The sequence below is a fragment of the Triticum aestivum genome, chromosome 6A (genome assembly GCF_018294505.1).
Source record: "Triticum aestivum cultivar Chinese Spring chromosome 6A, IWGSC CS RefSeq v2.1, whole genome shotgun sequence".
NCBI classification, from domain to species: Eukaryota; Viridiplantae; Streptophyta; class Magnoliopsida; order Poales; family Poaceae; genus Triticum; species Triticum aestivum.
The window spans coordinates 441883736-441955824 of record NC_057809.1 but is presented as its reverse complement, the minus strand read 5'-3'; positions in this window follow the sequence as shown (position 1 = coordinate 441955824).

The following is a 72089-nucleotide window of genomic DNA, read 5'->3' as shown; positions in this document are numbered from 1 at the left end:
TAGCAAGGAGTTCAAATATTTGCAACTCAGCAGAAGCAGAAAGGAACTCTCAGCCGACTACGGTGAAATGGGAAATATCTTATCTTGATGTTGATAACCAATTTTGCATTAGAGTGCACTCCTCACAATAGTACGGATAATCAAGTCTCCCTCAGTGTGCACTCTTCATAACTGTGATGATCAAATCAGCAAGAAGATATATTGTGTGCAAGATCGACAATATGTTATCAGTCAAAGGTAATCAACAGCCGAAATATTAAGATGGTATGTGTATGTGGTAATTGGTCCGCATATCACAATGAGAAGCTTCTGGTATAAGCAACCCAATCTTCCCTCGCAAGTGACCAGAGAAACTTGTAAGGCAAGATTCATCTATCTTCCTCAGTACGATACCTAGATGACTTCCCGTGCAAGATACTCTGTCTTCTTCAGTAAGAAACCACAAAAGCTTCCGGTATAAGGTACCGAGTCCTTCCCCAGCATGTCTTTAAGGGGGGAAGCTTCTGAAGCATGATACCCAATCTTCCTCAGCAAGATACTCTCGATGGCTTCCAGCCAAGCCATCCAATCGTCCTCAGTATGACATTGGTGCAAGAAATTGCATTGTGAATTGACAGCTTATGGTAGTGCATCCCAAGAACTAGATCCGCAACATTTTGGTCAGAAGCAAGAATCAGTCAGAACACCAGTCTACCTCGGAAATCAAATTCTCATATATATATATATATATATATATATATATATATTGTGAAGCATGTTGCCAAGATCTTGCAAGCCACTCGAACGAGGATCTGACAACCACATGAGGATTGTTAAAAGAAGGAAGTCGGTTATACACCATAGTGTGACAAAGAACTATGAAGATTGATGACAACAGTGAGCTCTGCACAAGTACCTGTGAACCTGGAACATGATTCTGATGAGCCCTTGTCTACTTTTCTCTGGTAACGGCACCACGCCTGTGTTCTGATCTGTTTTTGGCCATACGGGGTGGATGCCGACTTTATATTTCTCTATTCAACAACTGTCACGAGTCCTGAGCTACTTTCCGGCCATCTTGTACAGTTGTTGAGTTTCTTTTTGTCACAGTGGCCCTTTGCTCTGAGCTGCTTTTCGTTCGTCTTAGGGAACTGCCACGTTCTTCTTATCAACACGGTCTCATGCTCTGAGTTTCTTTTCGGCCATCTTGAGTTGTGGTTGAGTTATTTCAGTGATGTCCCAGATCTGAGTTGTGACGACCGTTCTGGTGGCTACTGATTTATTTGTCGATTTCTTACAAGGGTTCGGATGATCATTTCCCTATGGTTAAGACTTGAGGAACGACGAACCTGCAATTTAAAGGATGTTACCATGTCAGGAGATGAGGATAAAAGTACTCCTGCCAGAATATTGCACCCGATAGTACCAATGGTCACACAAAGAAGCAATATGACCAAGCTCTTTCAGCAAAGGATCCAGATAAAGGAAATAGTAACGAAGGAGCAAGACTGATAATTGTTGCATGACCCACATGGTGCAGATACCCCGGACAGTCTAAGTTAGTATTGATCACCATGAATATTCACCTAAGGGGTCTACTCAATTTTGGTAAGGACCTCATACCAAGGCAACCCACTCAGTCAACAATATGTGCTCAGATTTGTCAGTATCAAATATCTAGGTCTGTCAAGACAAAAAAATAAGCGATTCAACAGTTGACTCCAGCATCCATGGTAAAGCAGCACACAACCTACTATCCCCATGGACATGCCAATAGAATGGATAATCAGGATGATGAATAACAGTCTTGAGGCATGTATCCTCACTTATGAGGAGCATCAAAGGATATCCTGTCATGAACAAAAAAAATTCTTCTGCCAGCACCATAGTCAGTCAAGTCTGTGGGTACTATCATATAAGGTCGTACCCCTTTATGATGGCCACGACAGATGACAGCCAACTATTTGGTACAAATCCAATACTCAAGATAGTGGAGTCAGTCAAGATGATTCAGAAACTCCTGTGAGAAGTCAGAATCCATCAGGAGAACGGTTATGAACCACCTCACTATTTTGAACCCGAAGGAACTACAGTTAGTTGAGAGACCCAATGCAAGGAGTAAAAAGATTGGGTATCCACCAGGAAAGTCTAATCACCACTTCATGAAAGGTTGTCAGAGATAACACATCCATCGGAAAACCACTCTTGGACTTGTGAGACGGGCATATATTTCAGTCATGGTAATCTCAGCAAGTCAGCAAATACGAAAAGAACTGGAGCCAGTATGAGCATGAACATGTAAGGTAAGTTCTGTCAGGATGAGGATACAGTGAAGCAAACCACCCCAGAGCCAGGTAGCCTCGTCATATGAAATTTAGTAGGGAACAATCTATAAAGGAAAAAAGGATACCCGAGTTGGAAATGGTTTCCTTAAGTCAGTATATTCATACTTGTTCCCTGAGCAACCAAATCTTGAGGACAAGATTTCTTTAAGGGAGGAAGGTTTGTCACACCTTGATTTTTGGCCCTTTCTTTTTCATTTGCTTTTTTGAGGTTTTGCTTGAGTTTTCTTTTTCCGTGGCTATGTGGTCTGGAAACTGAAGAAGATGGCCTCTTCTTCCTCTCCAGAGTGGCTTGTCATCCTCAAATCCATCCCAAGACCTTGCCATTTCCATCTTGGACCAACCCCAATATTATCCTTCTAGGGAATATTCCTTTTCCATTAAAGGAATAACCCAATTTCCCTAGGTTGTGAAGCAACCTATATTTCCATCACTCCTAAAATTCCCAAATAATTCTCATAATTTTTTTTGGGTCATATCTTCCTCAGATATGGAAAAATATTTCATTTGCCATGTTCCTCATTGATAACCCACAAGTATAGGGGATCGCAACAGTTTTCGAGGGTAGAGTATTCAACCCAAATTTATTGATTCAACACAAGGGGGGCCAAAGAATATTGTCAAGTATTAGCAGCTGAGTTGTCAATTCAACCACACCTGGAAACTTAATATCTGCGGCAAAGTGTTTAGTAGCAAAGTAATATGATAGTGGTGATAACGGTAGCAAAAGGTAACAGTAGTAAAAGTAATGTTTTTGGTATTTTGTAGTGATTATAGCAATAGCAACGGAAAAGTAAATAAGTGAAGGACAATAATGGAAAGCTCGTAGGAAATGGATCGATGATGGAGAATTATTCCAGATGTGGTTCATCATGTAACAGTCATAACCTAGGGTGACACAGAACTAGCTCTAGTTCATTGATATAATGTAGGCATGTATTCCGAATATAGTCACACATGCTTATGGAAAAGAACTTGCATGACATCTTTTGTCCTACCCTCCCGTGGCAGCGGGGTCCTTACGGAAACTAAGGGATATTAAAGCCTCCTTTTAATAGAAAACCGGAACAAAGCATTAACACAGTGAATACATGAACTCCTCAAAATACGGTCATCACCGGTAAGTATCTCAATTATTGTCACTTCGGGGTTAACGGATCATAACATATAATAGGTGACTATAGACTTGCAAGATAGGATCAAGAACACTCATATATTGATGAAAATATACTAGGTTCAGATCTGAAATCATGGCACTCGGGCCCTAGTGACAAGCATTAAGCATAGCAAAGTCATAGCAACATCAATCTCAGAACATAGTGGACACTAGGGATCAAACCATAACAAAACTAACTCGATTACATGATAGATCCCATCCAACCCATCACCGTCCAGCAAGCCTACGATGGAATTACTCATGCACGGCGGTGAGCATCATGAAATTGGTGATGGAGGATGATTGATGATGACGATGGCGACGGATTCCCCTCTCTGGAGCCCCGAACGGACTCCAGATCAGCCCTCCCGAGAGGTTTTAGGGCTTGGCGGCGGCTCCGTATCGTAAAACGCGATGATTTCTTCTCCCTGATTTTTTCTCCCCGAAACTCAATATATGGAGGTGGAGTTGGAGTCGGAGAGGCAACAGGGGGCCCACGAGGTAGGGGGCGCGCCCCCCCCACCCTTGTGGCAAGGTGGTGGCCCCCTGGCCTTCATCTTTGGCAGGTATTTTTCTTATTTTCTGAAAAGTGTCTTTGTGAAGTTTCAGGTCATTCTGAGAACGTTTGCTCCTGCACATAAATAACACCATGGTAATTCTGCTGAAAACAACGTCAGTCCGGGTTAGTTCCATTCAAATCATGCAAGTTAGAGTCCAAAACAAGGGCAAAAGTGTTTGGAAAAGTAGATACGTTGGAGACGTATCAACTCACCCAAGCTTAAACCTTTGCTTGTCCTCAAGCAATTCAGTTGACAAACTGAAAGTGATAAAGAAAAACTTTTACAAACTCTGTTTGCTCTTGTTGTTGTAAATATGTAAAGCCAACATTCAAGTTTTCAGCAAAGATTATAACTAACCACATTTGCAATAACGCATAGGTCTCAAGTTTACTCATATCAATAGCATAATCAACTAGCGAGCCATAATAATAAAACTCGGATGACAACACTTTCTCAAAACAATCATAATATGATATAACAGGATGATATCTCACTAGCCCTTTCTGAGACCGCAAAACATAAACGTAGAGCACCTTTAAAGACCAAGGGCTGACTAGACATTGTAATTCATGGTAAAAAAGATCCAGCCAAGTCATACTCAATGTAAACTAACAGTAATGAATGCAAATGACAACGGTGCTCTCCAACTAGTGCTTTTTAATAAGAGGATGATGACTCAGCATAAAAATAAATAGATAGGCCCTTCGCAGAGGGAAGAAGGGATTTGTAGAGGTGCCAGAGCTCGGTTTGAAAACAGAGGTGAATGATATTTTGAGCGGTATACTTTCATTGTCAACATAACAACCAAGAGATGGCGATATCTTCCATGCTACACACATTATAGGCGGTTCCCAAACAGAATGGTAAAGTTTATACTCCCCCTTCCACCACAAGCATCAATCCATGGCTTGCTCGAAACAACGAGTACCTCCAACTAATAAGAGTCCCAGGGGGAGTTTTGTTTGCAATTATTTTGATTTAGTTTGCATAAAGCATGGGACTGGGCATCCCGATGACCAGTCATTTATCTCGTGAGTGAGGAGCGGAGTCCACTCCTCTTGAGAATAACCCGCCTAACATGGAAGATACAGACAGCCCTAGTTGATACAAGAGCTATTCGAGCATACAAAACAGGATATTTATTTGAAGGTTTAGAGTTTGGCACATACAAATTTACTTGGAACGGCAGGTGGATACCGTATATAGGTAGGTATAGTGGACTCATGTGGAATAACTTTGGGGTTTAAGGGATTGGATGCACAAGCAGTATTCCTGCTTAGTACAGGTGAAGGCTAGCAAAAGACTGGGAAGCAACCAGCTAGAGAGCGACAACAGTCATGAACATGCATTAAAATTAATCAACACCGAATGCAAGCATGAGTAGGATATAATCCACCATGAACATAAATATCGTGAAGGCTATGTTGATTTTGTTTCAACTACATGCGTGAACATGTGCCAAGTCAAGTCACTTAAATCATTCAGAGGAGGATACCACCCTATCATACCACATCATAACCATTTTAATAGCATGTTGGCACGCAAGGTAAACCATTATAACTCATAGCTAATCAAGCATGGCACAAGAAACTATGATCTCTAGTTGTCATTGCAAACATGTTTATTCATAATAGGCTGAATCAAGAACGATGAACTAATCATATTTATAAAAACAAAAGAGGTCGAGTTCATACCAGCTTTTCTCATCTCAATAAGTTCATCATATAATCATCATAATTTCCTTTCACTTGCACGACCGAACGATGTGAATAATAATAATAGTGCGCGTGCATTGGACTAAGCTAGAATCTGCAAGAATTCAATAAACAGGAGAAGACAAGGCAATATGGTCACTTTTGTCAGATCAACATTTATGCATATAAGAGCCACTTCAACAATTTAATCATGGTCTTCTCCTATCGACCCCCAAAGAAAAGAAAAGAAATAAAACTATTTACATGGGAAAGCTCCCAACAAGCAAAAGAAGAATAGGAAATATTTTTGGGTTTTCCTTTTAATTACCACTACAAGCATGGAAAGTAAATTAATTAAAAGCTACAACTAATTTTTTGGTTTTTCTTAAGGTTTATTAAACACACAAGAAGAAAGCATAAAAAGGGAAAATAAACTAGCATGGATGATACAATGAAAAAGTATGAGCACCGACATCTAGCAATGAGTGTGTGAGCATAAATGTGATGTCGGTGAGAAATACGTACTCCCCCAAGCTTAGGCTTTTTAGCCTAAGTTGGTCTATGGCCACGGCTGGCCTGGCTGATATCCATAATAGTAGCCGGGGTCGTACTGTGATGCAGCAGCTATCGCCTGCTGAGCTGCAGCGTGGCGACAAGCGGCCTCCTCTCGTACTCATCTGCCTCCTCTCTGGTAATAGTACATCCTCCTCTTGCCTGATAATCAAAGAATGCAGGAGCAGGGAGAGTAATACGGACAACACGGTGTCTGTCGAAGATTAGACGGTACTAGAGAGGTGATTCATTCCTCTCAACAAACTGGTGATGAACCATAGCATTAAAGTCTAGGTAAGTAGGTGGTAATTCAATATCATCTTTGCGTATGTCTATACCAAGAAAATTAGCTATGCGGGTTGCATAAATTCCTCCATAGAAATCTCCATTATATCTATTAAGGTGCAACCTATGTGCAACAATGGCTCCCAAATTATAAGATTGGTCCCCTAACACAGCACTCCTAAGAATACTGAGATCGGGGACACACATGTGACATGCCTCATCTTTACAATTAATGCATCTACCTATGAAGAGAGCAAAATAATGTATAGCAGGAAAGTGAATGCTCCCTATGGTAGCTTGTGTAATATCTCTGGATTCTCCCATAGTTATACTAGCAAGAAAATCTCTAAATTCAAATTTGCGAGGATCCCTTATACTACCCCATTGTGGAAGTTTGCATGCGGTGGTAAAATCCTCTAAGTCCATAGTGTAAGATTTATCATAAAGATCAAACAGGACATTTGGAGAATTACGTGAAGTTGAAAATTCAAACCTCCTCACAAAGGAACTAGTGAGATTATGATAGTGACTGCACTTCTCTTCCTTGAAGCTCACGAGATAAGCATTACGCAAATATGTGTTGAATTCTTCTTTTATTCCCGCTTGATCCATAAAATTTTCAGAAGGCCACTCACAAGGACGCACTGGAGCGTCTCTTGGTGGCTCTTCATCAGCATCACACATTGCAAGCCTGGGTCCTTGCTTCCTTGAAGAACCACCTTGGAACATTTTCCTAAGCATTTTTCTTTCTCTGAAAAATTCTGAAATTTTTTATTAACTTCAAAATAAAAGTAAACCAAACTCAATAATATTGATAGCAACTACTCCTACAAGTGCCTAGGGCCTATATCATGCATCAAAACTACTTGGAACCATATAAATTTGACATGCAAGCTCAAGAATAGGGTCACCTAAGCAGCAAAAATTTGCAATGAATAAAGCACTAGAACAAAAACTAATTGGACCAATGGGGGAGTCACATACCAACGAACAATCTCCCCAAGCAGTTTTGTGAGAGGTGCTTTGAGCAAGGAGATCGAAAATGGCAGCAAAACGAGCTTGAACTCGGGTTTGAGCTGGTTATTCGTGTTTGGGGGAGGAAGATGAAGTGTGTGGGTGCAGGAATAAGTGGAGGAGGGCCACCATGGGCCCACGAGGCAGGGGAGGGCGCCCCAGAGGGGTGGGCGCGCCCTCCACCCTCGTGGGCAGGTGGTTGGCCCCCCTGGTGTGTTCTCAGTTCCATAAATCCGCAAATATTCTAGAAAAAATCATATTTAATTTTCAGGGCATTTGGAGAACTTTTATTTTCGAGGTATTGTTATATTGCACGGATAATCAGATAACAGATAGACAAATATTTATTTTTATTTTATTTAATATAAATAACATAAAGTAAAAGTGGGATACAGAAGGTTGTGCCTTCTAGTTTCATCCATCTCATGGTCATCAAAAGGAATCCACTAACAAGGTTGATCAAGTCTTGTTAACGAACTCATTCCGAATAACATGGAACCGAAGAAATTTTGAATAACACTATGTTACCTTAACGGGGATATGCACATCCCCAATAATAAGAATATCATATTTATTCTTGACAGTAGGAAGAGGAAATTCAAAACCTCCAAATATAATCGATGGAATTTTTCCAATAGAGTTGATACTATGAACTTGAGGTTGTTTCCTCGGAAAGTGTACCGTGTGCTCATTACCATTAACATGAAAAGTGACATTGCCTTTAGTGCAATCAATTACAGCCCCTGCAGTATTCAAAAAGGGTCTTCCAAGGATAATAGACATACTATCGTCCTCGGGAATATCAAGAATAACAAAGTCCGTTAAAATAGTAACATTTGCAACTACAACAGGCACATCCTCACAAATACCGACAGGTATAGCAGTTGATTTATCAGCCATTTGCAAAGATATTTCAGTCGGTGTCAACTTATTCAAATCAAGTCTACGATATAAAGAGAGAGGCATAACACTAACACCGGATCCAAGATCACATAAAGCAGTTTTAACATAATTTCTTTTAATGGAGCATGGTATAGTTGGTACTCCTGGATCTCCAAGTTTCTTTGGTATTCCACCCTCAAAAGTATAATTAGCAAGCATGGTGGAAATTTCAGCTTCCGGTATCTTTCTTTTATTTGTAATTATATCTTTCATGTACTTAGCATAAGGATTGGTTTTGAGCATATCAGTTAATCGCATACACAAAAAGATAGGTCTAGTCATTTCAGCAAAGCGCTCAAAATCCTCATCATCCTTTTTCTTGGATGGTTTGGGGGGAAAGGGCATGGGTTTCTGAACCCAAGGCTCTCTTTCTTTACCGTGTTTCCTAGCAACAAAGTCTTTCTTATCATAACGTTGATTCTTTGATTGTGGGTTATCAAGATCAACAACAGGTTCAATTTCTATATCATTATCATTAGTAGGTTGAGCATCATCATGAACATTATCATTAACATTACCACTAGTTTCAGGTTCATTACCAGATTGTGTTTCAGCATCAGAAATAGAAATATCATTTGGATTCTCAGGTGTTTCAACAATAGGTTCACTAGAAGCATGCAAAGTCCTATCATTTTTCTTTTTCTTCTTTTTAGAAGAACTAGGTGCATCTATATTATTTCTCTGAGAATTTTGCTCAATTCTCTTAGGATGGCCTTCAGGATACAAAGGTTCCTGAGTCATTCTACCAGTTCTAGTAGCCACTCTAACAGCATAATCATTATCTTTACTATTCAATTCATTGAGCTTTAAGTACTTGTTCTACTTGAGTGGCAACCATAGAAGCATGTTTACTAATAAGTTTAAGTTCACCTTTGACATTAGCCATATAATCACCCAAGTGTCCAAGCATATTTGAATTGTATTTTAATTGTCTACCAAAATAAGCATTAAAATCTTCTTGCTTAGCCATAAATTTATGAAACTCATCTAAGCATGGGCTAGCAATTTTAGTAAATGGGATTACAACTTTATCATATCTATAGAGAGAATTTACCTTTACTACCTGTGTTGGGTTATCAAGACCATGAGTTTCTTCAATAGGTAAAGGATTTGGATTATATGTTTCTTCAACAGGCGGTAAATTAAGACCATGTATTTCTTCAATAGGAGGTAAATTCTTAACGCCTTCAGCTTTAATACCTTTCTCTTTCATAGATTTATTTGCCTCTTGCATATCTTCAGGACTGAGAAATAGAATACCCCTCTTCTTCGGAGTTGGTTTAGGAATAGGCTCGGGAATTGGCTCCGGAGGTGTCCAATTATTTTCATTTGTCAACATATTATTCAATAGAATTTCAGCTTCATCCAGTGTTCTTTCCCTGAAAACAGAACCAGCACAACTATCCAGGTAATCTCCGGAGGCATCGGTTAGTCCATTATAAAAGAAATCAAGTATTTCATTTTTCTTAAGAGGATGATCAGGCAAAGCATTAAGTAATTGGAGAAGCCTCCCCCAAGCTTGTGGGAGACTCTCTTCTTCAATTTGCACAAAATTATATATATTCCTTAAAGCAGCTTGTTTCTTATGAGTAGGGAAATATTTAGCAGAGAAGTAATTCATATCCTGGGGACTACGCACACAACCAGGATCAAGAGAATTAAACCATATCTTAGCATCACCCTTTAATGAGAACGGAAATATTTTAAGGATATAAAAGTAGCGAGTTCTCTCATCTTTAGTGAATAGGGTGGCTATATCATTCAATTTAGTAAGACGTGCCACAACAGTTTCAGATTCATAACCATGAAAAGGATCAGTTTCAACCAAAGTAATTATATCAGGATCAACAAAGAATTCATAATCCCTATCAGTAACAAAGATAGGTGAAGTAGCAAAAGCAGGGTCAGGTTTCATTCTTGCATTTAGAGATTTCTTACTCCATTTAGCTAATAACTTTTTAAGTTCAGTTCTATTTCTGCAAGCTAAAATAGCTAAAGAAGCATCTTGATCAAAAACATAACCCTTAGGAATGGCAGGTGGTTCTTCATCATCACTTTCATCAGTATCATCAGATTCAATATTTTAAATTTATCTAGCCCTAGCAAGTTGTTCATCAAGAAAAGCACTAAGTGGCATAGTAGTATCAGGCATAGAGGTAGTTTCATCATAAGTATCATGCATAGCAGAAGTGGCATCATCAATAACATGCGACATATCAGAACGAATAGCAGAAGCAGGTGTAGGTGTCGCAAGCTTACTCAAAACAGAAGGCGAATCAAGTGCAGAGCTAGATGTCAGTTCCTTACCTCCCCTCGTAGTTGAGGGATAGATCTTGGTTTTTGGATCTCTCAAGTTCTTCATAATGATAAGCAGATATATATCCCAAGTGACTCAAAGAATAGAGCTATGCTCCCCGGCAACGGCGCCAGAAAATAGTCTTGATAACCCACAAGTATAGGGGATCACAACAGTTTTCGACGGTAGAGTATTCAACCCAAATTTATTGATTCGACGCAAGGGGAGCCAAAGAATATTCTCAAGTATTAGCAGCTGAGTTGTCGATTCAACCACACCTGGAAACTTAATATCTGCAGCAAAGTGTTTAGTAGCAAAGTAATATGATAGTGGTGATAACGGTAGCAAAAGGTAACAGTAGTAAAAGTAATGTTTTTGGTATTTTGTAGTGATGATAACAATAGCAACGAAAAAGTAAATAAGCGGAGGACAATATATGGAAAGCTCGTAGGCAATGTATTGGTGATGGAGAATTATTCCGGATGCGGTTCATCATGTAACAGTCATAACCTAGGGTGACACAGAACTAGCTCCAGTTCATTGATATAATGTAGGCATGTATTCTGAATATAGTCATACGTGCTTATGGAAAAGAACTTGCATGACATCTTTTGTCCTACCCTCCCGTGGCAGCGGGGTCCTTACGGAAACTAAGGGATATTAAGGCCTCCTTTTAATACAGAACCAGAACAAAGCATTAACACTTAGTGAATACATGAACTCCTCAAACTACGGTCATCACCGGTAAGTATCCTAATTATTGTCACTCCGGGGTTAAAGGATCATAACACATAATAGGTGACTATAGACTTGCAAGATAGGATCAAGAACACTCATATATTGATGAAAACATAATAGGTTCAGATCTGAAATCATGGCACTCGGGCCCTAGTGACAAGCATTAAGCATAAAAAAGTCATAGCAACATCAATCTCAAAACATAGTGGACACTAGGGATCAAACCCTAACAAAACTAAATCGATTACATGATAGATCCCATCCAACCCATCATCGTCCAGCAAGCCTATGATGGAACTACTCACGCACGACGGTGAGCATCATGAAATTGGTGATGGAGGATGGTTGATGATGACGATGGCGACGGATTCCCCTTTCCGGAGCCCCGAACGGACTCCAGATCAGCCCTCCCGAGAGGTTTTAGGGCTTGGCGGCGGCTCCGTATCGTAAAACGCGATGATTTCTTCTCCCTGATTTTTTTCTCCTCGAAACTCAATATATGGAGGTGGAGTTGGAGTCGGAGAGGCAACAGGGGGCCCACGAGGTAGTGGGTGCGCCCTAGGGGGGCAGGCGCGCCCCCACCCTCGTGGAAAGGTGGTGGCCCCCCCTGGACTTCATCTTTGGCAGGTATTTTTCTTATTTTCTGAAAAGTGTCTCTGTGAAGTTTCAGGTCATTCCGAGAATGTTTGCTCCTACACATAAATAACACCATGGTAATTCTGCTGAAAACAGCATCAGTCCGGGTTAGTTCCATTCAAATCATGCAAGTTAGAGTCCAAAACAAGGGCAAAAGTGTTTGGAAAAGTAGATACGTTGGAGACGTATCACTCATCATGCTCAATTAATTCCTTTCCTATTCTATCCTGAATGGCAGTTTCTGAAGCAAGTGCCATTTAGCTTTTCCCAATGGACCCAAACTTTTTGGACACCTTTTCATGTCCAAATAATTGCCTCATGCAAAAATTCAACTTAATTTGCCTAGTAAATATTCCTGAGCAATTTTTCAAAGTTCCCGTCTAAGGGAATTGTTTGTTAAGGAAGTACTAGCTAGGTTAACCCAATTGAGTTGAAATTTTGCATGGTGCTTGATATCGTCAAATCAAAGCCCTCCTCAAGATTTGAGCTCATGCAATGCATCCATGTGAGCTAAGCATCAATTCTTTGTTTGTGTCCAAATTTTCAGTTAGTAAAGCAAGTATATTTTATATTGCTCCATTATGGCTGAAAATTTCCTGAGCCTTCTCCTACCCATATAACCTATCTCCACCAAATTTGGGCACATTTCATTGAGCCATTTTCCCTCAAGAATTTTCCTAAGATTCTGCCTAGTACTATTTTGCTGTACCCAAATAGTATGAAACTTTTACAGGGTCTTCATATACCCAAATGACTCACCTACACCAAATTTCAGCTCAAGTGGATACACTATGTGAGTGCCCCTTCCTAATCAAGTTTCTGGAGCAGATTTGGTAGTACAAAGCAACTATGCTAAATGCTTGTCCAACTGGCCTAAAAATTGAGAGGATTATAGTTCTTCTTAATCTAAACCTCCCATACATGAGCTCTGGCTCTTATCTATTCTTTGTTCTCGACAGCATCATGCAACATTTTGCAATAGCAAACTTCAGTGGAGTAATCCTATCGATCCAGAGCTCCTTTCTTTGATCCATCACCTCTCTCAGGCTCAGTGATGCAGGGAGTCATCACTAGACATATCACGGCAGCCCCTATTGTCCTCGTCATGCCAGTCTGCGTGGTGACCACCTTTTTGGCATGCATTCACCGCGTCCAGAGCATCTTCTTGCTTAGGCCCCTCCTTTGCTCAGTGTTCCAGCGCGCCTGTGCATGTCCGGCGTGTTCCTATCATCGTCGTCATCCTCCTGGAGCCATTTCCCTCTTCGTTTGCTTCCCCGGAGAGCCGTCCCCGACCGTCTCTGTTGGCACCGCGGCTTCTTCTTCCCGGTGCCTCTTGGCGTTGCGTCGCCCCGTGAAGCATGTCCGCTCTTCCTCGTCGTGTTCCCGCGCCTCCCCATGACCACTAAGCATCACCAGAGCGTTGGCCGGATCCCCCGCGGCTACAACCGAGCTCGGCCTCCCTTGCCCGGCTATATATAGCCATGCCCGGCCTCGCCCGAGCTCACCATTCTCCTCCCCGTCCTCACAAAGGCCACCCCAACCACTCTACCGAGCTCCGGAGTCCCCCTTTGCCCTCCCTGGCCGCCTTGTCCATCGCCGGCCGCCGCCTAAATCCACTCAATGCCGAGCTCCTCCCCCCTCCCCTCTCTTTTCCACTACCAGAGGCCTCCTCCACCACCGCAAACCTCCCCGCACCACCAGCTCCTCTTCTCCACGACCAGGACGCCGTACCCCAACTTCGACCGAAGACCATCCCGCCGGAGTCCAAGCTTCTGTCGCCTCGGCCCTTCTCAGCGGTCGTGACCCAGCCCCTTGGATGCGGCTCTTCCCTATGAGCTTATCTGTAGGCGGAGCGCCATAGGAGGTGGCCGAAGCCGCTAGGGAGCCTTGCCGGTGTCGCACGGCCTCGCCCCCTCTCTGTTCTTGTCGAGTGGAGAGGAGGGAAGAAGAAGAGAAGGCAGGAGAAGAGAGAAGGATAAGGTGGGCCCACTTGGCAGCAAGACAAGTCCCTGCCCCGCCACTGCGAGCATGGGTAAGTAGAAGCGCATTCCGCGCTTTACGCTTTCCCCATGGGAAGACCTATTTTGCTGGAGTGTGCGACCCGCCGAGCTGTCAGGGACTCCTTTGCGAATACTTTATTTGCAAACAAGTCCCTTGCAGAAAACCCTTCACCACTTTTTGCTCGTAACTCCGATTGAGGTGAATCCAACGCCCACGTCTTCGTCTCGTCGAGCCCGTTCTGTTCCTATCATTTTCACTATGGCTTGACATACTGGAAATGACTATTTTTCCCTTGCCCCTAATCAGCCCCATTCGGGAGAGAAACCTTTCCGGCGATTCCTTCCGCGATCTTTCTGCGCTTCTCCTCGGTGGTTTCTTCATCCCCAGGCAAGCCGCAACAACCACTTGCATGATTGCATGCAGTAGCCATGGTTTTCAAGTTGGATATTTAATAAGTCTCTGCTTGTTTGTCTGTAACTGTTATCATTGTTTCGGTACTACTTATAGTTCCATGTTCACCTTCGTGCTTTGATTTGATGCATCTGGTTATCATGCTAGTATTACTTTCATGTGAGATGCTTGGTAGCAGTACCTATTGGTGTTGGTCATGTTCTTCGGTGCATGACTATCATTTGTTACCGAGTATCGTGGTTATGCATGTTTCCTTTGCATCTAACTGATTAAATGCTTGCATGGTAGTATTATTGATATGTTCTTGCATAATAATCATTATTGATGCTAGTGGTCAAGTTATGCTATGAATAGTGTTCTACTTGTGATTTAAATGCTCGTCAGTATTTCGTGCTCATCTGGGTAAATGTTTTAATGTTGTTGTTATGCTCGTTGATTATGTTCCACCCTAATGATTATGTTGATATCATGCTCGTGCATTGTAGTTGTATCATGTTATTTTAATATGGCTCAGCTTATTGCATTCAAGTTTAACTGGACTTAAATGAACTTGAACAACTGTTGGCTGAGTCATGGTGCCACCAAATCGAGCTGACCAGTGCAGCCACACTTGCCTTATGGGAGGGTCCTAACTGGGTCTATTGTCATGCCTCTCACCGGTGCCTCCAACGAGGGAAGGTTATGCGCATGCGCTACCTTGGCCGGGTAGGACGGCATAAGCCTTGTGAGCCCATTGTTGTTGTAAGTATCCTTGTCCCTGTTTGGGACCGTTGTTTGTTTTTCCACGACGGTGGCCGTTGATGCCTTTGGTAGGCATGGGGCCACCCATGAGTTATCCTAGAGGGAAGTTGGTCGGAGTGGCCAGGAGAGTGTCATGGCAGTAGATCATTTTTGTCGGAACGCAGTTGGTCCACCCGAATGGGAGTGTGAGGTCGTGGGTTCCGTGGTGTGGGTAAAGTGGGCTACATCTGCAAAGTGTGTGTTTAAATCTATCGATAGCCGCGCCCACAGATATGGGCCCAGATCATAGTTAGTCACACTATGGGTCAACAGTAATATTAATAACTTGATTAATAACAATCCTGGTTCGATGATGAGAAAGAGATTGGTTGTGATCGAGAGAGGATCACTGTGGTATCGTGGATACCGAGTTGATGGATATTTGTGATATTGTGCGAGAACCACAGGTAAAGGTCAAGCTCCTTGTGGTCATGTAATGATTACTACGGTATTGTAATACCAAGCTTGATTGGATCCTGAGATGATCATGTGACATCCGTGATGGTAAGCTTATGCATGTGATGGTTACGAGGTAACCCGAGCAGAGTAAGTTTGTGCATGATAGTGTCATCATGTTGCATGCTAGTATCATCATGTTCATATGTTCATGCCATGCTCATATTGTTCTAGTTGTATCATGTTCATCTTGTTCATGCTATGATTGATCTGATAGTATCATGTTAATCCTTGTTAACCTATAATTGCCATGTTGTTGTTTGTTTAGATTGCTCTTGGTTGCTGTGAGCTTGCAAGTACATTCAATGTACTGACCTGGCGTGTCATGCCAGATTGCAGGTCATGCCGGATTTGATTGCTTGTTTGTCGTGGATTCCTTGTTTGCGATCTAGGATAAGCGTTCCAGCCAGAGTCCCTACGGAGTGGAGTTCATCACCGTCATCCCTGTTCTGCTGCTAGAGTTATTCCACTTCATCGTGTTGTTCTACTTCTTGCATGGAGCAACCGTGGCAGGCATAGTGTCACCGTGCCGATGTAATCCCCTTGTACCCATATAGCTTGTAATAAAGAGCTGATTTGTTCTATACTAAGCAGTGCCATATTCCAGAAGACTTTTCCTCGATCTCTGGGCTGGAATACGGGGTGTTCCTGTTTCTCTAAGCCAGGGTGCCACATCCATCACATCATTCTCCTAATGATGTGATCCCGTTAATCAAATGAGAACACATATCTATGGTTAGGAAACTTAACCATCTTTGATTAACGAGCTAGTCTAGTAGAGGCATACTAGGGACACTTTGTTTTGTCTATGTATTCACACATGTATCAAGTTTCTGGTTAATACAACTCTAGGATGAATAATAAACATATATCATGATATAAGGAAATATAAATAACAACTTTATTATTGCCTCTAGGGCATATTTCCTTCATTATGAAGATACCGATAATCGAATCTTGGGCAAGTAACATACCGATGACAAAGGGAATAATGTATGTTGTCATTACGGTACGACCGATAAAGATCTTCGTAGAATATGTGGGAACCAATATGAGCATCCAGGTTCTGCTATTGGTTATTGACCGGAGAGGTGTCTCGATCAAGTCTACATAGTTCTCAAACCTGTAGGGTCCGCACGCTTAATGTTCGATGACGATTTTGTAGTATATGAGTTATGTGATTTGGTGACCGTATGTTGTTTGGAGTCCCGGATGAGATCATGGACATGATGAGGAGTCTCGAAATGGTCGGGAGGTAAATATTCATATATAGGACGACAGTATCGGGTCACCGGAAGGGGTTCTGGGTAACCCCCGGCAAGCTATATGGGCCTAATGGGCCAAGAGAGGGACATACCAGCCCCAAAAGGGGCTCGTGCACCCCTTATAGGCCGAATAGGAGGATAAGGGAAGGAAGTGAAGGGAGAAGGAAAGGGGAGGATGCTCTACGGGTATCTCCAAAGGTGTTTGTTGGGTTGGCATAGATCGAGATTAGGATTTGTGACTCCGAGTATCGGAGAGGTATCTCTGGGCCCTCTCGGTAATGCATGCCATAATAAGCCTTGCAAGCAATGTGACTAATGAGTTAGTTGCGGGATGATGCATTATGGAATGAGTAAAGGGACTTGCCAGTAATGAGATTCAACTAGGTATGAAGATACCGACGATCGAATCTCGGGCAAGTAACATACCGGCAACAAAGGGAATAACGTACGTTGTCATTACGGTACAATCGATAAAGATCTTCTAAGAATATGTGGGAACCAATATGAGCATCCAGGTTCCGCTATGTTATTGACCAGAGAGGTGTCTCAGTCATATCTACATAGTTCTCGAACCCGTAGGGTCCGCATGCTTAACGTTCGATGACGATTTTGTATTATACGAGTTATGTGATTTGGTGACCGAATGTTGTTTGGAGTCCCATATAAGATCACGGACAAGACGAGGAGTCTTGAAATGGTCGAGAGGTAAATATTAATATATTGGACGATGATATTCGGACACCGAAAGTGTTCCAGGGGTACCGGGTACATATCGGATCACCAGAAGGGGTTCCAGGCATCCCCCTGGCAAGTACATGGGCCTAATGGGCCAAGAAGGGGACAGACGAGTCCCTAGGGGGCTTGTGTGTTGGGGAACACAATATTTCAAAAAATTCCCTATGATCACGCAAGATCTGTCTAGGATATGCATAGCAACGAGAGGGGAGAGTGTGTCTATGTACCCTCGTAGACCGAAAGCGGAAGCGTTTAGTAACGCAGTTGATGTAGTCGAACGTCTTTGCGATCCAACCAATCCTAGCACCGAACGTATGGCACCTCCGTATTCAGCACACGTTCAGCTCGATGACGTCCCTCGAGCTCTTGATCCAGTTGAGGACGAGGGAGAGTTTCATCAGCACGACGGCATGTTGACGGTGATGATGAAGTTACCGGCGCAGGGCTCCGCCTAAGCACTACAACAATATGACCGAGGTGTGTAACTGTGGAGGGGGGCACCGCACACAGCTAAGAGAAGACTTGGTGTGCCTTTGGGTGCCCCCCTCCCACGTATATAAAGGAGGGGGGAAGAGGAGGTCGGCCCAAGGGGGGCGCGCCATAGGGGGAGTCCTACTTGGACTCCCGGTCCAAGTAGGATTCGCCCCCCTTCCTATTCCAACTAGGAGAAGGAGGGAAGGAGGAAGAGGGGAGAAGGAAGGGGGGCGTTGTCCCCTCCTAGTCCAATTCGTACTAGCCATGAGGGGGGCAGGGCGCGACCACCTCTTGAGGCCCTTCTCTCCTTTCCCCTAAAGCCCATTAAGGCCCATTACTTCCCCGGGGGGGGGGGGGTCGGTAACCTCCCGGCACTTCGGAAAATACCTGAAACACTTCGGAACCATTCCGGTGTCCAAATATAACCTTCCAATATATCGTTCTTTACCTCTCGACCATTTCGAGACTCCTCCGCATGTCCGTGATCTCATCCGGGACTCCGAACTATCTTCGGTCATCAAATCACATAACTCATAATACAAATCGTCATCAAATGTTAAGCGTGCAGACCCTATGGGTTCAAGAACTATGTAGACATGACCGAGACACATCTCCGGTCAATAACCAATAGCGGAACCTGGATGCCCATATTGTCTCCTACATGTTCTACGAAGATCTTTATCGGTCAAACTGCATAACAACATACGTTGTTCCCTTTGTCATCGGTATGTTACTTGCCCGAGATTCGATCGTCGGTATCATCATACCTAGTTCAATCTCGTCACCGACAAGTCTCTTTACTCGTTCCGTAGTGCATCATCCCGTAACTAACTCATTAGTCACATTGCTTGCAAGGCTCATAGTGATGTGCATTACCGAGAGGGCCCAAAGATACCTCTCTGATACATGGAGTGACAAATCCTAATCTTGATCTATGCCAACTCAGCAAACACCATCGGATACACCTATAGAGCATCTTTATAATCACCCACACTACAAAAAAAGTACACTTCCGTGATGATACGTGTTTGTCACAGTAGGTCACGTTTTCTATCATGCATGTACATCCATGACAAATTTATGAGAATGAAGATAGTCATACATGTAGAAGTGTTCCATGACATTACCAAAATTATCATCACGGAAGTGTCCACTTCCATGATGATAAATCGCGCGTCATAGAAGTGCTTTCATCAAGGGTGACCGACACATGGCATCCACCGTAACGGGACGCCGTTAAGCTATCGGGTCCGGTTTTGGATCCGATAACCCGCTAACAGCCATGACCAATGCCGATTTTCCACATGTAAAATTCTCATTGGCCGACGGAACCACGCGTCAGCTCCGCGTTGGCACAGATGTCACTCATCCAATGGTCGAGATGGGCCTATGATATGTTAACACGTGGACGGGCCCAAAAGTGGCCCATAAAGTTTAAATGGGCCGGCCCAACTAAAGGCCCACAAGATTTAGCGGACCATAATGGGCCGGCCCAGCTAAAGGCCCACAAGATTTTGCAGACCATAATGGGCCAGCCCAGCTAAAGGCCTAACATTCTCAGTTAAGGCCCGTACGGCTAGTGTCAAATTGGCCCATCAACAGCCTGTCCTAAACATGTCATCATCGCGGCCCATGGTCACTTCTGGCCCATTAACAGTCCGCTAAGTATATGGGTCGAATTACGGACCGGTGTATTTCCGGCCTGTTAAAGGTCCTGCTTCATTTGGGCCCATTTACAGGCCACTGAAACTTTCAGCCCATAAACGACCGTGAAGGATTTGGGTCATATTCGGCCATGTCTGACATTCGGCCTGTTAGAGGCCCACTATAGATTTGGGCCACTTTCGGCCTGTTGTGATTTTCGTCCTGTTAACGTCGGACGAAATCCATGGGCCATATGTGGCCCAACGTCACATCGGGCCCATTAATGGCCCATATAAAAATGACGATAATCTAGTCCGACTGAACTTCTAGCCTGTTAAAGGCCCGTGTATTAGGTCGGCGCATTTACGGCCCATCCGAATTTCGGCCTGTGAAAGATCCGCATCGTAAATGGGCCACCATTTCGGCCTGCTAAGACCAGTGGGTTATTTGGCACAATCAGGGCCCAATCTCACTTTCGGTCTATTAAAGGCCCATGTTTTTTATGGGCTCGAGATATTTACACCTGTAAATGGCCTATTGTTACTAAGGGCCCAAATTATATCTAGTCCTGTTAAAGGCCCACTATGGGCACAGGCCTACCAGAAAAATATGAAAGCTTATGTTGATTTAGGCCCAGATATTTTTAGTGGGCTACATGCAAATTTCGGCCCATAATTGTTTTAGCCCAATTGGAATGGGCCTGACGAATGTTGGCATGTTGGGCTCCTACGAAGCTTTCGGTCGAATACATTACTAAGATAAACCTACACTATACAAAAATAGCATCGTAATTACTGCAGCCTTTGGCAGCATCATAAATGTTGTATCACAACAAAATAAATTCCAACCATACAACAAAAGGCTTGTTGGCATAAAGTTTACAGTCCTTGCAGATAAAAGCACCATCAAATGTATAGAAGCATAGATCATTTGACCTGAGTGCTAATGTTTCAGGTTGTAGAATCTGATGGAGCAGCACGATCTTCACCTTTTTCTTCCATTGCTCTTGAACAACGAAGCTAATGTCTGATAGTCTGGTTTCAAAACCATTCATATCTTGACAACATTTGTCGACCACTATTCTTGTTTCCAAAAGGATGTCCACTAGGGATTGGACTTGTGTCTGGAGCACAGATATATCACTCTATCTAGCAGGAAGATTTTGTTCAGTAGGCGATTTGGACGAGGTTACCTTGACAACCAACCCAGAATTACGCAGGAAGGTGCTTTTTGCACTGTTAGTGGAGAGATACTGACGCACTGCAGCAAGAGGTGACATTGTGCCCATGGTAGCCTCGTCACCTTCAGGTGGTTGTGGCTGTTCAATCATTTGTTCCATAGCTTCCTGAAAGTTTGAACTTGTAGATTAGTGTACCAGATAAGTTACTAATGAGATAAAAACAAACAAAGTAGGTTACATGTTTATACATAACTTATTTTGGTGAACTACTGTAATACATTAGCATGTATTGTAGTGCCAACTACATAATAAAATCACTTTCGAAACATATGTCCATGTAGCATGCCTACTGTATTGTCTATTTCCTCACATTCATTGACATCTAAGGATAAAGAGACGTGGTTTAAAGTAGGATGAACATAGTATGACATCATTCATATCATGGGCAAACAGATATAAAACCAACATGCTATTTTATCATTGTGTGCGCACGTGAACATAACAACTAGATTACATATCAAGACCAAAAGAATATCCTTCATCTCTTTTAAACCATGTAAGGTCAAATGATACGTTAAGACAACTGTGTATAAAAGTGAATAGAGTAACTGACATTAGCTGCAAACCAAGTAGTTAAATGAACACATCACAGTACCAATCAGTTCAAAGGCAGGAGGAGTAAGGACTTACAACAGCGGCTTGAACTGCTGTGCTCATGCCCTTCATCTTGCTGGTGTGGCAATCCTTGAATATTTGCACTGCATTCGGTTCAGGTTCTTTTTGGTCCGCACAGGCTTTCCTCTGTATTTGGAACAAGTCAATATAGATACGATAATATGGCACATGAAAAACAAGGAAGTAGCAGCTATTTACAAGAGCCTTGCAGTGTGCAATATAGCTATGAGATCCTGTTGCCTGTTGGAATTTCACTTTAGAACGGTTGGTCTTGTTCTTCAAATAGTTAGCCTAGAAGAATATACACTTGTAAGGCACATACATAAATACATGTTCACTATGTGGTCTAATCAAATACATATAGCCTACCTGATACTTTGGATCAGACCGGTGTTTAACGAGGGATGTCTAGTCTTCATCTGTAATATATTCCACTGGAGATGTTTGGGCGATTTCATTGTTAGCCTTGCCTTCAAAGTGAGATTATCTAAGGTGGTACCGATACTGTCGCAGAGCAGACTGAGAAACATGAGTGCATGCTTGTTTAGTTGCATCATCTTTCTGATCCAACTTGAACCTCATCTGTTGAAAAAAGAATGTGAGTCTTATTAGGAGGAAGCTAGAAAGTATGGGACAGATCAAGACAATATTACTAATTGCGATGAATAACATTACTTACGGATAAATGGTCTAGGAAGGTGTTAAACTGGGTATTGTTTTTCTCATTCCTGTACTGGATCCACGTTGGGAGGATACGTGCATGACACCTAACGACAACGGCTGCCTCTGATACTAACTTGGCTGACTCTGTAGCATCACGTGGCCTTTTTAAACCTGCCTCAAAATGGATCTCCATTCTTCCTCCTTTAGATTTGTTAATTTGTCAAGCATTATCCCTGATGTTTGTTTCCGCTTGCGTCGTGGTGCTAGTTCAACAATGAATATGGAAAGTGTTAGTGTACATCAAACTGTCAGGGTACATATAAAGGAGCATGCAACTACAACTTGACTCGGTCAGGTACCATCTTGGTGTTGATGCTCATGAGGTTCATCTGATCTAGCCAAGTCATGTTGTGTCAGCAGTGCTTCGGAAGTAGTGTTAGGTGTGAAGGCAGCATGGGAACTGGCCAGTTCCGGAGCAAACGAATGAGTAACTCATTGAGATGCTGGTACAGTTGAAGCGGATGTTGTAGCTGGTGGAGCAGGTGATACTGTGTTTTTAGATTTAGCCGGTGGATTTGGACCTTCTACTGCACTATAAGTACCAGTAGAATCTGGATGGCAGATCCTTTTCCGTTTCTCCCGATGAGTAACACCACTCCCTACTATATTATTTTCCTTGCTCTTTTTTTACTTTGCCATGTCAAGCCGTACCCACAACACAAAAGAATAAAGTCGCTCTTCAGAACTCATTGATGCATGATACAGACAAGCAATACTTTGATGTAAGACAACCGTATGAGGATGGAATATGTAAGAAAAATAGGACGACATGACATATTCACAGCTATAATGTGTAAACTAAGCAGAAGGATTTTCAAGAAAATAGAAGTAATGCAAGCTAGACACCATATGAAAGATGCAACCAATATTACTCTGCCAAGTTAAAAGTGTCTTGTCATAAGTGGCAATGCAAAAAATTAGAAGCATTACAATGTAGATATCAATGCAAGATGCAACCACTATCAAAATGCCATGTTAAAAGCGTCCAATCATGAGTGACTGATGCAGGATACACAACAACAGTACTTTGATGTAAGAACATGGTATGATAGATAGATGCAGTGTATTCTAGATATAGAATGCCATGTCATATGCACATGTATAACGTATAAACTCAGCAGGTGCAATTTAATCAAAGTAGAAGAAATACAGGCTAGACAACATATGCAACATGAAACCAATTATCACACTATCAACTTAGAGCAAGCACCTGCGATGATGGAGTACGGGAGATGAACTCATCATGTAGACTTGGGACTTCAACTTCATTAGCAGTAGCAGTGGCAAATCTAGAGAGTCTCTGTTTGCGTTGGTGCGGAAGACCACCAACATCCCCTAAGTTATTCTTTTCCTTCCTATTTTCTGATATTGCCTTATGAAGTCAAAACCACAAGAAGATGATTAAAATTAATCTGCATAACTGGTTGATGCATGATACAAACGAACACTACTTTGATGTAAGGCAAGCGCATGATAGGAGGATGGAATATATACAAAAAAGACAATGTTTCATATTCACACGTATGATAGGAGGATGGAATATGTATGAAAAAACAGTAAGCGGAAGGCATTTCAACAAAATTAGAAGAAATGAAAGCTAGGCACCATATGAACATGCAACCAATATCACTCTATCAGGTAAAAAGTGTCTCGTCATAAGTGCCATTTCAAGAAATTAGAAGCAGTACAAGCTAGAAGACAATGCAAGATGCAACCTACATCACAGTCCCAAGTTAAATGTGTCTTATGGGTAAGTGATCGTTGCAGGTATAAGTTGTAAGCTATGCAGACTAGACATCATATGGAAAACGCAACCACATATAACAGTTCCAAGTTAGAGCAAGCACCTGTGATGGTGGAGTAGGGGAGATGTGCTCATCATGTACACGTATGTTCTAGAAACAGGAACACGTGTCATATTCACATGCATTATGTGTAAAGTAAGCAAATGCAATTCAACAAAGTTAGAAGCAATACAAGCTAGACATCATACGCAACATGCAACCACATATAATAGTGCCAAGTTAGAGCAAGCACCTATGATGGTGGAGTTGGGGAGATGTGTTCATCATCTACACAGCTACGTTGACTGTCCAGCCTTGTGTTGTCTTGCGAATCTTGTTGGGAGGATGGCGGAGGAGAATCTGTATAGACCCCTTGTTTGAGTTGCTTCGAAGGACCACCATCATCCACTATCGGACTAATTTCCTTCAACTCTAATGATTTTGCACTGTGAAGTCAAACCAATAAGAAAATGGAATAAAATTCGCTCTTCAGAACTCATTCATGCATGATACTGACGAACACTACTTGGATGAAAGGCAAACACATGATGTGAGGATGGAATATGTATGAAAAACAAGATGGCATGACATATTCACACCTATGATGTGGTAACTAAGCAGAAGGCATTTCAACAAATTAGAAGCACTGCAAGCTAGACACCATATGAAAGATGCAACCAATATCACTCTGTCAAGTTTGAACTGTATGGCGTTTCAAAAAATTAGAAGCAGTACATGCTAGAAATCATATGCAAGACACAACCAATATCACAGTGGCGACTTAAAGGTACCTTATCATAAGTGACTGATGTGGGATATGCAAGAACAGTAGTCTGATGTAAGAACATCGTGTGATCAGATATAGTATGTTCTAGAAAAAGGAACATATGTCATATTCACAGGCATTATGTGTAAAGTAAGCAGATGCAATTCAACAAAGTTAGAAGAAATAGTACAACCTAGACATCATACGCAACATGCAACCACATATAATAGTGCCAAGTTAGAGCAAGCACATGTGGTGGTGGAGTAGGGGAGATGTGCTCATCATCTACACAGCTACGTTGACTATCTACCCTTGCGTTGTCTTGCGAATCTTGTTGGGAGGATGGCGGAGTAGAATCTATAGAAAACCTCCGTTTTAGTTGCTCGGAAGGACCACCATCATCCAATGCCTTTCCAATTTCCTTCAGCTCTATTGATTTTGCATTGTGAGGTCAAACGGACAAGAAAAAGGAATATAATTCGCTCTTCAGAACTCATTCATGCATGATCCTGACGAAGACTATGTAAGGGCATATTTATCCCTAAGGTGTTTTGGTGATTGATGACAACGCGTTTGCGGACTAATCGTGTGTCTTGAGTTTCCCAGACGTTTCTTCGCTAGGCACAAGACGGTTTGGTGTCCCTCGAAGACTATTGAAGATGGTGTTTTTCTATGTTTCTTTTTGGTGGATTTGAGTCGTAGGAAAGCTGTACTATTAAGAGGGGGTCTGCGTCGGAAAGGTTCGGGTGGAATCATCACGTACACGTTTCTTCCTAGTCCCCTCCTTTCCCCTGCATCTTGGAGCATCCTTCGTTTTTATCTCTTTACCTTGTTTTCGCTGCTGTGTTGGCTTGCGGTAGTACTGCTCCCTGGTGAGCGGTAGTACCATAGGCACCAGCGGTAGTACCGTGTTGTGGCACGGTAGTACCGCAGGTGCCCACGGTAGTACCGCTCCTCTGGAGCCATAGTACCGTGACCCCCAGGCCAAGTACCGCTCCCTCGCAGTAGTAGGGGCGGATGTAATTTTTTACATCCGCGCTACCGCGGTAGTAGCGCATCCCTTGCGCGGTAGTACCGTGCGCGGCCTGGCTCAGCTGCCAGGCGGTAGTACCGCTCCTCTGCGGTAGTACTGTGTGGGATTTTTGCTACGTCCATTTTCCAGCAGAAGTAGGCACGAATGTTCTGTTATCCACGCTCTTCTCAGGCTTGGGGTTCCCTGCCTTGCGGTAGTACCGCAAGGGGAAGCGGTAGTACCGCATCTGCGGAAGTACCATCCTCAGCCCATGTGCTTAAGGTCTGCCCTAGCTACTGCTGCTGCGGTAGTACCACGGCTCCTCACGGTAGTACCACATGGCCTCGTGGTAGTACCGCTCTTCTGGAGCAGTAGTACCGCTGGTCGCGGGCTGGTAGGTGGATAACGGTTGGTTTTTTTGTCCTAAGCTATAAAAGGGGTGTCTTCTTCCTCTAGTTGACTACCTCTTCCAACCCTAAGCTCCATTGTTGCTCTAAGCTCCATTTTCGCCCGATCTCACTCCCTAGCCATTCAAACTTGTTGATTTGCTCGGGAGTGGATGAGAAGGCCCCGATCTACACTTCCACCAAGAGAAATTTGATTCCCCCCCCCCACTAATCCCTTGCGGATCTTGTTACTCTTGGGTGTTTGAGCACCCTACACGGTTGAGGTCACCGCGGAGCCATAGTCCATTGTGGTGAAGCTTCATGGTGTCGTTGGGAGCCTCCAATTGAGTTGTGGAGATTGCCCCAACCTTGTTTGTAAAGGTTCGATCGTCGTCTCCAAGGGCACCAATAGTGGAATCACGGCATCTCGCATTGTGTGAGGGCGTGAGGAGAATACGGTGGCCCTAGTGGCTTCTTGGGGAGCATTGTGCCTCCACACCACTCCAACGGAGACGTACTTCCCCTCAAAGGGAAGGAACTTCGGTAACACATCCTCGTCTCCACCGGCTCCACTCTTGGTTATCTTGTGCCTTTACTTGTGCAAGCTTATTTGTGATATATCTCTTGCTTGCTTGTGTTCCTATATTTGTTGCATCATATAGGTTGCTCACCTAGTTGCATATCTAGACAACCTACTTTGATGCAAAGTTTAAATTGTTAAAGAAAAGCTAAAAATTGTTAGTTGCCTATTCACCCCCCCCTCTAGTCAACCATATCGATCCTTTCACACTACTCTGATGAAAGGCAAAGTCATGATACGAGGATGGAATATGTACGACCAAATGGACGGCTTGACATATTCACACCTATGATGTGGTAACTAAGCAAAAGGCAGATGAGCCGACACGTGTTTCCTCTAGCCAATGATGATTTTACACGTGGAAAATCCCCATTGGTCGGGGCTATTAATGGGTTATCGGATCCAAAACCCGATCCGATAGCTTAACGGCGTTTCGTTACGGTGGATGCCAAGTGTCGGTCACCCTTGATGAAAGCACTTCTTTGACGCACGATTTATCATCATAGAAGTGGACACTTCCATGATGATAATTTTGGTAATGTCATGGAACACTTCAACGACAGCACAGGTATGACTATCTTGATTCTGTCATAAATTTGTCATGGATGTACATGCATGACAAAAAACGCGACCTACTGTGACAAACATGTATCATCACGGAAGTGTATTTTTTTTGTAGTGCTCAAACGGGGCGATAAGCTCCGCAGGATTCTCAGGAACTCGTCGTCTCACGACCCAGCCCTAAGCTGGTGCTGGCTAAGGTAAACCACGTCGGGGAGCTCAACCCCAGCTTCATGAGCTCACGAGGACACATACCCACATCGCATAGGAAAGTAAAAACTGCAATTTGCTTACACGAGGGGCTCCCCCTCTCAAAATGCTCTTACAAAGTCTTCCAAGGGCCACGCCCGAGTTTTGCGTGCAGGATGAAACAACAGGCGAACATGGGATCAGCAAGAGATATCACTCGCTACATCACCCGCGGACGCGTCACTCGTGTCGTTGTCATCTTCGTCGGAATTGTCACCGCCGTCGGCGACGCCCCCGTCACCGTCATTGACCATGTCACCTTCATCTGCGACGACCACCACCGCGTCATCCTCCGAGGTGAAGGCCCTGACCAACGCATCGACATGGTCCTCTACCCAACGCGCTAGGTTGCCTCGGACGGCCGTGGGTACGGGGCAATGGTGGCGTCGAAGTCGAAGTTGGGGTCGGCATTCAGAAGGTGGCTGAAGACACGGGAGAAGGCGCGCTGAAGCAGGCCCCGACCCCTCTCCTCCACAAGCTACCGAGCCCTGACAGATTGAGCCTCCAGGCGTGTCACCACCTCGGTGAGGAAGGTCAGGTGGCTGGCGTAGTCATTCGAGTGAGGGGCCGGGGCATTTTCATCGCAGATGTAACCCAGGGCGGTGTTGGCCTTGTTCCGAAGGTCTTGAAGCATAGAAGCATGATTGCGCTCCGGCGTTCGGCGTTGGAGCACTTCCTCCCTGTTTTGCCGTGTGACGGCCTCGGTATCGTCAGCTCGTCTCCGGAGGGAAAGCAGCTCAGCGTGGGCGGAGGCCAAGTCCGCTTGCGCCATAACCAGGGCGGCTGCTGTGGCCTCCGCACGCCTCTCGGCCTCGTCCAACCTGGGCCTAAGGGCGGCGGCCCTGCCCGCACCCTCCAAACAGACGAGCTTCGGCTTCAAGTCTTACCTGCCCTCCTGATTTGTGCGAACCTCGGCCACCCGGCGATTGATCTCCTCCTCGACTCCGGCCACGCGGGCCCCGACGGCATCTTCTGCTTGAGCGACATGACGCTCCCTTGTCTCCAATCGCTCGAGCTCGAGGCTGCGCTCCACGCCTTCCAGGGCCAATGTCTCCTCGAGTCACCGGACCTCCTCTTCCTCCGTAGGCGTCCCCCTCAGCGATGCAAGAGCGGCCCCGCGCGCCTCCACCTGCTGCTCAAGGGACACGCTCTAGGCCTGAAGCCCCCACGCGCGCTCCTCCGCAGCCTCGTGGCGGCGATCGGCCTCGCGAGCTTCTTCCAAAGCTCGCGAGCGGGCCTCATTGGCAATCTTGAGGGACGCCTCGGCCTTCGCGTTCTTGAGGTCACGCTGATAGCGACCAAGGTTGATGGCGACTCGCAGCTTGCACCGCTCCTCCACCAACCGAAGACCTTCAGCCTCAAGACACGAGTCGACACCAGCATGCTCTTCACCAAGGCGGCTCATCGCGCCCATCGCCTCCTGGAAGAGCTCATGGCGGACTATGTTGCACCCGCGCTCGAGCTCGAACACTCGACCCGCCTCGTCCTCCACCTCGGGGGCGGCGGGTGGAGCATCAAGTGGCACGCCACCTCCTAGTTGGGGGTTGGGGGCTGGGGGCTGGCGCCATGCCTGACGTCAGCCCATCCTCGCGAGGAGCCCAAGCCGATCGAGCCTCACTGCCTGAAGAGGAACCGAAGATCGAAGTTAGCCAGCGACTGCTCATGAGCAGAGGAGGAGTCTTGGGCACGTCCGCCAAGATCCACACCAGACCGTGGGCGAGGGGCGGCCAAACCACGGACTCAGCACGTCCCAAAGGCGGGGACGCTCCTCCAACCAACCCTGCTCCAGGGGCGGCAAGCAGGCCAGGAACGCTCAAAGCTGACGGGGGAGTTGATGAAGGAGGAGGCCGCCTCTCGAAAGACGCGATAGCTTCAGCAGAAGGAGCCCTGGAGGACAGGCGTCAGGATAAGAAGACCACACGCAAAAGCCACAGCGACAAGGTACTTACGCGTTAATAGCGATGTACTTTCATCGCTTCAACGGCCCGAAGATGTTGCTGCCGTTGGGGGATCCCTTCCTCTTGCGGAGCTCGTCGAAGTCCACACAAAGGCGACCATAGCGCTGGACGTGACGGCCGGTGTGCGGCGGAACCGAAGAAGACCCAAGAGGGATGGCCTCAGGGGAGCCCGGCTGAGGCGAACAGCCCAGCTACTTCCCACTGCGTCCTCCCGAGGCTCCTGGAGCCTCAGCCTCGGGAGCCGCATGCCGCATCTCCTCGGCAACCGACACCTCAGGAGGGGTGTCGGAGTCAAAACCGGCGGATCTCGGGTAGTGGGTCCCGAACTATGCGTCTAGGCCGGATGGTAACAGGAGGCAGGGAACACGATGTTTTACCCAGGTTCGGGCCCTCTTGATGGAGGTAAAACCCTATGTCCTGCTTGATTAATATTGACGATATGGGTTGTACAAGAGTAGATCTACCACGAGATCAAGGAGGCTAAACCCTAGAAGCTAGCCTATGTTATGATTGTTGTATATGGAGTTGATTGCCTACGGACTACAACCCTCCGGTTTATATAGACACCGGATAGGGTTAGGGTTACATGGAGTCGGTTACAATGGTAGGAGATCTTGAATATCCGCATCGCCAAGCTTGCCTTCCACGCCAAGGAAAGTCCCATCCGGACACGGGACGAAGTCTTCAATCTTGTATCTTCATAGTCCAGGAGTCCGGCTGAAGGTATAGTCCGGCTACCCGAACACCCCCTAATCCAGGACTCCCTCAGTAGCCCCTGAACCAGGCTTCACTGACGACGAGTCCGGCGCGCAAATTGTCTTCGGCATTGCAAGGCGGGTTCCTCCTCCAAGTCCTTCATAGAAGATTGTAAACACCAAGAGTAGTGTCCGGCTCTGCAAAATAAGCTTCCACATATTGCCATAGAGAGAATAATATTAACACAAATCAAATCTGCTGACGTATTCCGTAGTGCGTCATCACACTACAGCCAAGTCCTTCACTCGAATCGTTTTCACTTTTCCACCTCAGCGTGTTTTGCGAAGCGGTTTCCTTGGCACGTCTTGTCAAAGCAGAGATCGTGTGCCCCCCTTTTACGGGATTCTCATCAATACGGACGTGGGTAACCCAATCGTGCCCGTTAGCATGTTTTCTCGATTAAAGGCGAGTCCCAAACGGTTACGGAGAGGGCTCCTGGTATTCAACCTCTTATAAAGAGACCAGGGCCTTACTCCTTTTCTCCAATCCCAAAACAAGTTCGCCCGTCGCCTCGAGTTCCAACACCCTAGGCTCCAGATTCCGGGCGCCTCAGACCTTCGACAATGTTCGGTTCCGACCTTCAAGGCCGATGGATGCCCTCCTCCGTCACGGATGAGGACGTGCTAAAGTTGAGAGAGGCTAAGTTCTTGACCACCGAAATTTCGCACAAGTTGCCTGCTCAAAGGCAGGCTATCCCCAGTTCCCAGCCCGGTGAGAGCGTGGTGTTCGTGTCTCACTTCCTTCGGGGGTTAGGCTTCCCGATGGACCCCTTTGTGAGGGGACTGCTGTTTTATTACGGGCTGGAATTCCACGACTTAGCTCCGGAGTGCATCCTCCATATCTCCTCGTTTATCGTTGTATGCGAAGCGTTCCTCCGTGTTACCCCTCACTTCGGATTATGGCTCAAGACTTTCAAAGTGGAGCCAAAGATGATCAAGGGATGGCACGCAGAGTGCGGAGGCGCTGTTATAAGAAAAAATGCTGATGCTCCATGGCCCAAGGGCTCTTTTCAAGAGGAGCTAGGCTTGTGGCAACGAGAGTGGTTTCATATCACCGCTTCCCGGAGCACCAAGTGGGTGGCGCTTCCTACCTTTCGCTCGGGTCCCCCACCACGGCTAGCGTCATGGGTTAATAGAGGGTTATATTGGGGTTTGCCCAAAGACATGCCCCTGTTACAGGGCCGAATTAAGGATCTCTTAGAAGGAGACCTCAGCTTGGTCAAGGTGACGCGGGTCATGCTGATTCGCCGAATATTGCCCGGCAAACATCGCCCCCTTCGCCTGTGGGAGTTTAATCCAGAGGGACCGCGAGCTCTCCAGAACTTTGTGGGCGCAACAGCCGCGGAGATGTATAGACTGTTCTTCGAATCACAAGAGATGTGTCCGGATTTAACCGAGGACACAGGCCTAAGCTGCAATCGCCCGGATACTCAAGTAAGCAACCTTGTGCCTGGACCTTCTATCCGTATAATTCTCATAAACTTGCCCCTAAAAGAGTCATCCTTTTAAACAGGAGTGGATAGCGAAGGCAAAGCTGATCAGGTGTCCGGCTCCCCTTCCTGAAGCCAGGCCGGATCCTGTGCTGGTCAGGATGCTGGAGATAATGCCTTTGGAGGGGGAGGACAAGGAAGCTATGGCCTCCTCGAAGGAGGCTGCTCCGAAGGGAGGAACCGACAATTCCTCTCCTAAGGGGAAGAAGAGAGCCGCCCCTGACGACCCGGAAACCATGGCCTCAAAACAGGGGAGAAAATCCTCGTCAGAGGGTCCGACGCCGGGGAGTTCCTCGGCCAAACTACGCCCTCAAGGGGATCAGCCCTCCAGCGAGCCGTAAGTGGAGAAAAGATTTTCCTTTTGAGGGATGAGGGAAGTCCTTGATTTATATCTGAGAAGATTAACCAAACCTTTATCTTGTAGCTCAGACCTCAGCCCTTCTCAGCAGAGCTCGTCTTCGGGGGATCTCCTTCCGGAGATGATGGAGAGCGGGACGCCTCCCCCTGTCGTGCCGCTTAGTGAGGCGGGCGACCCTGAGGTGTCGTTGCAGAGGGTTTCTCCAAATCCGGCAGGGGCAGAAGGTGGCTATGCGGCCCCCCGAGGTTCTCCGCGTCCGGCCTTTGAAAGAGGTCATGGGACGAGCCCAGCACCGTCTGGTGCTCGGCCGGAGGAGCTAAAGATTCTGCTGGGGCGAGCTTCTATCTCAGAGGAGCACTGCGCATTGATGGGCACGGTGATTGAAAGGATTTCATCCGTAGAGAGCGGATTGTATGAGGCCGTCAAAAGTTTACTGACGGGTTTCGAGGTACATTAGATAATGTATACTTTTGTCAGTTGCGCATGAGTAAGATGCGCCCTGTGTAGATAGTAGCCCCTGAGACTCTACGCGTCGTCAAGAGATGACAGCACGCGGAGGATCATAATCCCAGGTCTAAGATGTCGCCTTTGAATGTAGGCGGCAGGGTGTCCGGAATCGAGCCGAACTGACGATTTTGCCGAACTAAAGCGGCAACTGGACGTGGCAGATGCCGACATCATGCTTGTCAATAAGCGGCTTGATGAGGCTCAAGGTATGTAATTCCTCGAGCGGCATCAGGTAAGAACAGTTTTATGCCTGTGTCTTACGATGTGTGTGCTTGACGTAGATGGTGCGGCCGCCGTGGAGAGTCTTAGGGCAGAACTTGCCCGAGCTAAAGAACAAGCCAACGAAAGTGATGCGGCCACCAGGAAAGCCCTTGAAGAGCTGAGAGCCGAACAAGCTGCTCATTGCCGAAGCAAGGAAGAGATGGCCGAAAAGTTAAAAAGCGCTACAGACCGTTGCAGACTTCTTGAAAAAGAAGACCAGGTGAAACAGACGGACTTAGAGAAGGCCGTTGCCAATGCCAAGGACGCGCACTCTGCGATGAGAGCTGCGAAGGAGGAGCTGCGTCAGGCCGAACAGATTGCGGCTGGAAAGCCCTTTATGCTGCGAAGGAAATTTTGTGATCCGAAGTTTGCTCCGTTGGACCGGATGTGGAGTGTGGAGGATACCTATCTGGACTTGGCAGCGAGTGCTGCTGATGCGACAGAACACTTTTGAGATCAGAATGATCGCGAAGTGGAAAAGCTTTTCTGGTTGCAGTTTCACAATCCAGAGCGTCCACTGGCCGTGGATGATCGTTTGGCTCAATGGGCCAAACTGAATAGGTTGTCTGGACTCGCCATGAAGTACGTCATGGGTCACCTGTGGCCGGGGAGATTGGAGCCGAAGAGTTATTTCAGCTTGGTGCAGCAATTCCTTGACGCGGTGCCGTGTATAAATGCAATGAAGAGGTCAGCATGCATAGAGGGCGCTAGGATGGCTCTTGCCCGTGTTAAGACATACTGGGCAGAGATGGAGACCACCGTTGTTGCGTCCCGAGATTCGGACAAAAGCCGAGTACCCTCCGAGCACTATATTCAGGAAGTTCTTGAAGGCGCTCATGTAATAGAGGCGCAGTGCCCGAAAGATGCTATGTTATGATAGCATATGTAATTATAAAGTAATATTTTGATAAACTGTAGTGGCCTTTTTTATACTTGTGCCTCCAAGTATTGGGAACACCTCCTGTGCGGCCGTTTTAAGATATATATGTATATACAGAATCTGAAAGATGGCAGTCGTTGGCTTCAGCCCCCACGCACATAGTGCGGGGGTGCTCACAGAAGATGCATTTTCACACTTAACCCAACGTCTTGGTCCTACAAAGGAGGTAATAGCGCAGCGGGCCAGGCAACCGGACTATAATGCTTTAACACTTTCACTTAGCGATAGGAGTTTGACAGTGAGACTATTTAGGTAGCCCCTTGGTGGCAACTGCGCTCGTCCGAGTTCGGGGCGCGTATGTGCCTGACCCGGAAGCGGCCCTTCGTTAAAGCGGAGGAATCCGATAGATTCCGATAGGTCATCGAGTGGCTGACCAATCTCACGCTACATCATGACAGTCAGTTTTCGGCTTTCTCTACTGAGGTGCTCGCCCGGCCGAACCGGGGCACAATCGCAGTAGTTCTCCTGGTGCTACCTTAGCTGATAGAGCGGAACGTAAGGTAGCCGAACTCAGGGACCGGGCAACCCAACATTTGACCAAAGACATGATTCGGAGCTGATGCATATAATGCCAAAACTCGCGACGCCGAACACTCCCTAAGGTGTTCGGTCTTTATGAGTGCGGGTGAAACAACACTCTTTATTAAAAAAAAGCCCCTAGTGTCCAGGTACGTGCAAAAATTCTGACGTGGCCACATGCCAAGACGCCAGCCTCCTCCTTGGTTATATCAGAAAGAAAAAACCAGGGGATGTGTAGCAACAAGAGACAGTAAAAAAGGTTTACGCAGGGTCTTAATCTAAAAAGAATCCTTTAGGACAGGTCCCTACTGCACGGCTGCGCCTGTGTCTCCGTTGTGCCGTATCCTAGACGGGCGCCGCATGATGTTCATCTGTAAAAGAGAGGAACTGAGTTAAAAATGGGTCGTGCCGAAAAAGTTTAAAATAAGCAAAGTATAAAGTAAGATATACAAGATTGAGCTTTATTGTCTCTTATTGTATATGCGTGGAGCCCCTAGTGCGGGAGTATATGGCTTCTAGGCCTCCCTTAATGATGATTTTGCACCGAACTCGTCTATCCGCGTTCGTGGTCTTGAATGACCTATTTCGAAGTTTTTTGGCCGGTGAGGCCATTTTGCTGTGGGGCTGTCAAAGCAGCCGCACAGTCCTCCGCTTGGGGAGGCGCACTTTAGTGCTTCCCCTTCAAAGAGATGATGCCTCGTGGACCGGGCATCTTAAGCGTAAGAGATGCATAATGAGGTATTGCGTTAAAGCGAGCGAAAGCTTCGCGTCCCAGTAGTGCTTGATAGCGACTTGAGAACGGGACGATATGGAAGGTCAGCTTTTCGCGGCGAAGGTTATCGGCAGAGCCGAATATGACTTCGAGCCGGAGAAAACCCATACAATGGGTGTCCGGACTAGGTATTACCCCTTGAAAGGAGGTTTTGCTGCGGCGGATTCTTGCTGGGTTTATCCCCATGTGCTGGATTGTATCCTGATATATCAGGTTTAGTCCACTGCCGCTGTCCATAAGGACATTTGAAAACTGGAGTCCGCCAATTATTGGATCGAGTATCAAGGCAGTCCAGCCTACATTCTTGATATTCCTAGAATAATCTAGCTGATCGAAGATGATCGGTTTTGACAACCAGTGGCAGGAACCTTTGGGGATGGGCCATGTGGTGCGTACCTTTACGGGCGACACACGTTTTGTTATGTGAAGTGAGTTCACTGTTTTTACTTCTTGTGGGAAGTTCTTTTGTTTCCTAGTGCTCTGCTTTTGGGGTTCGTCCTCATCTTCGCTTGGTGTGTCATGCCCCTTGTGTTCGGCATTGAGTCTGCCGGATTGTTTGAAAACCCAACAGTCTCTGTGGGTATGGTTAGCAGGCTTCCCGGGAGTACTGTGTATCTGACATATCCTGTCCAGGATTTTATTTAGGTTGGATGGATCGTCCCTGTTATCCTGGGGGGCGATTTTTCCTGATTTTGTCGTGAGCCTTTTGTCCGGCATTGATTGCCATGCTCTCCGGACTTTTCTCCTTAGTCCAGCGACGGTCCTTGTTGTGTCGCGGTTTTCCATTTCCATCCCTAGTTTCGGATGTACTTGGGTCGTCGGGGCTGCACCTTGCCAACCAGTTGTCCTCCCCTGCACAAAAGCGGGTCATGAGGCTTGTTAGTGCGGCCATTGTTCTTGGCTTTTCTTGGCCGAGGTGTCTGGCGAGCCATTCGTCTCGGACGTTATGCCTGAAAGCTGCTAAGGCTTCGGCGTCCGGACAGTCGACTATCTGATTCTTTTTAGTGAGGAATCTATTCCAGAACTGCCGAGCTGATTCTCCGGGTTGTTGAGTTATGTGACTAAGATCGTCTGCATCCAGAGGGCGGACATAGGTCCCTTGAAAGTTTGCTCGGAAAGCATCCTCGAGCTCTTCCCAGCTTCTAATTGTGTTTTTGGGAAGGCTTTTAAGCCGATGCCGGGCTGGCCCTTTAAGATTAAGGGGTAGATATTTTATGGCATGAAGATCATCTCCTCTAGCCATGTGTATGTGGAGGATATAATCCTCGATCCAAACTCCACGGTCTGTTGTTCCATCATATGCCTCTATGTTTACGGGTTTGAATCCCTCTGGGAATTCATAGTCCAGGACCTCATCGGTGAAACATAGGGGGTGTGCGGCGCCCCTGTATTTGGGTGTACCGGATTCTGATGATGGCTTCATAGCGTTGCTTACGAGAGCTTGCTTTCTTGGCCCATAAATGGACCTGACTAGGCCATGATGCTCCATAGGTTTATTCGGCGTGAGGTCGTCCGGAATGCCGTTTTCGCCGGAGGAGGGATGTTCGGTTTCTCTATCCATGTTGCCCTGTTTGGACGGTTGCTCTAAGGCCTGCTCGTCGTCTATCGGCTCGTCCTGCTCTATGGCTGGGTTTTTGTCGAGGCGGGGCTTGGGTCGGCGTTTATGCCGACGCTTTGATTGCTTTTCGGGGGGTCGATCTCCCGTCCCATCCCCTTTTTCCTCGTTGTCGCTTCCTTTAGGGGTATCCACCATGTACACATCGTGAGATGAGGTGGCTGTCCAATGCCCTATGGGTGTTGGTTTGTCGGTATCTCCTGCATCGTCATCCATGCTATCAATGTCTCTGGACTCGAAGTTGAGCACGTCGTTTAAATTGTCGACAGTGGCTACCAAGTGGGTGGTGGGTGGGCTTTGAATTTCTTCATCGTCCGTATCCCATCCTCGCTGACCGTAGTTCGGCCAGGGCTCTCCTGATAAGGAGAGAGGCTTGAGAGAGTTCAGGATATCGCCACAAGGCGAGTGCTGAAAGATGTCTGCGGCGGTGAACTCTATTATCAGCGCCCAATCGGATTCGATCGGCAGGGGCGCAGGGGGTTCAGAGTTCGGAAAGGAGTCCGGATCATCGGAGTCACGGACCATGCAGAGTGCGGGGCTAGCGTTCAGCTCGATCGCCTTTGAGATCGAAGCCCCTGAGGTGACGTCCAATCGCTCATCCTTGATTCACGCAATAGGCTCCGAGTTAGGGGTCGGAACCGATGCGTGTGCGGCCTCCGGGACACTGTCCGGAGGCAGAGCTAGATCATGCCCCTCGGGATAGTGCGGCGCGCTTGGCCGTGGCTCGAACCCGTCGAAGATCAAGTCTCCGCGGATGTCAGCCGTGTAGTTTAAGCTTCCAAACCTGACTTGATGGCCAGGGGCGTAGCTTTCGATCTGCTCTAGGTGGCCGAGTGAATTGGCCCGCAGAGCGAAGCCGCCGAAGACGAAGATCTGTCCGGGGAGAAAAGTCTCACCCTGGACCGTATCGTTGTTGATGATCAAAGGAGCCATAGGGCCTAAAGGCGACGACACAGAGGAACTCTCAATGAAAGCACCAATGTCAGTGTCAAAACCGGCGGATCTCGGGTAGTGGGTCCCGAACTGTGCGTCTAGGCCGGATGGTAACAAGAGGCAGGGAACACGATGTTTTACCCAGGTTCGGGCCCTCTTGATGGAGGTAAAACTCTACGTCCTGCTTGATTAATATTGATGATATGGGTTGTACAAGAGTAGATCTACCACGAGATCAAGGAGGCTAAACCGTAGAAGCTAGCCTATGGTATGATTGTTGTATATGGAGTTGATTGCCTACGGACTACAACCCTCCGGTTTATATAGACACCGGATAGGGTTAGGGTTACATGGAGTCGGTTACAATGGTAGGAGATCTTGAATATCCGCATCGCCAAGCTTGCCTTCCACGCCAAGGGAAGTCCCATCCGGACACGGGACGAAGTCTTCAATCTTGTATCTTCATAGTCCAGGAGTCCGGCTACCCAAACACCCCCTAATCCAGGACTCCCTCAAGGGGGGTCGCATGCCCCCGAGGACGATGCCCCCGGATCACCACCCGACATGTGCTCCTCAGCACCTGAGCCGCCGGCCCCATCGCAGCTTGCTCCCCCGCATCGTCACCAGGTGCGAGCCCGGCACCAGCGGTGAAGAAGGGGACCACGATGACAGGGTTCTCGCGGGGCCCCACCAAGCCGATTGGGCGCAACCCCCACTCATCAAAGGAAGGCATTTTCGCGGCAAATGTGACTTTGTTCTCGCAGTGGTACAACATGCAGTTGTTCCTAGGCATCTCGTCTGGCAGAGGGACACCTGATAGGACCGTGAGCACTGTCTGCCGCGCAGCGAGAGGAATCCCCTCCTCCTGAAACCTCATGTTGTCCTGTCTGCTGAGCAAGTCCCACATCGGGCGAGAATGGTGCTGGAGTGGAGCAACTCGACGCCTGACGAACTCCCTCACCACCATGGGCGCAGTCACACCAAGGTCCTTCAACAACCTCAGCCTGGCCCAGACGGGGGCAAGGCAAGCGCTCGTGAGCTTCTGATGACCCCAGCCGGAGTTTGGAGTAGCAGGCCCCACCGGAGCTTGGAGCAAAGGGTTGAGCACGCCTGCGTCAACAAACACCCATCGCATACGGAACTCGCTCGTGGATGAAGGGAGATCGAAGTCGATCCCCGCGCCTGCCGTCGCAGCCATGGCCTGGAAACCCATGCACCCTGAGCTCTGCCGAGGACCGGTGAGATGCAACGAGAATAAGTGGCGGAGGAGTGCCATAGAGGGGGCGATGCCCACCATGGCCTCGCACACGAAGGCGGAGACGGCGAGAAAGGTCACAGCCTGAGGATCAAGATGGAGCATGTGGATCTGATAGTGCTCGAGCACCACGTTGAAGAAGGCGGAGAAGGGAGGAATCAGGCCAGCCCAGAGGGCATCAATGAAGATCGGAACCTCAGTAACTGCCCGAGCCATGCTGGTGCGAGACGCGGGCCAAGCCGGCGTCTCTCCCCACTCGTTGAAACTGGAGGCAAGCATGGGGTGCACCTTGTCCATGGCCTCGTTGTTGAGCACCCGAGGCCGGCCTAGCGCCGGCTCAAAGGATGGAGGCACAGTTGGCGAGGACAGAGGCTTCTTCCCCTTTTCGGCTTGTTTCGGCGCCATGGCGGTGAAGCGCGCGGAGCACGGGTCGGATTGAGAAGGCGGAGCAGGGCGTCGGGGCAGCTGGGAGATTGGAAGAGCCGGGCGTGGCGAAGGAAGAATAACTGTGTACGAGGCGGGGCCGCATAGCCAGGCGGATTCAAGGGTAGCATGGGGAAGCGGAGATGCCCACGTCTAATCAACCACCACGTGTCAATCGAGGCCGCAGGCTTTTGGGGCTCGCGGCGCTCCGTACTTGGCCCTTGGCTTCGCCGCGAAGCCAAGCCCGAGCGCACCTTGGGCCCGGGGGCTATTGTCAGCATTCTGGGAACGGGGTCCCCAGACTTTCCTGCATGTGGCCCACGGTGTGGCTAAGCCAGCAAGCCGTACGGCCCATCTTCATCAACAAGGCATCCAAGACCCTCACGAGGGTCCAAGCCTCACGAGGCAGATGGCGCAAGGCCTCCTCTGGAGTAGCCTGGCCAGGCAGGCTCACGAGGAGCGGAGATATCAAGGCGGGGCAAACCTCACGAGGCCCTCATGACATGAGCCATGACGCACGACACCAGGCGGGCGCCGGGCGGGCGCCAGCACGCGCATCGTCCTTGTTTCCTCTTTGGTGCTAAGGAGGCCAGCGCAGGCGAAGAGTACCGAGGCATCAGGCAAACGTTGTTATATTGGTGCAACAAGGTCAAGACCAGGAGGACGGCAAGACGGAGGTCATCGTGGAGCCCAAGACGGCGTCACCACCAGAGCTTTTCGCACGCGAAGACCACTTTTGTAAGGATAGCTTGTACTAGTTGTCCCCCTTCAAATTGGTCCGCCGTTGTTGGCTCCCTTCCCTCTCGATATTTGGGGAGAGGACCAGGGCCTATATAAGTAGAGCTAGCCGCCATAGTAGGGGCATCTGATCTGATCACATCTGATCGCATCTCATCTCATCTCATCTCATCTTAGCCTTATCCAACCCGATCGAGAGCCCACTCACAAGAACACCTCAACCTCAGGAGGCTATTCTTCCCTTGTATTGTTCATCATCTGCCCTAGAGGCAATCCACCACCACCACACTGGAGTAGGGTATTACACAACAACGGTCGCCCAAACCAGTATAAACCTCGTGTCTTTCTGAGTTGTGAGTTCGTTGAGTTCGTCCGCGAGATCTTAGAGAGCTAGGGCGTAGATCGGTAGGAAGGAAAGACTTCGCGTGCACCCCGGTGTTCGAACCTTAAGGGTTTGCTGGAACCCCACATTCGACAGAAGCAATAAGGCAACAGAGAGATTGTCAAGCAAACTCGGTGGCACCGAGCATATTTCGGTGAGACCGAAGTAATTACAATTGGAAACAGAGAGTTTGCAAAGGCCATCTCGGTGAGACCGAGATCCGTATCAGTAGGACCAAATTGTCTAGGGTTTCTGGCAGTGCCTATGTCAAATAAACTCAGTGGTGCCGGATGGATCAAATCCGCAGGGCCAAGTTTGACTTTGAGATTTTGGACAATTGTAGAAATGAGAAAGTGGTTGAGAGTTTTGGATCAATATCGCACTAAGCACTTTGAGCAAGTAGACCATTAAGAAACATGTCATCCCCTTTTAATAGTACTGGCTTTCCTATGGACTCAATGTGATCTTGGACCACTAAAATGAAAATGAAGAGTCTTGAGCTTTTGCCAATCTTTGTCCTTAGCATTTTAAGGAGTCCACATCTCTAGTCCATGCCATGCCAATCATTGAACTTTCTGAAATATTTAACTTGAATGGATATTAGTTCAATGAGCTATATGTTGTTATGAATTACCAAAACCACCCAGCGATTAGTTGCACTTTCAATCTCCCCCTTTCTGTAATTGATGACAACATATAGATCAAATCTTGGACAAATGATAATATGAATGAAATACATCATCGCTTTGAGAAGTATGTGATAAGCAAGAGCTCCCCTAAATTTGTGTTTTATTTAAAATTTGCTTTTGAATGCAAATGCTCGATCGATTAGGATCATGGGTCACTCTTCCATGTCACATACATCTTGGTGAAGCGCTCAAAATGAGAAGAGTTAAATAACATGCACTCATCACCAAGGGTAAACATGATTGATCATACACAAATATCATAGATATCATCATGCAAGCACACATTAAGACATAGTATGATCAAACACATGATCACAAGAGTATCTCACGAGCAAAATACAAATTGTAGCATAGGAATCAAACAACCAAATGATCAAATTAGAAAGAGAGGCAAATAAAACCAACAAAAGGCAAAACACACTCTCTCTCGAAGCCTGATAATCTATACACTTTCTCCCCCTTTGGCAACAGTTACCAAAAAGCTTAAAATTGCATAGTACTATACGCACTCTAGGCATGATCTCAAGTAGATCCTAAAGAGGTCTTCTGGCTGGTTGCTCTGGTGTGCATAGATGGCATGGAGAAGAGGGCATCTACAAATGCTTCGTCTTAGGTCTCTGGAGCTGGAGGAGTTGAAACTAGAGGTGCAATCGTGGCAGTTGCTGCAGGTGCTGAAATAGTAGTCCTGGTGTCACTGACAACTGGCACTGCTGAAGACCTTTGTGCCCTTGGCACTCTCTAGAAAGTATTTGTGGTAGGTCTTTCATTTCTGTCCTCAACTTCTTCCTGGAGCTTCTCCACAATGGTCTAGATCTCTGTGACCTTCACATCTAGATCATGAAATTTTGTCTCAACGATCCTCTCAAGACTCTCTTGATTTTCAGTCAGGGTGGCCAAGCCCCTTCGCAATTCTCACTGTAGCCTCAAGCAGATAACTGAGTTGATCCTGCTTGGTCTTGAGCATCATTGTAGAAGCATCTGGTGCACTGGCTGCCTTTGCTGATTTTGCAGATTTTGCTCTCTCTCTCTCTCCTCTCTCCCTCTCTCTCTTCTCTTATCTTGAGCTTCTGCACAAGTTGGATGGGATGCATCCATGACAACTTCATTGTCCTCAAACTCTGGCCTCAGGGGAAGATGCTCTTTATCAAGAAGATATGTCACAGTTCCCATCTTGGAATTGATCAACATTTGTATGTGAGGGGCATATCCACATGATCTCTTACGATCAGCTACTGTTCTCTTCATAGTCTCAACAATAAAAGTCATCACTTTGAACTTCTGAGGTAAACATGTGGAGCAGGTTGATTGAGTGACCACGGATCATTCTATGATCTCCTGACTTGGGCATGTCGGATGTGGGGTTCCGGCAAACCCTTAAGGTTCGAACACTGGGGTGCACGTGAAGTCTTTTCCTCCCACCGATCTACGCCCTAGCTCGCTAAGATCTCGTGGACGAACTCGCAACACAGAAAGACACAAGATTTATACTGGTTTGGGCCACCGTTGTGGTGTAATACCCTACTCTAGTGTGGTGGTGGTGGTGGATTGCATCTAGGGTTGATGATGAGGTTGAGGCGTTCTTGTGATTAGTGCACTTGTGTGGTTGGGGATGATCTTGATGATCCGTCCACTCTTGTCCGTCTCCCCTTTTGTGGTGGTGGCTAGATCTACTTATATAGGCCCTGGTCCTCTTCCCAAATATTTAGCGGGAAGGGAGCCAACAACGGCAGGCAAATTTGAAGGGGGACAGCCAGTACAAGCTATCCTGACAAAGGTGGTCTTCGCCTGCGAAAGGCTCTGGTGGTGACACCGTCTTGGGCTCCATGATGACCTCCGTCTTGCCATCCTTCTGGTCTTGGTATTGTTGCACCGATATGGCAACCTTTGCCTGACGCCTCGGTACTCCTCGCCTGCGTTGGCCTCCTTAGCACCAAAGAGGAAACAAGGACGCTGCGCGTGCTGGCGCCCGCCTGGTGTCAATTGTCATGGCTCATGTCACGAGAGCCTCGTGAGGTTTGCCTCGCCTTGATATCTCTACCCCTCGTGAGCCTGCCCGACTAGGCCACTCCAGAGGAGGTCTCGTGTCGTCCGCCTCGCGAGGGTCTTGGATGCCTTGTTGATGAAGATGGGTCGTACGGCCTGCTGGCTTAGCCACGCCGCGGGCCGCAGGCAAGCAAGTCTGGGACTCCCATTCCTAGAACGCCGACAGTAGCCCCCCGGCCCAAGGTGCGCTCGGGCTTGGCTTCACGGCGAAGCCAAGGGTCAAGTACGGAGCACCGCAGGCCCCCAAAAGCCTGTGGCCTCGGTTGACGCATGGCAGTTGATTGGACGTGGGCGTCTCCGCTTCCCCATGCCGCCTTTGAATCTGACTGGCAATGCATCCCCCGCCTCTTACACAGTTATTGTTCCTTCGCCACGCCTGGCTCTTCCAATCTCCCTGCTTCCTCGAGGCCCTGCTCTGCTCTCCCAATCTGACTTGCGCTCCACCTGCTTCACCGCCATGACACCGAAACAAGCCAAAAAGGGGAAGAAACCTCTGTCTCCGCCAACTGCGCCTCCATCCTTCGAGCCGGCGCTCGGCCGGCCTCGGGTGCTCAACGACGAGGCCATGGACAAGGTGCACCCCATGCTTGCCTCCAGTTTCAACGAGTGGGGAGAGACGGTGGCTTGGCCCGCGTCTCGCGCTCGCATGGCTCGGGCAGTCACCGAGGTTCCGATCTTCATAGAGTCCCTCTAGGCTGGCCTGATTCCTCCCTTCTCCGCCTTCTTCAATGCGGTGCTCGAGCATTATCAGATCCACATGCTCCATCTCGACCCTCAATCTATGACCCTTCTTGCCGTCTTCGCCTTCTTGTGTGAGGCCATGGTGGGCATCGCTTCTTCCATGGCACTCCTCCGCCACTTCTTCTCGTTGCATCTCACTGATCCCCGACAGAGCTCGAGGTGCGTGAGCTTCCAGGCCGTGGCCACCACAGCGGGCGCAGGGATCGACTTCGAGCTTCCTTCATCCACGAGCGAGTTTCATATTCGATGGGTGTTTGTTGACACCGACATGCTCAACCCTCTACTCCAAGTTCCGGGGGGAGGGGGGGCGTTGTTCCAAACTCTGGCTGGGGCCATCAGAAGCTCACGAGCCCTTGCCTTGCCCCCGTCTAGGCCAGGCTGAGGTGGTTGAAGGACATCGACGTGACTGCGCCCATGGTGGTGAAGGAGTTCATCAGGCGTCGAGTCGCTCCACTTCAGCACCACTCCCGCCCGATGTGGGACTTGCTCCGCAGCCAGAACAACATGAGGTTTCAAGAGAAGGGGCTTCCTCTTCCGGCACGGCAAACAGTGCTCACGGTCCTATCAGGTGTCCCTCTGCCGGATGAGATGCCCAAGAACAGCTGCCTATTGTACCGCTGCGAGAACAAAGCCGCATTTGCCGTGAGCATGACTTCCTTTGATGAGTGGGGGCTGCGACCAATCGGTTTGGTGGGGCCCTGCGAGAACCCCGTCGTCATGGTTCCCTTCCTCGTCGTCGGTGCCGAGCTCTCCCCAAGTGATGATGCGGGAGAGCGACCTTCGACGGGGGCCAGCGGCTCGAGTGCTGAGGAGCACATGCCGAGTGGTGATCTGGGGGCGTCGTTCTTGGGGACCTGTGACCCCCCTCTTGAGGCGTCGGTTGCTGAGGAGCCGCGGTGTGCGGCTCCCGAGGCTGAGGCTCTAGGAGCCTGGGAAGGTTGCAGCGAGAGGGCGTTGGGTTGTTCGCCACGACCGGGGTCCCCTGAAGCCATCCCTCTCAGTTCTTCTTCGGCCCCGCCGCGCACCGGCCATCACGTCCAGTGCTTTGGTCGTATTTGTGTGGACTTTGAGGAGCTTCTCAAGAGGAAGGGATCCCCCAGCGGCAGCAATATCTTCGGGCCGTTGAAGCGGCGAAAGTACATCATCATTGACGCGTAAGCATCTTATCGCCGTGGCTTGTTACGTGTGGTCTTCTTGTCCTGACGTCTGTCCTTCAGGGATCCCTCCGTTAAAGTTGTTGCGTCTTCCGAGAGGCGGCCTCCTCCTTCATCGACTCCCCCATCGGCCTTGAGCATTCTTGTCCTACCTACCACCCCTGGAGTGGGGTCGATCGGGGGAGCATCCCCGCCTTCGTGGCGCGCTGAGTCCGCAGTTTGGCCGCCCCTCCTCCATGGTCTTGCGTGGAGCTGGGCTGGCGTGCCCAAGACTCCTCCTTTGCTCATGAACAGCCGCTGGTTGACTTTGATCTTTGGTTCCTCTTCAAGCGGTGAGTCCCGATTAGCTTGGGCTCCTCACGAGGACGGGCTAGCGTCAGGTGCGGTGTCAGCCCCCAGCCCCCTGCCGGGAGGTAGCGCGCCACTTGGCACTCGCCCGCAGCCCCCAAGGTGGAGCACGAGGCGGTCGAGCGTTCGAGCTAGAGCGCGGGCGGAGCGTGGTTCGCCATGAGCTCTTCCAGGAGGTGATGGGCGCGATGAGCCGCCTCGGTGAAGAGCTCACTAGTGTCGACTCGCGTCTTGAGGCTGAAGGTCTCCGGCTGGTGGAGGAGCGGCGCATGCTGAGGGTGGCCATCAACCTCAGTCGCTATCAGCGCGACCTCGAGAATGTGAAGGCCGAGGCGTCCCTCAAGATCGCCCATGAAGCCCGCTCGTGAGCCTTGGAAGAGGCTCGCGAGGCTAACCGCCGTCGCGAGGCTGCGGAGGAGCAAGCATGGGGGCTCCAGGCCTGGAGCGCGTCCCTTGAGCAGCAGGTGGAAGCGCGCGGGGCCGCTCTTGCATCATTGAGGGGGGACGCCCGCGGAGGAAGAGGAGGTCCAGAAGCGCGAGGAGGCGCTGGCCCTGGAAGCCATGGTGCGCAGCCTCGAGCTCGAGCAACTAGAGACGAGGGAGCGTCAAGTTGCTCAAGCAGAACATGCCGTCGGGGGCCGTGAGGCCGAAGTCGAGGAGGAGATCAATCGCCGGGTGGCCGAGGTTCGTGTAGATCTGGAGGGCAGGTACGACTTGAAGCTGAAGTTCGCGGGTGTGGAGGATGTTGGCAGGGCCGCCGCCCTTAGGCCCAGGTTGGATGAGGCCGAGAGGCACGCGGAGGCCACGACCGCCGCCTTGGTTACGGCGCAGGCGGACTTGGCCTCCGCCCGCGCCGAGCTGCTTTCTCTCCGGAACCGAGTTGATGATGTCGAGGCCATCGCAAGGCAAAACAGGGAGGAGGTGCTCCAGCGCCGGACTCTGGAGCGCGAGCATGCTCCTATGCTTCAAGACCTCCAGAACAGGGCCAACACCGCCCTGGGTTACATCTGCAACAAGAATGCTCCGGCCCCTCACTCGAATGACTATGCCAGCCACCTGACCTTCTTTACCAAGGTGGTGACGTGCCTGGAGGCTCGATCTGCCAGAGCTCGCCAGCTTGTGGAGGAAAGGGGTCGTGGCCTGCTTGAGCGCGCTTTCTCTCATGTCTTCAGCCACCTTCTGAATGTCGACCCCAACTTCGATTTCGACACCGCCATTGCCCCCGTACCCACGGCCGTCCGGGGCGACCTGGCGCGTTAGGTAGAGGACAATGTGGACGCGTTGGTCAGGGCCTTCACCTCGGAGGATGACGCGGTGGTGGTCGTCGCAGAAGAAGGTAACGTGGTCGACGACAGCGATGGGGGCGTCGCCGACGGCGGTGATGATACCGACGAAGACGATGACGACGCGAGCGACGCGTCCGCGGGTGATGTAGCAAGTGATATTTCTAGCTGATCCCATGTTCTCCTGTCGTTTCATCCTGCACGCAAAACTCGGGCGTGGCCCTTGGACGACTCGTAAGAGCATTTTGAGAGGGGGGGCCTCATGTAAGCAAATTGTAGTTTTGACTTTCCTATGCGATGTGGGTATGTGTCCTTGTGAACTCGTGGAGCTGGGGGCGAGTTTTCCGTCGTGGTTTACCTTAGTCAGCGCCAGCTTCGTGCTGGGCCGTGCGGCGATGAGTTTTTGAGAATCCAGCGGAGCTTATCGCCCTGTCTGAGGGGGCCCCACAAGAGGTGAGCATGAGCTGCAGTGCTGGCGCATGCTTGACGAGCGTGCGCTTCGTGCGGTCCAGCTCATGAGGAGCTTGCGAGGGAACGGTGATGGACATGAGTCCCAAACCAACGAGATCCAGAAGGCAAGAAATGGCTCAAACGAGAAAAGGCACCCCCAGCGCGCATCGATAAAAATTCGGCTTCAACTCAAATCCAGATCTAGAAAGCAAAACCACAGAAAGAGAAGGATCCAAAGCAAAAGGCCGCGTCCGGCACCTAGTCTAGTCTTTCGGTCTTCAAGTCTTCTCACCAGCGTGGAGCTAAGTGCTGCCACTAGGCATGGGAGGGAGCTCCAGGGCCTGAGGCCGGCACTCTTGAGACTCCGGGGCGTGTACAACCCTAACTCATTATTACGTGAGAGTGTCATGGGCGGCGAGCTTCACAGGCACTGGGCCTTCTTCACAGGAACCGGCCTTACTTCATATCGACAGATGAGGGCCCCGCCTTGCGCCACCCTTGACCTCCTTTGTGCCGACTGGTCACCAGGATGACACAAAAGAGGGAAAGGGGACGCCAGCGGTTCCCTCAGCGACCACAGGTCCTCTGCCGGGGGAAGGGTCGTCGAAGCCTCCCCGGCAGAGGGCCTACCTCCGGGTGTCCCCTGGCTTCGCACGCCTTGGGGAGGGGCCTGGCTCCCGACCCCTCTCCTACTGCCCCCAGCACGATCCTCCCGCCGTCATGGAGGCCGTCGAGCTGGGGCCGCCGGCCGTTGCGGCGATCTGTACCTCCTGCGACTCATGGTTAGCGTAAGCTTGCTCCTGAGGGATTAGGGGTACCCTATAGTGGTCGTCACACACGCAGTCGTGGTGGTTCCCCGGCAGCTCCTGGAAGGCTTCGACTCCTAACGTCCCTTCTCCCCAATCTTCTCCAACAAACGAGCCGGGGTCATCCTCCGGTGTGTACTCCTGGTCCGTCATGCGGGGCATGTAGGCTTCCAGGGCTGTTAACCCGAACACCTCGTCGTGATGCCCCACACTCCATCTCGCCCGGCCCAGCGTGACGTCATGCGGGTGATAGCGCGGCATCCCACTTGGGCCATGGAAGGCGACGCTTGTGCTCATGCTTGTTGCGGGCGGTATGGGGGCGGCAGAGCCCCCGGTGCCGCCGGCCATGCTAGTGTTGACGTAGCCCCCTGGCACACCTGACGGCGCATGGTGGCGGCATGGTTCTTCGTGAATCCCCGCAGCGGCCTGAGGAGGGAGGTGATGGCAGAAGGGCGGGGCTCCCGAGGCCACCGCATCCAGCAGCTCGGCAACGTGTTCCAGCAGCGCGTCCCGGCCGCTTTCCATCAGCCAGCACCGCAGCAGCTCCTGTGCCACGGTGAGTGCTGCCCGTGTGTTTGCATGTTCCCGCCGTGAGTGCGGCGCCGTCGCCGCAGCGTGGCTTGCCGCTCTGGCAGCGGCTCGCACCTGCCGTGGAGTGAGGGTAGATGACACCTGGCCGCGTCGCCCGCGCCCCGCAGGATTGGACGGTGCTCGTGCCGCCTGGAGCGCGGGGTTGAGGTCTTCATAGGCGGGCGGCGCCGACTGGGCTAGCCAGGCTACCCAGCAGTCAGAGTCAGCTCTTGGGTCGTCGGACATCACGGCCACAGAGCGTCTACAAGTCAATTGGCGAAGAAGAAGCTCCGGCGCACCCCTACCTAGCGCGCCAAATGTTGGATGTGGGGTTCCGGCAAACCCTTAAGGTTCGAACACTGGGGTGCGCACGAAGTATTTTCCTCCCACCGATCTACGCCCTATCTCGCTAAGATCTCGCGGACAAACTTGACGAACTCGCAACACAGAAAGACACAAGATTTATACTGGTTTGGGCCACCGTTGCGGTGTAAGACCCTACTCCAGTGTGGTGGTGGTGGATTGCCTCTAGGGCTGATGATGAACAATACAAGGGGAAGAACAGCCTCGTGAGGTTGAGGCGTTCTCATGCTTAGTGCACTTGTGTGGTTGGGGATGATCTTGATGATCCGTCCACTCTTGTCCGTCTCCCCTTTCATGGTGGTGGCTAGCTCTACTTATATAGGCCCTGGTCCTCTTCCCAAATATTGAGCGGGAAGGGAGCCAACAACGGTAGGCAAATTTGAAGGGGGACAGCCAGTACAAGCTATCCCGACAAAGGTGGTCTCCGCCTGCGAAAGGCTCTGGTGGTGGCGCCATCTTGGGCTCCACGATGACCTCCATCTTGTCGTCCTTCTGGTCTTGGTTTTGTTGCACTGGTATGGCAATCTTTGCCTGACGCCTTGGTACTCCTCGCCTGCGCTGGCCTCCTTAGCACCAAAGAGGAAACAAGGACGCTGCGCGTGCTGGCGCCCGCCTGGTGTCGATCGTCATGGCTCATGTCACGAGAGCCTCGTGAGGTTTGCCTCTCCTTGATATCTCCACCCCTCGTGAGCCTACCCGACAAGGCCACTCCAGAGGAGGTCTCGTGTCGTCCTCCTCGCGAGGCTTGGCTCCTCGCGAGGGTCTTGGATGCCTTGTTGATGAAGATGGGTCGTACGGCCTGCTGGCTTAGCCACGCCGCGGGCCGCAGGCAAGCAAGTCTGGGGACCCCCGTTCCCAGAACGCCGATAGGGCAAAAGAGTGTACCTCAAGATGGTGTTGATGGTGGTCAGACCAGACAACAGATAGTATATAGATCCAAGCTTATGTGTCTCCAACGCATCATCAGGAATGGTCTTGTACATGTTGGCCATGGAGTTGTGATCCTTCCTAGGCTTGGCATATACATCAATGTCATCCTCATCTTCCTTTGGGACATTGATCAACTTGGCCCATTCAGAGATTGTAGATTGATATTTTGTACCTTCAGTCATCTAGACCATCCTTCCATCTCAGTAGAAGTGAGCAGTGGAATAGAATTGCATGATCATCTCATCATTCCACTTGGTCAACTTCTGACCAACAGAATTGTCATCAATGAATTCCCAATCAACCCATTTCATGTCACAGACAATGGGCTTCTTGTCTAACAAGACAGTCTCATAGAAGTCCTGATGTTCCTTGGTGTGGAAATGATAGTCTACAGAAGTCCTCCTCCTGGTGGCATATGGATCAATCTTTCTCCAGAGTCCCAGACCTGCATCCTTTCTTAGCTTCATATTTTCTGCCATGGGATGATCATAACTATGATCTGGAATCTTGGGCTTCAGTTTTCTGAGCACTTGTTGCTCTTCTTATTTTTGAACCTCAGGCACTTGGCCTTGTTCTTCTCAGCTACAGATATGTTCCTTATTGATATCTTTAGTACAGTAGACTTGGAGGCTTGAGCTTGAGTTGGAGGCTTGGGGGCTGACTTGGGCTTTGATGGAGCAGCCCCAGTTCTTATGGCATCCCCCATAAGCTTCTGAGTCTTTCAGGCGGTGCAATAGGTCTTCCTCCTCCTCTTCTTCTTGATCTTCCATCATGGAAGGTTTTCCAAGCACCTTAGCAGTAGTGGTTCTTGCCCTTTTCTTCTTCTTGCCAGCAGCCTCATCATCATCAGATTGTTCCAAAGTGAACTGCATAGTCTCTTAACTTGGAACTTTCCTGGGTTTGGACATTGGATTTCTCCTTGTAGTAGCTTTCTTGGGCATTCTAGGCTTGGTGGCAGCAGCAACATACTCTTTCTTGAGCACCTTTTTCTTGGAGGTCACCTCCTCCTCAACAACAAAATCTTCATCCTCAGACTCAGATATTCTCTTCTTCCTTGTCCTGGTGGCTGCCTTTGGAAAGTTGTTAGGAGTGCTTATGCTTCCATCATCATAACTACTTGAGGGACTAGTGCCCTCACTGAGGTTTACTTGCTCTTTAGACCTGTTCTAGCTATCACTGCCCTTTGACATAGCTGAAACTAACCCTGTGAATAGTTGGATATAGATAGAGTGGATGAGCATCACAAAGTACAACTTATTTTGCAAAATATTGAGTCAAAAACTTAATTTTAGTTTTTTGCGGAAAGCATTTCGGAGCTACTGATTTGACAAACTCGGTGACACCGAAGCACTAACAGAGTCTAAACACATAGTTTCGGTCAGACCAAAATGCAGTGGTGTCTCTAAGATGTTAGGGTTTCACAGAGTAAGTGATTTCGGTCACACCGACCAGTACACTTCGGTCAGATCGAGTTGTCTTGTGCAATGGCCAGAGCCAAATCGGTGAGACTGAGATCCTTAGATCGGCCGGTCCGAGATGAGTTCGATGGAAACCTAACCCTAAGTTTTTGTATCAAATATATTCCAGTGGATTCTTTTTGTGGATAGATTGATCTCATACTTGGGAGGAACAATGGCAATGATCTTTGTGCAAGAATCAGAATAATAGAACGCACAAAGAGGTCAAGTCTGTACCCTAACTTGGCGACAGACTTGCTACGGCGGCAACGGCGGTGAGAATCCCATTGACGGCGATGGAGACTAGCGGCAGGGGGTCACTAGTGATGACGGCGATGATCCGGAGACCAAGGGGCGGCAGAGCTGGGAGGCACGGTCGAGTGTTTGGAGGAATTTACAAATTTTCAACCCGTGGTATATATACCCAGTCACTGTCTCTGTCACTGAGTGGAACAACTCGGTAGCACCAAGATGCAAAACTGCTAGCAGTTGCTGCAACTCGGTGTGACCGAATTGTTCAAATCGGTTGCGCCGAGATGAAAACCTAGATAAACTTAATGAATTCAGTGAGACCAAGTAGGGGTGAGTTGGTCTGACCGAGATGCATTAAGAGGTTTTGGAAGTTAAGCCCTTGACGGATCGACGGCTTCGAGTGCTCCTCGCCCGAAGGGTCTGAATTCGACTTGTTCAAACTTTGTGATGTAGCATGAATAGAGTTTGAGATGAGAAAAACATAGATAGCTAGAGGGAGAACTTAGGCATTCTTGTCCATCCATTTGGTAAGAAGAAAAACCAAACAATCAAAGCAACAAATGGATGTCCTCGAATGGAGAAATTTATGCAACCAACATGCTCACACAATAAGATGGCAAATAAAACATGTGTCAAAGCATGCACAATCACTCCAGCATCTATCAAGCAATTGGCAATGACTAGGTCATCTATATATGAGTACATTGACTGAGGAGTCAAATGAGAACATTTGAGTCGTAGGTCATACTCATTGTTTAAGCACAAGTAGGGTTACCACTTTTACATGAAGCATTGTTGTGTTCACACCACTAGAGTTGCTTTAGCTCAATTCTTAGAGCAAAACTCCCCCTAGATGTGATATCCCCCCTTAGAGGGATGAACTAACCTTGGGTTTTGTTGATGATGACTTCATGTAGGTGTTGAAGATGTGCATGCTCAATGTTGATGTAGATCATTTGGAGCAATCCATTGGAGTGATTTGCACTTTCAATACCTACATGGGTTAGTCCCACAAGGAACATGCAAGGATATCCATAGACAAAGAGTGAAATACACACATGATGATGTCCATGAAAGCATTAGGTTACTGTCGGTGTCAAAACTAGCGGATCTCGGGTAGGGGGTCCCGAACTGTGCGTCTAGGCGGATGGTAACATGAGACAAGGGACACAATGTTTTTACCCAGGTTCGGGCCCTCTCGGTGGAGGTAAAACTCTAATCCTGCTTGATTAATATTGATGATATAGGTAGTACAAGAGTAGATCTACCACAAGATCAAAGAGGCTAAACCTTGGAAGCTAGCCTATGGTATGATTGTTGTTCCGTCCTATGGACTAAAACCCTCCGGTTTATATAGACACCGGAGAGGGCTAGGGTTACACAGAGTCGGTTACAATGGGAGGAGATCTACATATCCGTATTGCCAAGCTTGCCTTCCACGCCAAGGAAAGTCCCATCCGGACACGGGACGAAGTCTTCAATCTTGTATCTTCATAGTCCAAGAGTCCAGCCAAAGGTTATAGTCTGGCTATCCGGACACCCCCTAATCCAGGACTCTCTTAGTAGCCCCCGAACCAGGCTTCAATGATGATGAGTCCGGCGCGCGGATTGTCTTCGGCATTGCAAGGTGGGTTCCTCTCCAAATTCCGTGTACCTGTTTAAATAGTGTCCGGCTTCTTGCGAATGTTGCGCTCCTTGGCCTCCACGCCCATTAATGTCCACTTTCCACGTGTCGAGCGAATGTGAAGAGCCAGGGTGTTTTTACATTTACCCCCCTAGCTGTGTGAATGAGCTGCCTATTAAAGAGACGAGGATTCAGATCCAAATCATACCATCCTCCCTTGGCGAGCCTTCATCGGAGCGCATCCGACAGAGATCCATTCCATCATGGTCGGTCGATGCAGCTCCTCCTCTCGCTCCCCTAGCCCCAAGCCTGGAGATTGGGAGAGATGTTCCGTCCCACACAGCAAATTAGGGATGCTTCAGACCAAGGGATTTCTTCCCCTAGCATACATGGTCCCGGTTCGAGCCGGGCTCGCCAACTATAATGGCGGAGAGCAAGCAGAGAGCCTTCCCAATCCCTCCAAGGGAGAGCGGGTATGCCTTGTCCCTCATTTGGTAAGAGGGCTCGGATTTCCAATTCATCCGTTTCTCCGGGGGCTACTGGAGTTCTACGGCCTCCAGTTGCACAACCTTACGCCTGCCTCCATATTGCATATCACGGGCTTCGTAGCCCTTTGCGAGCTGTTTTTGGGCTGTGAGGCTCATTTCGCGCTATGGAAGAAGATGTTCTGCCTTGTGCCCCATTCTTAGGAGGGGTCAATATATCAAGTGGGCGGAGCCAAAGTGTGGCGTATTGCTGGGACCGGATATCTATCCGGAACCCGAAAGAAGACGTCCGAAGACTGGCCTTTAGAATGGTTTTATATAGAAGACGTCCCCTCCCAGACCCTATTCGAATCGGCCTCCCTGAGTTCAACAACGCTCCTTTGAAGAAGCGTCGGAGCTGGCGTCCACGGAGCCCCCAGGAGGAAGATGTCAGGGGAGTTCTTTACCTGATGAGCCGGATAAGTTTGTTAGCTCGATCCGGATTGACCATGATCAAGGTCATGGCCACATCTATTATGCGGGGGGTGCAGCCGCTTCAGTATAGAGGCCACCCCATGTGGGATCTCAACGGGGAGAATGACGCCGCCCGCTACGGCCGTAAAGGGCCGGAATTGGTTGCTGCTCTAATAAAGATCTTATCCACTTTGTACAAGGGATAAGAGGAGGAATTCCTCTGTGTCAACCCGCAGGGCGGATTTTCTATGTACAATCCTCCGAGCTGGGCAAGCGGACACTTTTTCTTGCCCATCCGTTTCATATTCCCATAGTTAAGTATTCAGTCTAGCGGTTTCAACGCAGGAGTTGCGCCAGGCTGTAAGGGAGATAAACAGCCCTCCTCCACAACCCGAGGACCCAGAACGGTCCCTTGACCTGGCCTCCCAAGAGGATCCGGTCATATCTGTGGAGCTGATCGATGGGGTATTTTACCAATTGAGCAATGACAATGCCTTGGTGGCCATTACGGCCGATTACCCTGGGCTACTTCCTGCCTCACAGGTAACTAAGACCGAACAGAGGATGCGGATAGATTGTCCGCCACCAATTCCGAGGTGGAAAGTGCCATGAACCACAGGCGTCGCCGGACTGTTCTTCGTGACGCTTGTTTCTCCCAAGAGGCATTGGATGCCTTCAACTCGGGAGATGCGTACCTCCGTGCCGCTCAAAATGGTCTAGCCAGAGCCACGGAGCAGTATGTAAAAGACATACGGGTGAGAAAATTTGGTGATTATATATATCAGTAGCCCCTGATACTTGAAACAGTTAGAATAACTGATTTAAGGATCATTTGTTATGCAGGTTCTTATAGAAAGGAATACCCAACTGTCCCAGGAGCTGGAAGAGTGCAAAGCCCAACTTCAGGCCGCACTGGCCGCAGTAGGGGAGCCCAAAGAGACCCCCTCTGGTAATATATCCTTCAAATGATAAGTATCATATAAAGTGCGGCGTATATGCAGATCTGATGATAAAATTGTAGATGGCGCTGGAGTAAATCCGGATAAGCAACAGCTCCTACGCCAGCTGAAGGCCGGTGAGAGCGTGCTTACGAGGGTGAGGCAGGAGAAGAATGATCTCCTAGATGCCAACACCAAGCTGGGCGTGGAACTAAAGGATGTTCATGCCCAACTGTCGGACTCTGTTAAGGAGAATCGGCTGCTTCGACGCAGCATATTTAGTAAGTGCTTGAACGAACTTTGAAAAAGAGTTCGGCGAGGAAGTTGGCTGACAGAGTTATGTTTGTAGGTATGCTAACAGGTCGTCCTGCAGAGGAAATGCCCGGTTCTACGGGTGACCTTCTTCCCGAGCTCTCACAACTGCACGAACGAGTTCGGCAGGTGATGCAAGGCGTCGCCCAGGCCTTGTGGCCATCCGTCTCCGTGCCCGAAGGACTTGGAGATCTTGCGGAGAAGCTGAAGGGAGCGCGGCGGCGCTTCCGATTATGGAAGATATCGGCCTGCCATCAAGGTGCCAGGGAAGTCTGGGCCATGGTGAAGACACGATACACGAAGGCTGACCCAAACCACATGGCCGAGGTCGGACCTGTGGGGCCCGATGGGAAGGAGATCCCTGTGAGCTTAGTGTACGGCCAAGTAGAATTGGCCGCAAAGTATTCCCAACAGGACTGTAGACTAGATAGCCTATTGGATGGTATTGAAGAGGAATTCAACCAGTCAAATTGACTATGTAATTTAAAGTGACATGTATAATGCCTTCTAGCCGGATTGTAGATCATTTGTCATGGCGGACCTTTTCGCTTCAACCTCGGGACCCGATGGTCCGGAGTGTATCCAAATACCCTCTCGGTTATGTAAGAACAGGGGCATGCATGGAGACCAGGCGTAGGGGTCATTAGTGCTAGAACAGACAAGTGCCCAACTAGTTATGTTATATTACATGGTTAGTAAGAAACATCTTCCAGGGAGAATAGTTCTGTTAGGGGTTCCTTTCCCTGGGAAGCATGCCCTAAAGTGCATGTCCGTACTGCGGGAAGAGACGCAGAAAAAACATCTGGGGGCGCATAAGTAAATAAGTGAAAAATCATCTTTAGTTCACTGACCGAATATTCCCTTAAGAGCGCTAGCTTTCGGCTTCACCCAGTCTGAGGTACACATCCAGCTGAACCGGCAGTAACAATTGCAGAGGTGCTCGCCTTATGCCCTAGCCGAATTAACGGGAACTTAGGGCATAAATACAAGAGCCAGGCAACCCAGCTTGGCCAAAACTTAAGTCATATCGATGCATATAATGGTGAATAAAGGGTACATGCGGAAGGATAACACATGTGTTGGGCATAAAGCCCGTATGAATAAGCTTCTGTTAAATAAGCCCCCAGGTATAATGAGCACGGATAGCGCGTCAGTTGCATGCAAACAAGGCACGAATGGGCCTCTAAAGGCTGTGAGAGAAAAGCAAGGGAGAAGGAGAAAAATATAAGAGAAATAGTGTATAAAAAATGGACAGAGGAAGGAGATGAACACAGAGTCCGGCGTTAGGCGTATAATCTTCGGAGTCGGGCTGCATTCCATGGGTTCGGCTCAAGTCGATTATCCAATGCATCCCGCAGATGGTACACTCCACCAGTCAGGACTTGGTCAATGATGAAGGGACCTTCCCATTTGGGCTTGAGTTTGTCCTTTTTCTTATCCGGCAGGCGTAGAACTAACTCGCTAACATTGTAAGTTTTGGCCCGTACTTCTCTGCTTTAGTATCTTTAAGCCTACTATTGATAGAATGCGGAACGGGCTTTTGCCACGACATGCTCCTCCTCCAAGGCGTCCAAACTGTCCTGCCGATCGAGCTCGTCTTGTCTTTCTTCGTACATGCGCACTCGAGGTGAGTCATGAATTATGTCGCAGGGTAGAACCGCCTCTGCACCGTATACCATAAAGAATAGTGTGTATCCGGTAGTGCGATTCGGCGTGGTCCGCAGCCCCCCAGAGTACGGAGTCGAGCTCCTCTACCCAATGCGTGTTTGATTCCTTAAGGGACCGCACTAATCTGGGTTTGATGCCGCTCATGATAAGACCATTTGCTCACTCGACCTGACCGTTAGTTTGTGCGTGATAGACTGAAGCATAATCAAGCTTGATGCCCATGTTTTTGCACCAGAGTTTTACCTCGTCGGCCGTAAAGTTTGTGCCGTTATCAGTGATGATGTTGTGGCGGACGCCGTAATGGCGTACGACCCCGGATATGAAGTCTATCACCGGTCCGGATTCGGCCGTCTTAACAGGCTTGGATTCTATCCATTTGGTGAACTTATCCACCATGACCAGTAAGTATTTTTGCTTGTGGGTTCCTCCTTTAAGGGGTCCAACCATGTCAAGCCCCCAGACCGTGAAGAGCCAGGTGATGGGGATAGTATGGAGGGCGGTGGGTGGCATATGGCTTTGGTTTGCAAAAGCTGGCAACCAACGCAACGTTGGACTAAGTCCTGAGCGTCTGCCCGGGCCGTCGGCCAATAAAAGCCTGTACGGAAGGCCTTGCTTACAAGGGCCCGAGCTGCAGCGTGGTGACCGCCGAGTCCGGCATGAATTTCCGCCAGAAGATTCCGCCCTTCCTCTTCGGATATGCACCTTTGAAGGACTCCGGTGGTGCTTTTCTTATAAAGCTCTCCCTCATGGACTTTATAGGCTTTAGATCGCCGCACTATGCAGCGTGCCTCATTTTGGTCCTCAGGAAGTCCTGCCTAGTTAGGTAGGCTAGGAATGGTTCTATCCATGGGGCGATGACTGCCATTATTACGTGGGCTGAAGATGTTATTTCGTTGGCAGAGCCTCCAATTATGTTAGAATGTTCGGTGTCGGGCAGTGCGGTTGGGTCCGGGCTGTTATTTTCGGGTTCCCCTTCCCATACTACGGATGGCTTGAACAGTGTCGGGGGTTTGGTGCGACATATGCAAACGGATGGCTTATCATGGTGGGGGCGAGTAGAATGTCGTCGGTGCCTGGAAACGGGATGAGGCGAAGACATGCACGCCGGCGAATCTTACCCAGCTTTGGGGCTCTCCGGGGAGATAACACCCCTACTGCTGCTCTGCGGGGTCTCCGCATGATCACTATGGCAAAGTGTTTACACGGTTGCTCCTTGAGCTGTTTTCTGGTGGTAGGAGAGGGCAAGGCTCGCTCTCTCCCTTCTATATGATCTGGTCTAGAGCTAATGGGTTCCAACCCTTTGCATGGGTGCCCTGGGGGGTTTATATAGGCCTACGCCCCAGGGGTACAATGGTAATCCGGCTGGACACGGGACCAGCCATCGGTGCCTCTGGCCTCCGTCTTCTCTGCCGACCGCTGGGGCCCACCGACTGGCGGGCCCTACCGACTGGCCTGGTACGGAGCCGACAGCCCACGTCCGCCGCGGGCGGGTCTTACCGGCTGCTGATTACTATAGCCGTGCTTCTGATGACGCGGGCTTGATCATGAGGTCGTGGCAACAGCCCCGCCGCCTGGCGTGCGATCACTGTTGCCACTCCCCATCACATCTTGATTAATGGCGCGTGGGCCCCGGGGGAGGGCTCGGCCGACTCCCCCGGGCCAACTCCCGACGGGTCCGACTAGTGGTTCTCCTGCCATCTCCCGAGGTCACACTGACTGGTGGGGCCTGCTGCCTCCAGGCCGTACAGACAAGCCATCATGGGTGCAGGATTCGGCCCTGCGGTGCTGATGTCAGGGCTGGCTTGGCAACAGTGCCACACCGCACGAAGATCTTCCAGGGTACGGCGTGCTGTGGCCATGCCTGCCATTGGTGAGGGGCGGGGGTGGGCTTCGCTATAGCCATGCCCCTGCCTCGTCCCCTTTGATGAGGTCATGGGGTTTGTTGGAGTCGCAGGCCGACTCCCCAAAGCCGGCTTCTCCGGAAGTCGTCCCTGGGACTCGGCCGTGAGCGGGCAGTCGGCCGCCTTGCCGTCGACTCCTCAGGAGGCGGCACTTTGTCCTGGGGTCTTGAGGGGCGCAGCCTGCCCCGATGTCTTGAAACGTTCTGGGACTCGAGTTGGCCTACCCGTGGCCATTACTCCGACAGTAGTCCCCGAAGCTGGTGAGGCGCCGCGGATGATCGGCCGAGAAGCCTCAGCAGTTTCTCTTTCCTGGTGCTCAACACATGGTCTTTGATTGACTTCTGACGGGCCGACTAGGAGGAGTCGGACTCGCTCAACTCGGACTCACTCAATTCCGACTCGCTCAGTATTTCGAACGTCGCGGCGGGATTTAAGTGGCGTGCTAGCTAAGCCTCCAGGCCGCCGCCCGTTCTAGGCCTGTCACGCGAGGGCACGTGGCTAGGCCGTCCTGCGAGCCTACGCGCGTGACGGGACAGGCCCATAGGCGGGGCCTGCCACTACCGTGCCTCGGCGCCCGAGCGGATCTGCTGCGGCCCCGGTGGACGGTTGGGATTCCCGTGGAGTTACTGCGTGCAGTAACTTTATCGTGAATCGTGGGGGTCGTGGGGTCGTGGGCGCAGTAAATCCCCACGTCCGCCCCCTCGGCTTTGCAGCCCACGAGGCTATAAGTAGGGGGAAGAGGGGGGCACGCGCGCCCCTCTTTCCCACTACTCCTTGTTATCTTCCTTCTTGCTGCTCCTCGCTCTCCTCCTTCCTCTTCTCTTCTTCACTCCGCCGCGCGCCCAAGCTCCGGCGAACACTGCGGCGACAGCTTGCGATGAGTTCTTCCTCCGCCGCCGCGCCTCCCCCAGTGCGTTCCGGCACCTGGGACGGCTCCGAAGTTCATGAAGACCACATCGAGTTCCTCCACCAGACTCGTCGGCTCCCCGGCGAGGATCGCGTGCAGGTGCGTCTTGCGCCGAAGGGGAAGATTTCCCCCGCGCCGCAGGAGGGCGAGCGGGTTATCTTCCGCTCGCACTGCCTGCGCGGGTTGGGGCTGCCGGCGAGCAGTTTCTTCCGGTCCTTCCTCGAGTTCTACGGCCTCCAGCCGCAGCACCTCACCCCCAACGCAGTGGTGCTGCTGTCCGCCTTCGTGGCTATGTGCGAAGGCTTCCTCGGAGTCCACCCCACCCTCGAGCTCTGGGGGAGTTTTTCTTCTGCAAGCTCGGCACCCAAGCTACCGGCGTGCCGGCTCAGTGCGGCGCTTTCATCGTCGTGCAAAGGTCGGGGGCCGACAATCCCTTCCCCTCCATCTCGCTGATCAACTCGGTGAAGATGTGGCAGAGATCCTACTTCTACGTTAAGAACGCCTCCGTGAGGGGGGACTGGGTCAACCTGCCGGCTTTCAAAGCCGGCCCGCCGGCTGGGCGACTGCCCAACTAGTCGTACCGGGCCAAGTCGCTGACGCCTGCGGGAGCTGGCGCCATCACGCGACTCCGAGTGCTGATGTAGTTGGAGGGTCTGACTGGTTTCGACCTGCTGGGCGCCTTCGTTTCGCGTCGAGTTCTCCCACTCCAAGGCCGCCCCCATATGATATGCCAGATGAGCGGGCACCGCGACCCGAGTCAGATGTGCACCAAGGACATGCCTCATGAAGAGGTGGCCTTCATGGTGAACTACCTCTCGGAGAGCAGGCTCCTGGAGGACTGGCAGTTCGGCAAGGAGCCGTACTCCCGCGCCAACCCCCCACCCGTGGTGAGTCACCTTTCTTTTCTTTCTTTGGATTGTCTTCTTCTTGTCGAGTTTTGTTTTGACCAGTCGGCTTTGGTTAGAATCCCCTCCTCCACCCACCAGCCGGCACCTTGGGGCCGGCCTGCGAGTTCCTCACCGACCGGGCGGAGAACGACGTCGATGACCCCGATCTGGGGGCGGTGGCTCTGGAAGATGACGCCGAGGGAGGAGGAGGAATAGCAGGAGACTTCAGGCCCTCGGCCACTTTCGCCGACTGGCCTGACAACGACGCCGAGGGAGAAGTCACCCCTCGCCATCGGCCAGGAGCCAGCCAGCCTGGCATGAGCTCTTCTGTCGCGTCGGGCGCTCCAGGCGGTGGAAAGAAGCGCAGGGCCGTGCCGACCTTGTTCGACAGTCGGCCGAAGAAACCCAAGGGTTCGGCTGTGGCGACCCGGCGGGACGAGGCGGCCGCGAAGGCCATCCGCTTCCATAAGGAAGTGAAGAAGCCGCCATTGGTCTCCGCGTAAGTATTCTGTCTTGAAAGTTTTATTCTTTCTTTGTGACTTTGTCTAAGTCTCTGCTTGCCCTTCTTGCTTCAGGGCTCCCCTCTCTCTTGAGAGGGTCACCGCTGCCTCCGTCATGGGGTCAGCGGAGACGTCCGCCACCACTCGGCGGATTGACCCCGCTGCTGACCTCCGAGAGGCGACGGAGCAGAATGCACAGGAGAAGCGCAACAAAGAAGAGGCCCTCCGCCTGGAGAAGGCGGAGGCCGACAGGGCGGAGGCCACCGCCAAGAAAAAACTGGCGAAGGCCGAAGCCGCTGCCGCGGTGAAGCGGCAGGCTGAGGAAGCCGCACGCCGCCAGTCGGCGGTGCTCGTTACCCCGTTGGACTCTGCGTCGCCACCTCCGGAGTTCACGGGGCAGACTGGGGAAGCCGGCAGGGACAACCCCATCGTGGAGGGGGAGGGCGGCGACCCCTCTACGCCGGATGTGAACGTTCCGCCGCCGCCTCCGTCGCCGTCTGAAGGTGCACAGGGCGAGCAGCCGGCGGGCCCTCCGGTGCCACCGACCGAAGACGAGGCCGTGGCGAGGCTACTCCTTCAAGTCGGCTCGCCAACGCACCGCCGTCTAGAGAAGGCGACTTCGGCACCCCGCCCCCTGGAAGTCGGCGCCGCCAGCTCGACGATCCCAGATGCCGAGGCGACGAGCGCCGCGCCCATTGGGTGGGTGCGAGGAGGCGGCACAGGGCCGCTGAACCAGGCGCTTCTGGACGTCCAGGCGAAGCTTCGTGCCGAGGGCGACGCTCTCCAGAATTGCACCAAGGCGTACCTGGCGTCGTGGGCAGCCGTCCAGGTATGTTTTTCTATTTGGCCTTTGTTTTTCTTGTTCCTCTCTGTGGGGCGCGCCAGCGCACCCACTTGGTGTAGTCCCCGAGTTTCGGGCTGGCTGCTAAGCAGGCAGTCGGAACTCCAATTGATGAATGTTGGGTGTTAACTTTTTGTCTGAAATGTTCGTCGCAGGATTACCACAACCTCCGCGTCACTGCCTTCAACCGTAACGTCGAAGAGCTGGGCAAGCGGACCGCCGATCTGTCGGAGAGCCGGAGTAAGTCCTTTTCCTTCTTCGCGGGGGCACGCTGGCGCACCCGCGGGCTGTAGTCCCTGAGATTCGGGCCGACTGCTGAGCAGTCGGGCCGGATCTCCCCGGCGACCTTCTTTATTGATGACTTGACGCCTTCTTTCTTTCTTCTTCTCAGGGGCCAACGCTGCTCTTCACCAGCAGCTGAGCGACGCCAACTCTGCTTTGCGCGCCAAGGAGGAGGAGTGCAGCAAGCTCGCCAGGGAGCGCGATCTGCTGGCCACTCAATTGGCAGAGCAGAAGGAGCTGCTTGTGAAGACGCAGAGGGAGGCCGAGGAGACGGAAACCGCCCTCCTGGCCGAGTTCGCGAGCGAGCGCTCCTCCTGGTCTGACAAGGAGGCACTGCTGTCCTCCGGCTTGCACGAGAATGAAGACATCGTTGATGGTGAGTTTATTTATTTTCTTTCTTCGAGCTGCCGACTTAAGTCATGCCGACTCCTGGTTTTTGACTTGCTTCTTCGTTTCTTCGTGTCTTTGCAGACTTCTTCCCTGGGCAGTTGCAGGCCGCCATCCAAGCCATCGAGGCTGACCGTGAAGGTCGGAGAGCGGAAGGCGCAGAGATTGCCGCCGATGCCCCTCGAACTCTTGACAAGGACATCCTGAGCATCGAGGCTCGCCTTTGGCCGGCTCACCGGATGCTGCACCGGCTTTAGTGTGTCGGTGCCTAGGCGATTGCCGCCCTGTGGCTGGATACGCAGGCTCTGCGCACCCCCAACCTGACGGCCGACTGGCTGGAGGTCGCGGCTGGTCGTCTTGAGGCCTGGAAGGGCTCTTCGGCCCGAGCTGGAGCACGCCGGGCCTTGGAGTTCGTCAAGGCATGGTATCCGGGGCTGGACCTAGACCGGCTGGCCACGCTTCGGACGGAGGCCCAGCCGGAGCTGGCGGCCGCGGAAGACGCCCTCGTCAAGCGTGCTGCGGCGATCGCCGAGTACACCGACACCAGCATCTTCGTTCCCGAGCGGTCATAAGACGGCAAGGAGGTACCGCCGGAGTGGTTTGGGATGAACCCAGACTACAACGAGGACTCGGCGGAGGTGATTGGCTCCAGCGTCGAGGAAGAGGGCGAGGCGGAGGACGGAGGCGAGGCGGAGGCACCAGAAGACGAAGCAGACGGCCAGTCTCTTCTCGACCGTACCTCCAGCAACGAGCCGCGTGCGACCGACCCGACTACCGTCGGAGGCGATCAAGCCGAGACTAGCCAGCCGGTCGCCCCAACACCTGGCGTTGGCGCCTCCTCCGACCCTCCGAGTCCGTTTGCTGCTTCCTAAGCTACCGCTGTATCTTTGTTTTGTCTGCTTCAGTAGTCTTTGAAGAACTTGTTAATTCGCACAATTCCCCCCGCGGGGTGTATTTTGAACCTCTACTCGAAAATTCGGCCAAGGGCCTATGTTATGTAAATATATTTATCTGAGTTCTATCTTTTCTTGCTCATTGCTCTTTTGGCTTTTTTCCTTTGCCGTTTTCTCTTAGTTGCCTGCCTTACCAATCGGACAGCCGCTCTGCAGACTGTTGCTGGATCAAGTGCTTGGCTACTTTGGGAAAGCAAGTACTTGGCCGTTTTTAAGAGTTTTTGAGCAAGTTGGATAGAAGACGGCAATCCGATTATCCGAGAGTCGGTTTGTGAGAAAGGCTGGAAGCCGTCTTGAGCTATGTTCTATGCTTTGAGCCCTTAACTATTTTTCATGCGAACACCCATTCTACCTTACCTCTGCCCACCGTACAGTCGCTCTGCGAGCTGCGGCTTCTGACAGAAGACGGTTTAGGTGTTACACACTACTTGTCCGGCTGCAGGAAGCATTTCATAGTGCAAGGCGGCAAGTCCCCGGGCCGACTTGTCGAGCCCGGTGCCAAGCGGCATGACAAAGAGTATCATACTTGCAGGCATAATTTTTATCATACAGACAAAAGAGGGCAGTCCCCGAGCTCGTCCTGGGGGCCCCGAAGTCTTGGTACTTTAATACAAAAGGTAGCATGGTACATACTGCACCAATTGTAAAATCTTTGGAGGAGATTTGCATTCCATGGCCGCTCTGTCTCCTTGCCGGAGTCATCCCTCTTGCGTTCTCGGGGCTTCTGAGCGTCGATCAGGTAGTAGGAATCGTTGCCCAGTACTTTGCTGATGATGAAAGGGCCTTCCCAAGGCGCCGGCAACTTGTGCTGGCCGGCTGTTCGCTGGATCAGCCAGAGCACAAGGTCGCCTTCTTGGAAAGATCTTGGCCTGACCTTTCTATTGTGGTATCAGCGCAGGCTCTGTTGGTAGATGCTGGACTGGCTGAGTTCCAACAGCCGGCCCTCTTCCAGCAGATCGATGCCGTCTTGTCGTGCTTCTTCTGCTTCCTCCTCGGTGTACATGGTGACTCGTGGGGAGTCGAACTCTATGTCCGTTGGGATGACGGCTTCGGCATCGTAGACGAGGAAGAAGGGCGTGAAGCCGGTTGACTTGTTTGGAGTCGTGTGCAGACTCCAGAGGACAGCTGGCAGCTCGTCGAGCTAGCAGACGGCCGAGCGCTCCAGAGGCTCGATCAGCCGAGGCTTGATGCCGGACAGGATGAGGCCATTTGCTCGCTCCATTTGGCCGTTTGACTGCGGATGGGCGAAGGACGCTAGGTCCAGTCGGATGCCCTGTGTTGCGCAGAAACGGGCCAAGGCGCCTTTGGCGAAATTTGTGCCGTTGTCGGTGATGATGTTGTGTGGTATGCCGTACCGAATTGTGATATCGGAGATGAAAGTTACGGCAGTCGGACCGTTCAGCTTCTTGATTGGCTTTGCTTCTATCCACTTGGTGAACTTGTCCACTGCGACAAGTAAGTGAGTTAAACCACCTCGTGCTGTTTTGAATGGTCCCACCATGTCTAGACCCCAAACTGCGAAAGGCCAGGCAATGGGGATGGTCTTGAGTGCAGAAGCTGGCTGGTGCGGCTTGGAGCTGAAATTCTGACACCCTTTGCATTTTTGGACCAACTCCTTGGCCTCTTCCAAGGCAGTTGGCCAGAAGAAACTGTGTCGAAAGGCTTTGGCGATGAGTGCTCTTGAAGCCGCATGGTGGCCGCATTCGGCTTGATGGATGTCTTTGAGAATCGCTTGGCCTTGCTCTGGCTCTACGCAGCGCTGATAGACACCAGTGACGCTGCTCCTGACCAGCTCTCTGTTGACTATGGTGTAGGATGCCGCCCGGCGTTGTATTTGCCGAGCTGAAGTTTCATCAGTCGGCAGCTCTTTGTTCACCAGGAATTTGAGGATGGGCTGGGCCCATGAGGGTGCTGCTATTTCTTCGACTGCCAGAACTGCGACTTGGACGAGGGCGGTTGGGCCGGGAGGCGGCGGGTTGGAGTCAACAGCCGCTTGCTGGGTTGATGAAGTCCCCAGGCCGACTGGCTCGGTCCTTGGGCCGAGTTCTAGAGTCTTCGAGTCCGCCACCGCAGTCCCCGGGCCGGGTTTGGCTGTGGAAGCTTTGGGGTCTTCCGCCAAAATCCTCGTTCCGACTGCCGGAGCTCTGGACTCGAATCCAACGTCTTCGGGAGGAGCCGGCACAAAAATGGAGTCTGATTCTGGTGAAGGCTTGATAGACGGCTTGAGGAGGCGTTGAAGGGCGACACCAGATGGTATTGCTTGGCCGGTAGAGTCGATTCGTGCCAATGCATATGCTTGGTCGGTTTCATTTCTTGGCACATGGAGGAACTCACACCCTTCGAAGTACCCGCTGAGTTGCTGCACGAGGAAATGGTAGCTCGCCATGTTTGCATCTTTCGCGTCCCAGTCGCCAGATGATTGCTGGACCACTAAGTCTGAGTCGCCATAACACAAGATCCGGCGGATGCCAAGCTCTTTGGCAAGCCGGAGCCCGTGAATGAGCGCCTCGTACTCGGCGACGTTATTGGAGGTGGCAAAGTGGATTTGCAGCGCATATTTGAGCTTGTCGCCTTTGGGAGAGGTGAGGACGACACCGGCTCCCAAGCCAGTGCGCATCTTGGAGCCGTCGAAATGCATCCGCCAATGGGTGGAATCAGGTGCTGGAGATAGGTACTGGGTCTCAGCCCAGTCGACGAGGAAGTCGGCCAATGCTTGTGACTTGATGGCGGTGCGGGGCTGGTAGTGGATGGTGTAAGGAGCCAACTCTATGGCCCACTTGGCCACTCGACCAGAAGCATCTCGGCTACCGATGATCTCGGCAAGTGGGGCCGTGCAGACCATCGTGATTGGATGCTCTTGAAAGTAAGGCTTCAATTTCTTGGCAGCAAAGTGTACGCCATAGCACATCTTTTGGTAGTGGGGGTAGTTCTGCTTGGAGGTCGACAGTACCTCGCTCAGGTAATATACCGGTCTCTAGACAGGTAGCGCCTTGCCTTCCTCCTTGCGCTCCACTACAATGACCGTGCTGACTACTCGACTGGTGGCGGCGATGTACAGGAGCATAGGTTCCTTGGGAGTCGGAGCCGCCAGGACGGGTGGAGTAGTCAGCATCTTCTTCAACTGGTGAAAAGCTTCGTCCGCCTTATGGTTCCACTCGAAAAAAGTGGTCTTCTTCATGAGTTGGTATAAGGGGAGAGCTTTCTCGCCCAGCCGACTGATGAATCGGCTGATGGACGCCAAGCAGCCAGTGAACTTATGCACATCCAACAGTCGGCTGGGTACCTCCATTCCCTCAATGACCTTGATCTTTAATGGATTGCATTCTATGCCGCGTTCAGAGACTAGGAAACCTAGGAGCTGGCCGGCTGGTACTCCGAAGACACACTTCTCGGGGTTGAGCTTGATCTGGAACTGACGCAGGTTCTCAAAAGTCTCCTTGAGGTCTTCCAGCAGTGTTCCACGCTTTTCTGTCTTCATCACCACGTCGTCCACGTAAACGTGGGCGTTCCTGCCGAGTTGCTTGAGGAGGCACTTCTGCATGCAACACTGAAAGGTGGCACTAGCGTTCCTTAAGCCAAACGTCATGGTGAGGTAGCAGAAGGCTCCAAACGGCGTGATGAAGGCGGTTTTCAGTCTGTCAGCCAGATTTAGCTTGATCTGGTGATATCCTGAGTATCCATCCAAAAAGCTCAACAGCCCGCATCCGGCTGTGGAGTCTATCACCTGATCGATTCTTGGTAAAGCAAATGGGTCCTTGGGGCAGGCCTTGTTGAGGCTCGTGTAGTCAATACACATTCGCCACTGCTTGTTCTTCTTTAGTACCAGGACCGGATTTGCTAGCCATTCTAGAAAGAACACTTCCATAATGAAGCCGGCTGCTAGGAGTCGGGCTATCTCTTCTCCGACAACTCTTCTCTTCTCTTCTGATAAGTGGCGCAGGGGCTGTCTAACCGGCTTTGCATCAGATCAGACATGTAACTTGTGCTCGGTGAATTCCGTCGGTACACCTGGCATGTCTTTGGGGGACCATACGAAGATGTCCCGATTCTCACGAAGGAAATTGACGAGCTCGCCTTCCTATTTGCTGTCGAGGTTTGCACCTACGACGGCGTACCTCTCTGGGTGCTCCAGGTCCAAGGGTATCTTCTTTGTCTCCTTGGCTGGCTTGAACGAACTGTAACACCCCGGATATGACTTTCCCAATTTGTACTCCAACTTTTGTCGTTTCCGGCGTTAAGTTATTTTATTTTCTCGGGTTCGGCTTTTTGTCTCCATGTGTTGTTGTCGTTGTCATGCATCTCATATCATGTCATCATGTGCATTGCATTTGCATACGTGTTCATCTCTTGCATTCGAGCATTTTCCCCGTTGTCTGTTTTGCATAAAGGCGCTTCGTTCTCCTCCGGTGGTCATTTCTACCTTTCTTTCGTGTGTGGGGATTAAAAATTTCCGTATTGGACCGAGACTTGCCAAGAGGCCTTGGTTTACTACCAGTAGACCGCCTGTCAAGTTTCGTACCATTTGGACTTCGTTTGATACTCCAACGGTTAATCGAGGGACCAAAAAGGCCTCGTGTGTGTTGCAGCCCAACACCCCTCCAATTTGTCCCAAAACCCACCAAAACCCTCGCCATCATCTAGAGCGTTCGATCACGATCGCGTGGCCGAAAACCACACCTCATTTGGACACTCCTAGCTCCCTCTATGCCTATATAAAGACCCCTCCGAAATTCTCCTTCTCCTTCCCCCCCCCCCGAAACCCTAGATCCATTCCATCCGCCGCCGCCGGCAAAAAAAACCGCCGACGGACATGTCCAGTTCCACCCCGCCGCCGCCACGTGTCGCCACCTGATACGCCACCGCCCGGTGCCCACTTCGCCGCCAGGCGGGCCCGCCTGGGCCCGGGGGGAGCCCTCCCGGCCCACGTCGCCGCGCCCCGCCGCCCATTGCCGTCCGCCGCCCGCGCCTGCCTTCCCCGACACCGGCAGGCCCTGCTGACACCGCCGCCTCGCCCGACCACCACTCCGGCCGCTGCCTCCCGGCTCGCTCCGGCCGCCGCCACCGCGCCGCAGCGCGCCCCCGCCGGCGCCTCTCACCGCCGTCGTCGCCCTAGCGCCGCCCCGGCCAGGATCCGGCGAGATCCGGCCGGCCCCCGCTTCCCTGACGAGCTCCGGCATCCTCCAACTCCATTTCCGGCGAACCTCATAAAGCGTGCCGATCTGGATCTGGATCTGAGATTGCCTCGGGTTGACTTTTGCCCCGAAACCCTAATATTTTTGCCATGTTCATCATGGCGTAACTTTGCATCCGTAGCTCCGTTTTGGACATATAGCGTATCAAAATGTTCGCCTCAGAGAGTACATCATTTCATTCCATTGCATCATTTTTATTTGAGTTCATCTTGATGCCCGAAATGCTGTTATAAGAGTGCTACTTGAGATAATTGTCAGATCTGCTGCTCCATTTAGATATTTGTCATTTTTGCCATGATTTTTGTGTGCATGATATGCCCATGAGCTCTACATATGTTTTGTTAAGGGTTTTGCCATCTTTCCAGAGGTGCAACCCATGTATTTTTTTGATGTGTGTGGTGACTAGCACAAGCTTGCCAAGTGAGGCACTTGGTAATGCTGATTTTAGGGACTTAGCATTTCCACCAAGTCCTTGACCTGTTTATCTCATATGGCCATATGTTCTTGTTGTTTCCTAGTGATCCGTGCCTCTTTTGAGGATGATCAGTAAGGATGTTTTGTTGATCTTGTAGTGCTCTATCCATCCATGTCTTTGTGTGCAATTATGGAGCACCCTAGCTTGCAATTGTATTTTCTGACCCCTTTTAGCTCAAGGTCACTAAGGGACTTTTGTTAAGATCTTTGAGTAGCTCCATTCCATGCCTTACTTTGCCATGTTCAGGTCCTGTAGCATGTAGTTTTGTTGCTCCGAAGAGTGCTACCTGATCTAAAATTCCAGACAAGTGTTAATTTCACTAAGTCTGAGATCTGTTTGCCATATGCATTTTTGCCATGCTTGTTTGAACCTGTTAATGGATGATTTGGCCGTAGCTCAGTGCTAGACTTTTGTTAAGCATCATGAATGCATCCCTGCCATGTATTTTGTTGTCATGTTTGGGTGATGTAGCTTGTTCATCTCATTGCATTTAGATGGCTACTTCCAGTAAATCGCAGAACGTGGTCATATTTGAATTGCTTGCCATTTCCAAACCGTAACTCCGATTCCGGCGTTCTTTATATCGTTTTCAAGCGATTTCATCTCATCTTTCCAGTGGCACACTTGGATTCCCAAGTTGAGGCCACGTTCATGCATCCCTTGTCAAATCTTGCATATGCATCCCGCGTCGCATCCCGCATAGCATACCATCTTTGCATCATATTGTTTGAGCTTTGCACGTGGTTGATTGTGTTCCGTTTGCTTGTTTGTCTTGTTTGGGTAGAGCCAGGAAACGAGTTCGCTAACGAGGAGCCCGTTGAGTTTGCTTTCGAGGATCCAGTCAACTCTGACAACTTTGCAGGCAAGATGATCATACCCTCGAAATCACTACTATCTTTGCTTTGCTAGATGCTCGCTCTTTTGCTATGCCAATGCTATGATGCCTACCACTTGCTTTCAAGCCTCCCAAATTGCCATGTCAAACCTCTAACCCACCATGTCCTAGCAAACCGTTGATTAGCTATGTTACCACTTTGCTTGGCCCCTCTTATAGCGTTGCTAGTTGCAGGTGAAGATTGGAGACTGTTCCTTGTTGGAACATTTATTTACTTGTTGGGATATCATTATATTGCCATGTTATCTTAATGCATCTATAAACTTGGTCGAGGGTGGAAGGCTCGGCCTCTCGCCTAGTGTTTTGTTCCACTCTTGCCGCCCTAGTTTCCGTCATATCGGTGTTATCTTCTCGGATTTTGCGTTCCTTACGCGCTTGGGTTATAATGGGAACCCCTTGATAGTTCGCCTTGATTAAAGCTTTTCCAGCAATGCCCAACCTTGGTTTTACCATTTTCCACCTAGCCTCTTTTGACCTTGGGTTTCCGGAGCCCGAGGGTCATCTTATTTTAGCCCCTCTGGGCCAGTGCTCCTCTGAGTGTTGGTCCAAACTAGAGTCCTATGCAGCGCCCCCTTGGGGAAACTCGAGGTTTGGTTTTAGTTGTATGGAGAGCTCATCTGAGTGTGCCCTGAGAACGAGATATGTGCAGCTCCTATCGGGATTTGTCGGCACATTCGGGCGGTGTTGCTGGTCTTGTTTTAACCTGTCGAAGTGTCTTGAAGAACCGAGGTACCGAGTCTGATCGGAATGTCTCGGGAGGAGGTCTATTCCTTCGTTGACCGTGAGAGCATGTCATGGGATAAGTTGGGACTCCCCTGCAGGGATTTGAACTTTCGAAAGCCGTGCCCGCGGTTATGGGCAGATGGGAATTTTTTAATGTCCGGTTGTAGATAACTTGAACCTTAATGTAATTAAAATGAATCAACTTAGTGAGTTACCATGATGGCCTCTTCTCGGCGGAGTCCGGGAAGTGGACACGGTGTTGGAGTAATGTTTGCGCTGGTTGCTCTCTAGTTTCTTGTTCACATTTTGCCTCCTCTTCTCGCTCTCTTTTGCGAACAGGTTAGCCATCATATATGCTAGTCGCTTGCTGCAGCTCCACATATTTACCTTGCCTTACCTATAAGCTTATATAGTCTTGATCGCGAGGGTGCGAGATTGCTGAGTCCCTATGGCTCACAGATTACTATTACACCAGATGCAGGGCCTGATGATTCCGCTCCAGGTGACGCGCTCGAGCTCAAGTGGGAGTTCGATGAGGACTCTCAACGATACTATGTTTCCTTTCCTGATGATCAGTAGTGGTGCCCAATTGGGGGTGATCGGGACCGTGTCGCATGTTGGGTTATCTTTTATATTAGCGCCGTAGTCGGGCCATGAGTGTTTGGATGATGTAATGTTATTTATGTACTTGATTGACGTGGCGAGTGTAAGCCAACTATGTTATCTCCCCTTTTATTACATATATATTACACGGGATGTTGTGAAGATTGCCTAACTTGTGACATATGCCTTCAATGC